The sequence below is a fragment of the Paralichthys olivaceus genome, chromosome 3, assembly GCF_024713975.1.
Source record: "Paralichthys olivaceus isolate ysfri-2021 chromosome 3, ASM2471397v2, whole genome shotgun sequence".
NCBI classification, from domain to species: Eukaryota; Metazoa; Chordata; class Actinopteri; order Pleuronectiformes; family Paralichthyidae; genus Paralichthys; species Paralichthys olivaceus.
The window spans coordinates 4,972,958-5,032,168 of record NC_091095.1 but is presented as its reverse complement, the minus strand read 5'-3'; the positions used below and the strand labels follow the sequence as shown (position 1 = coordinate 5,032,168).

Below are 59,211 nucleotides of genomic sequence, written 5' to 3'. Positions count from 1 at the left end.
AAGTTGGATGTCTTTTTGATTAGTTTCGCCAACAATACTAAACGAAATCAAATGCAGCGAGGGCAGAAAGAGAACCACCTCTGATGGTTTGGTACCACGGAGGTCACGTCTTTTTTAAAACGCTGCAGGCTTTGTAGAAGGAATTTAAAATTTAAAAGGATTCATTGATTCTGCGGCTTCTGTTGACAAAGAAGATCAACAACAAGACAGTGTGAAACAAATCACTCTTCTCTTTACCATTTGCACAAGAAGCAGAGTTCTCCCTGTCAAAACAAGACTATCCTGTCGGCCTTTCTGCTTGACGTGCAGTGACCAGAGCAAAAACTCCACTGGCAATAACTATGGGTTGTAATAACATGAAATACGTCCCACCAGTCACACACGTCCCTGTTTTACACAAACTTATGTCCCCATAATTTATGTCTTTTTAAAAGCAGAAAGGTATAATCAGCCAGTCAGCAATCTTTCAAAACTACAGAGCAACACCAGCTTGTCCTAGTTTACTTGAGGGCCCACTTTTTAAACTATTTTTTAAATTCCTGTTTCTACTATAACTACTGCAGCTGCTGGAGATGATGATTCTGCAATTAGCCTATGATTAATCATGAAGAGGACGAGCTGACGCCAAAGAAGAAGACGCAGAACGACCAGCCTCAACAAAAAGATGTGTCTTCGCCCCACATTTTTTTCACTTGCACATGAACTTTACCTTCGCCCTCAGGATCTGTTCAGACTGGACTTCCAGTAAATCTCTGCACAGATTTGACCTCACGTTCACCACAAAAAATGCAAAAGCACCTTCTTTAGAGCACCTGCATTGCTATTATTGCGCGAGCACAGAGAAATTTTGAGCAGCATATTTGGTAGAGTTATGTTTCGGTGAATTTTAGTAGGTGTTTGACCTGCGTGTGAGAGCGAAGGCTGGTCCTGCTCAGTCTGACTGAGAAAAACTAGAGAGGCTTTTAATTATTGGGAATTCATGATGCGGCAGGAATGAGCAGAGGGTCGCTAAGGTGGTCAGTCTGTTTGCGATATAGAAACAAACTTTGAATCCTATGAATCTATAAGAGAACGACATGTTCTGTTAGAGACTATTTATTTGCTATGAAAAGAAATTAAGTTTATAAATGTGCAGTAAAATTGCCAACCTGTTTGTTTTCACTCAAGCTTTTTTTTTCATATCACTTCCTCTGGGCACCTCTTTATTTTCACTGGTAATACCACATTGCTCTCTAGTGGTCATAGGTTGTACATACATTTGTTTCTTTGGGCGTCTTCCAAAAACTCCAAACATTCCTTTGTGTCCAAATGATCCACAAGCCGATGAACGCACTGGTACACTGAGCCACAGCACAATAAACCATGAACACTACAGAGAATGTGGGGACATCAGGTCCTCATGGCTCAGCAGAGGCATTCATAGATGCACTCACACTGCACTCAACCTCTCTCCTTTTCCACTGAAGACCAATCTGTTATGAGTATCGTAATCTATTCTACATATCATGATTATCTAGATAATTATCTAGAGGGAAGAAGATATATATATATATATATATATATATATATATATATATATATATATATATATATGTATATATATATATATATATGTATATATATATATCTGGTGTGCTCAAGATAAACAAGTTGTGCACACAGAGATAATATCTGCGTAGTATAGACATGGCAGGCTTTGAAAATATCATTAGGTTGCGTCAATAGCTTATAGTTATATAGAAGTAGTGGTATTAGTAGTAGTAGTAGTTGCAGTAGTAGAAGAAGTTGTAGTGGCGGTAGTAGTAGAAGTAGAAGTAATAGTTATAGTAGAAGTAGTAGTAATAGTAAGAGTAATAGTAGAATTAATGGTAGTAGTAGTAGTGGCGGTAGTAGTAGAAGTAGTGGTAGTAGTAGTAGTAGAAGTAGTAGCAATAGTTATAGTAGAAGTAGTGGTATTAGTAGTAGTAGTAGTTGCAGTAGTAGAAGAAGTTGTAGTGGCGGTAGTAGTAGAAGTAGAAGTAATAGTAGAAGTAGTGGTAGTAGTAGTAGTAATAGTGGCGATTGTAGTAGAAGTAGTAGCTATAGTTATGGTAGTGGTAGTGGTATTAGTAGTAGTAGTAAGAGTAATAGTAGTTGTAGTAGTAGTACCTTTGTTGTAGTAGTTGCAGTAGTGTGGTGTTTGAAATGATGGTATTTACTCGGCCTGCTCCTATGATAAAAGTCTTTACGACAGTCGTCGCGACACTCTCCCTGTGCTTTACGACTGTTTGGGAGGCTGATTCAAAATGGAGTAAAATCCTGCGGCACCACCTCCTCAGAATCAGCCTGTTTTCTCCTTCACGTCGTTTTCATCGTGACCCAGCTCGACTCTCCGCGGAACAACCAACCTCGGCGTCATGTCGGAGGAGAAGACCTCCGGCTCTCTGGGCTTCTTTTCCAGCTACGATGACCTGAGCGACAGCAGCGACTCGGACGAGGAGGAGCGGGGCGGGCGGAAGAAGAAGCCGGGGACCGAGGCTCCGGGAGGGGAAGCCGAGTCGTCGCAGCACGGTGGCAGCAGAGGAGCGGCCGGCGGAGCTCCTCTCCCCAAACCCGACGAGCTGTTCCGGTCCGTGTCCAAACCCGCGTTCCTCTACAACCCGCTGAACAAGCAGATCGACTGGGAGAGTCTGAGCGTCAAAGCCCCGGAGGAGGTGAGTCAAAGTCAGCAGACCCGCGAGTCTCCTCACAGCTGCTCACAATAACAATTATAACAATGATCATGAATATATTGAGAACTTCCATCATGATTGATTCTTCTCCACCTGCACAATTACCACCATGGCCGGATAGAGGGGGGCCAGGGGCAAACAGCTGCTGCTGGGCCCCCCTGCCCCCCCCCCCCCCCCCCACTATTTGCTCCTTAATTAAAGATAGTTCACTGAAAAATGAAAATTCACTCATCATCTACTCACCACTATGTGTGTGAGTCCGCAAAACACTTCTGGAGTTTCAGAGGCGAACAGCGTTGCAGCCAAATCCAATAGAAGTGAAGTAATTGGTGACTAACGTAAAAAAGAAAATGTATTTTTAGTAGTTTTAGGCTAAAAACTTGGAGTGAATGACCTCGTTTCAAGTTGAATTTGAATGTCGGGGCATCTGGACACTTTGGTGACATCACAGCAGCCGTATGGAGCCATGTTGTGTTTTTGTTTCAGTAGTTATCCGACGTTTGAAGAAGTACTTTTTGAGTACTTGAGTGTCAGCTATGACCAATGTGTTATTGTCTATATTGTAATGAACAGGTTAGGGTCAATAGGATTTGAAATATACTGTATATGTAAACTCAGCAATGCTGCATGTTTACTTGAGAATGTCCCTCCATTAAAGACTAAGGTGGTTGCAGCTCATTTGTTGGTTTGTAGCTTTCCTGAACCTTTTCTTTCCACATTATTTCTTCTCCTCGGTTACCTGAAGCCTGCCAGACAGTTCAAGCCATGGAAGACAAACGCTGTGCCGCCTCCTGAGAGCTACGCTGCAGAACCAGAGAAGAAGAAGGGACCTCCTCCAGGAATGGACATGGCCATAAAGTGGTCCAACGTGTACGAAGACAACGGGGAAGACGCGCCTCAGCCTTTCACCGGCAACGCCCAGTTCTTACCAACAGAGGAGCAACCATCAGACTCAGGTGAGTCCTGCAGAGCAATGACAGCAGAAAGTTTCACACTCACATGTCAGAATTACATCTGGTGAAATCAACACTTAGTTCTCCCAGATGTTATCACACCAGGTCTTTGATAATATGACACTACACCATCACTCCTTGGTGATTTATATCTTAGAGAGGTCTGTGGTTGTGCCCTTTGCCAACTCAAACCTCGGTATGACTTGAAAGGTACCAAAAACAAAACACAACTTCCACATCACTCCTCCGCCCGTCTTGGTGGAAAATAGATGTTGGGTGCCACAAAATTACCAAACACAAACCAAAAAAATCCCCAAAACAAGACCTGTGCCTTCTCTGTTGCCATTATCCTTTTTTATTTTTAAATAGTGCTCTGTCAAGTTATTAAAAAAAACATTATTTTCTACTCTCCCCTAATGCTTCCACCAAAATCATCCAACCAACTACCACTGACCCCTCTGATTTTAAGACGACGAATCAGACCAAGCAGCCGTCTCTGCCAAGAAGCGGCGAGTGGAGACCTTCCAGCAGAAGGAGAAGAGGAAGAGGGACATGGGTCAGGCCACCTCAGACAAGAACTTCGTAGAGGAAGAGAAACGGATCCTCAGGCAAAATGTAGACTGAGGCCTGAACCCTCCGGCAACAAGGCACCGTATTCTAATTTAAAGATTTTATCTCTGCAGAGAACATTCACCAACATTAGCAAAGTGGTCGAGTAGGAAGCGAACGTTTGGCTATTTTGCAATATGATAGTATTTGTTTTGTTTTCAAATGTGTGCCAGCTCATTTGAAGGAAAAGCTTTATATCAGTGGGATATTAGGATAAACAAGAGTTGAGGAAAGTCTCACTGCAAAAATCTCAACCTAAGATCTTAGATTATGGTAAATCCCTGTAACTGTTTTCCAACATTTTAAGGAAAATTCAGGTGTTTTACTGACGTTTTTTAAATTTTTGACGAGAGTTTACTTCCCGGCTCTCTCCCAGAGACACTGGAGCCGTTTTCAGACGAGAACTCCAGAAACTGTCCGCACAAGTGGGTCCGGACTTTCTTCTGAGTTTACCTTTCAGACACAAACAAAGCAGCAGGAGATTCTGCCGTCAGTCACGTTCACTATAGCAGGAAAATCTCTGGAGGGTTTCGGGGAGGGGTGGCGCAGCAGGAGGCTGGACGTAATGTAAACTTTCCGCAGTAGAGATGGTGTTTTTTTTTGTTTACTTCAGAGTCAGCCCTTATCACCAAAACCTTTTATCCTGGCGTCTTTGCAAGCTGACGTCTCAAGTAGGACCTCTCGTTTTCTTCCTGAGATATTTGTATTCTTTTAGCTTTTGTCAGTTTTGTGTTTTTCCCGCGTTAGAAACACATCGACACGTGCGATTGCTCGAGGTGAATCCTCCAGAGTATCTTTTATCCAGAGGCTTGAACTCGGGGGGGGGGGGGGGGGGGGCTGGCAGGAGAAACTCCAGAAAATTTCCGCAGCTACTGACTCGAACATTCATGTTCTTGCATTCAGCCCCTCCGGAGAATTTTAGAAGATTATGCAGAATTAAGGGAAATCATCACATACATCTTTACGTTTTGCCTCCACCTTCGTTTTACTATAGAATATTTAGTTTACATCACAGGGTGAAATTCGTCTCGTGTAATTTTTTGCTCTTGTCCCAAATGGAAATGCCAGAAGTAAAACACCTCAGTTTTCCTCTAAATGACGGGTGCAGCCTTCCTGCTGCGATCCAATAAACATTCAGTGTGGTCATGTAGACTTTGTGTCTCTGCTATTTAATGACTTAATGACGTTGCTGTGGTGGTTTACTTTGCCTGTGAGTTGTCTTGTATTATATGCAGAGTATCCACCACTGAACTCTGACTGTGCTTGTGTTGTGTTAATGCAGTGACCTTCCTTTAGAAATGTGACTGAAATGACTGTAAATATGTCGATTTAGTCCTTTTTCCGCTGCAGACATGTCGACTTGTCACAGGAGGACGTGCCGAGTTGATATTAACGACATTAATAATGAGTGTTTTGTTTCGACAGTGTGACTGTGAGTCTGTCTTCATAATACCAGGGCATTGAAACCAAAAATTGAAATCATCCACCATTCATTTTATTATTTGTTTGTTTGCCTGCTGTGATGTGTCAAAATGTCATCAATGTAAAAAAAAGACCTTTTGATTTTATATTGTGCTTCCTGCTTATGGGCACAAGGTGGCGTCCTTAAGCTAATTTAGTATCCACTCCCTTCACGGTAAAGATGAATTCTATTGCACTTTGGTTTAAGTGGTTAAATCACAACCAGGGTCTGCGTTAAAAAAAAAAAAAAGTAAAGATTCTGACGAAGGGAGTGAGGATCTTCGATTTGGAAGTTTGTCTCATCTCAGTTCTCTTGAGATACTTGATGCATTCAGACCGTTCAGTCTCGTGTAGCTTGAATTACACTTTACATGTGTTCTGAACAAAACAATGAAAATCAGCTTCATATATATTTGGTATTATTAAAGAGGGTTATTGTAATATTGTACCGTTTTATGTTTCTGCCCACAAGTCGTCATATTTTGTGTAAACTGTTGAATATGGAGAATTTTATAGTTTTGTTTTCAGTGAGATATTGTTCATCAGAAACCACAAAGGCAATAAAAGATATTTTAATGTCTGTTTTTTAAAGTATTTTTAAATCCATTGTCAAGCTCATTCACTGAAAACCAAGTCTTAAAATTAATTTAATTACTTATTATGATCCAGAAAACGAAGCAACTGGAGCAAATATTATTCTTTTCAGAGAATTGGGGGGAAAAAAGAAAAATCCCTTTGCACTTTGTAGGCGTTTAGTGATCAGACGAACTCCCGGCCTGTCTGTCATCATGGTCTGACATGAAATAGTGGTAAATATGCTTCTGATAAAATTCCAGCCTCCAGGTATGTGCCTGGCCTTGTCTGAAGTGCGTACCTGGTCCTGCACAACAGCAGCAGCAGACTGATTTTATCGGCCATATTTACGAACAAATGACTCCCCTCTCTGTGCTGACCAGCTGGGTCACGTCCATCAGAGTTCAAGAAATCTGCCCGTCACTCCTGCAACAGAAAATCTCTTCTTCTTGGAATTGTACGAAAAACTTTTATTGCAGCTTAGTTGTTGTGTTATTGTTTCTGAAGCCTCTCTGTGTTATTGAGATCGTGTTACCAGAGGCAAACACTTCTGTCGTCCCACACGGCTGACCTTATCTTCTTACGAAACAACATCTCAGTCTTGCGTTACCCTTGTCCCTAAAAAAGCTCTGATAGATATCGCTTCATAAAAATTCTCTAAACTAAATTCTAACGTTTAGATTTGACTGGTGCATCAGAACAATTGTGACTTTTTAACCAAACTGAAAGAGTCTTGCCAATAACTCAAGTGTCCGTCACAGCAGCCGTTTATCACCGTGACACATTTACTGGAAGGTCAAGACCTCCTAATGGTCATTGAGTATTCAGGGATTTTTACCGCGCTGGCTGCCTACAGCTGCTGCTTTCTGACTTACGACATTTTCACACAGTCGGGACGAAATGTCGCAGCTTTTATGTAAATGTAGCTCTGGCTGTTTTCTGGCGCCGGCGACACGAGAAGAATACATGTTCTCTCCTGTTTTACAAGAAGACATTCTGCGGCCTGAATCAGCACACTAACATGTTCACAGTGACAATACTACAAGATGGATTATCAGCCTGTGATGTTTACCAGGTTCATCATTTTAAAATTAGGTAACATGCTAATTAACACAAGTTAATTTCAAGCTGTTGAGAATATTGTCTCATAACCTGAAATATTTAACGAGTGGGAATTTGAAGCTGGCGATGGTGCCAGTTTTTTTACACTAAAATATTAAAGCTGAAAATTGGCTGCAATTCAATGTACTGTATATCTGGCTCGATCCGGCTCACTGGTCATGGTGGCTTTAATTAACTATAAAGTTCCATGTTCACACTAAAACAGGCTCCTGTTAAACCAGAATAAGAGGAAAGTAGTTTGTGGCACGTATGATTGAAAAGGCACAAAGCTCATCTAATGGAATTATATCTTTTGTTTCTGCTCCTTGAATCGAACTCATGAAGAAATTGAACCTCATAAACGTTGCAAAAGATTTTCTGCATAAAAGTTCAAATCAATGCATCCAGAGGTTGTTGAGCGGTTGAGTGGATTCATCTCGTTTTCTGCATCAGTTGTCACTCCTGGATGTTGTCTGGAGGCAAACAGTTGCTTTTCACACCAGCGATCTGGCCGATCGTGTGAAACAGATGTTCTGCCGAAAAGAAAAACCTGGAGACAAACAGGCTCCTGCTGTAACCTGACATTTGAGCTTTCACTTCAGGTTGGAGCCATGTTAACAGTATGTTATCATCAGCGTGTGTTCATGTGTTGAAATCACTCCTTTTGGAAGGAAGGGGGGGAAAAAGATCAAAGTTTCCTTGTGGCCTCATGGTCCATAAACCACAGGTTACTCGCTCTCGGTCTCATATTGAGCATTGAGAGGATTTTTTCCAAACGATGGTCGGGCAGTAACGTAATATTGTAATTTACAGCAACATTGTGGTACTGGCCACTGATTGCAGCTGCATACTTCCAAACGTTCCCCCATGTTTGAAGTCGAAATTCCACTTCCATTCGTCTATACCACCCAAGAACATCTGTAGCATTTCATCAGATGTTCAGAAAATAAGTGCATCGGTCAGTATCATGACGAGACATTTATATAGCAGCCAAACATCTTCAATTACAGTTTATTTTTACTTTCCCTCGCCCGTGCGGAATTTTTTATTCAGTATCAACTGTTCATTTCCTAAAAAGTCTCATCTCTGGCAGAACTTGAACACATTTCCTGTGTGAATGTAGATTTTTTTTATTTTGGGGTCTCTTCGTCATAATTGTAGGTCTGCCTGCACCAAACTAGCTTGTATAGGCATGTTACATAAGCTGATTAGTTTTAATGGCTGGAGCCACAAAAATGCCAGATGCAACCATGTCCCCTCATGGGTTAGGAAACTATTTTCCTCCTTAAACTAAGAGCACAAACCATTAAAACGCTCCTAGGCTGAGTTTAAAAGCTGAAAACCCACGAAAAGGTCACGTTGTAGAGATAAATGCTTTTAGCAAGATGGTGACAGTTATTTTTAAAGTAAGAATCTTGAGCATAATGTCAATAAATAATATTTCTTTCAAATAATTCAGATCAATCCAAGTATTTCAAGATATTTTACAAATAATCAGCTTTTCAGATTGGTATTTATTTATTTTGAGGTTATTATTATCAACACAGTGGTTCCGTTTTCATTCACCCGGTATAATCATTTCGATAAACCTGTAGAACAAAACATTTTCATCCTGATCACATGAAGCGCTCGGAGAGGGGGACGTTTAGAAATGATGGAGAACAGCAGCAAGAGACAAGCAGTCTGACGTCCTGTCATGATAAACACATCTGAGGTGGTTGATAAAGATACAGAGGAGACACAACGACTGCTGTGTGTGTGTGTGAGTGTGTGTGTGAGAGTGTGTGAGAGTGTGTGAGTGAGTGAGTGAGTGAGAATTCTGTTATCTTGTCCCTTGTGCTGTGCTTTTTCTGTAATCAGTTGAAATGGGCACAGTGAGTTGTGTCTGCGTACACACACTGGCACTCTCACACACACACTCACACACTCACACACACACACACACACACACACTCACCCAGATCCTGAAGTGAAGATCTGAATTGCTGCAACACAACTGATTGTGTGACAAAACTACAATATCCAAAATTGGGTATTTCATACATAAAAACATAGATAAAACTATTTCACATAAATAGATATACAAAACTAATAAATACAAATGTTATTTAGGACTTGGTCTGTTGGTGTTAACATCAATCCTGAGAGATCCTATCTGAAGTGGACATCTCACATGTGAACACACTCAAGACTCATTGAGGATGTGTCTGAGATCCGACCACCTTCAGAGGGGAAACTATTTTGTTTTGTTTCCCATCTTATAATTTATTTGTAGCCACAATATTAACACTGACTGCCATTTGTTGACTTCCTGTTTTGTTCAAATAGGTAATACCAGCTTAATTCCAGGTCTGAACGGCAGCTTTATTCCTGCTGCTACAGCAAACAAAGGTCATGTTTGGTTTTAATTTTGTTCTGCAGCTTCATACAACAGACACAGATGTTTCAGCCGACATGAGCAAACAGGGTATTTAGGTTAACATCCCACTCTCCTGCTCAGGTTTACATCTCAGGAGATAAGAACGTTTCTGGTTTGATGTTTACTTGCACCAACTCAAACTTTAAATTTAGATATTTTCATCACTTCACTAATATTAAGTATAGTTAGGTTGTTATATTGTGTTTGTATAAAAGAATATAATATAAGTTTAATATAATTGTCTCTAGCACACAGATGAAATACATTTTGTTTGATTTCTAGGTTTGCAGCTCCTTTAAAACTCAAAATTTAAAATGTTATATTTAATCATTTTTTTAATCGGAAAACACAAATTCAGAATCTTTATGTGCTCGACCATTTCTCGGATAGGGTCCCTGAACCTATGCTGTATTTAAAGATGGATGACCTGACAGCTCCCAAAGTGTCTTGATCACTCCTTGTGGCTGGCTGCAGTATAGGTCATAATCCCTGCCTCCTCTATGTTAGTGGATGGGACGTGGACCAAAGTAAGAAATAATCAAATGAAGATGGTTTCTGCCATTTTACAGAGTTTTTATCTCAGTGATATTTGTTTAAGTGTTATTTTTCCGTTTGGATTTTAATACATTTTGAATTTAATAAAACGGAGTGAAACGTCATGATTGACAGGCATGTGTATCAGCACGACCAAGGATCGGCTCCGTCCCCCGGCTCCAAATGACACAATTTTGGCTTCATTTCTCGGCAGTGTGAGGAAGTGGAGACATGTCATCCGTCTTTATAAACAATCTTTGTTCCTGCAGTTTCCAGAAAAATGTTGAATTCTTCCTTTAATTACTCTGTCTCTTGTTAACAGACAGATTAAATTCACTTGAACCGTTTTGCTGAAAGGTTTTAGTGTCTGAATGGTTTTTACACTCTGGTGAGAATTAACTTCTTGGGATAAATCTAATATTAAATGCTTCTGTTAAAGGTACAGTGTGTAGAATTTAGTGATATCTAGTGTTGAAGTGTCATGTCGCAGCTGAACACCCGTCCCCTCACCCTCTCCTTCCAAACACGAAAAAGAAACTGTGGTAGCCTTTAATTGTTGTTTAGTTTGTCCAGTCTGGACTAATGTAAAAAACATGGCGGCCTCCGTAGAGAGGGTCCCCTCGATGTAAATATAAAGTATTTAAATATAAAGGGCCTTTTCTGGGGTAAAGAAAACTACAAGTCATATAATTTAGATGAAACAAACTAGTGAAAACATTATTCTACATTAAGTTTCTGCCAATAGTTCCCTTTCACCTAAATCTTACACACAAACAAGTGAAAAGATATATTGTTTAAATCTAACTCTCCCATCTTGAACATGCGGTGGTGTGGCTATGAATGCAGTGGTGCCCAATGAGAGTTCTTTTTATTTTTTTCCGTCAGTTGTAAAATATGAGTGAATGTCTATGACAATAATGTGACTGGGGAACGTAAAGCAGCAGGCTCTTGGCAACGCTGCGCTGACAGGGATCATCCAGCATAATTTATACCCTGAGAAAGGCTTGTGTCCAAGGACATAAATTTAGTTGCGGTGCGCGCTGAAAAAAAAAAAAAGGGAAGGCCCATAAACCGGCTGTGACCGAGAGTCAGAGACACAGAGAGAGGGAACAATGAGCGGCCATCAGGAGGAGAGCCCCAACAGCTGCAAAGCCCCATATCACAACAAACCCTCACGTGCACACACATATACATTCTCTCTCTCCTGGTCACACACACACACACTCATAATCAGTTCTCTTTCTCATGCACTCTCCGGCCAGGCCCTCTGAATGGGGGCCAGCTAAGCAGATGTTCTGCCCACTGCCTGCACAAAGGGCACAGGGGGCTGGTGGAGGAGAGAAAAGAGGGGACGTCCTCATCTCCCTTGACTCAGCATCACAGCAGCTCCTGACAACTGCTGAGTTTATATTCATTTAAATTATTGGATGTACTTTTAATTTTATGCATATATTTCTATTTCTATCATGTGCCGACACAAGAGACCTGATGAGTGGAGCCATGTGACAGGATCTTGTAAGTTACATTAACTAGTGAAAACAAGTATCTGACTTAGAGTTTATTTTATTTGTAACATAAAATACATTTTACATTTTAACAACATAGGATTTTATTATGTACAATTTTTGTGATAAACCTTTCATTCCATCAGGTTATTTATTTGTCTGGTACGACAACAACACTTAAATACACAAAAGTAAAAATAAAAGTGATTTGATTTGACATCTGATCCAGGATAAAGGATTTCTCTTGTTTTTATAAACTATCATGTAATTTAATCAAGTGATTCCAAACCACAAAGAGGAAAGACTGTGAAGTTAGCAGCTTATTAACTCAGCGCATCAAAAAAAAGGAAATTGAACACCAACAAGATAATTCTGAGATTATCGTTATATTTACTGTCACAATAAACTTTCACTGTACACAGTGTGTACAGTTTCCCTCCTGAGTTAGCTGTAAATCTAAACCAGCAATGGATCTACAGAGTATTAAGAAAAGATTGAATCCATAACCGAAAGTGATGGATGGTTGTCCGCCACAAGGGATCAGGCCTGAACACTGACAAGTCCAGCTGTTGTCCATTTTTGTGCTGACAAATCAAAATTAAAGTAGCCGGCCTCAGACAATAAAATACACAAGCAAAGTATAGTTACCACATTAAATACAGCAAACAACTAAATATACTGAGTTCCATTCCACTGCACTCTTACAGCCCAGTTTTCTATTTCCACACACACAACAATCCATCACGTGCGTAACCTCAGGTACTCTGAGGTATCACAAGACAAGATCTCCTCGTCAGGCATGCGAAACATCTCCAGTATGAAAATTGCACTGATTAATTGTTAGTCCACAGAAAGAGAAATCGCTGCTGCCCTGCGGAGAGTGTGTCGATCGACCCTAGCACTTCTTCTCCAACCTGCAGATTTGTGTCCATCCCGATGTATCATACGTCTTTCCCCTGACACTCACTCCCCCCCTCCTCTCCCTCTCCATTTTTCTTTCTTTCACACACAAACGCTCACTATTCAGCCTGCAGGTTTTGACCTGTAAATAACTGCCCAGACAGGGTCTAGTCAGTCAGTCGCGGAGGCAGGCCGAGGCGTCAGGGCCTACACGGCTCCTGCAGAGCAATAACAGATGCTTATCATGTTTTACTGAGGGGAGAGGAGGTGGAGGTGGGTGGTGCTGCTGCTGGGGGGGGTGGATGTGGCACATTGGGGCCCTGTGGATGAATGGCCCTGACAATAAATGCCCTCAATCATGGGTAGACTTTAGAAAACACAGACACAGTTATGTCAGGAGTGTTATAATGGATTCGGATAAAGTTTGAGAGCGTGTGTGCGTGTGTGCGTGTGTGCGTGTGTGTGTGTGTGTGTGTGTGTGTGTGTGTGTGTGTGTGTGTGTGTGTGGTGCAGTTATTACTCATATTTTAAGGTGAAGACTTGTCCTACGTTAATGTTTGGGTAATGGTTTGGCAAGTGGTAAGTACGATAAAGGTGGGATAAGGTTTTTCTATCCACAATAAATGGAAGTCATTGCAAAGTCCTAATAAGGATAGCTGCACAAACCAGTGTGTGTGTGTGTGTGTGTGTGTGTGTGTGTGTGTGTGTGTGTGTGTGTGTGTGTGTGTGTGTGTGTGTGTGTGGCACACAGAGCGCATGTGCACTCACACACCCACTGCAGCTTTTCAGCAGCTCATCCTCTTGCACATTCCTTGCAGAGGCAACAGCAAACAAATGGCTTAAGGTTCAAGTGAAGCATGTTTCATTCCCTCTCACCACTGCCACGGCCGCTCTGTCAGAGCCGCAGGTTGTGCTGCGAGCGGGGGACAGGGGTTAGACGCCAGGTCAGAGCGGTCAGGATGACTCGAGATACACTTCAGATAAATGTGTCACCCCAATAATTGGCAGCGATCCATCACGACGGCGACTGCGCTGTTGGGTCGGAGCATGAAAAACAGCCTTCGTGTGTGTACTAATGAAGATGAACCTATGGAAAAGACAAATCCCTCCTGACCAACAGGATTCTGCTCGTTTGTTCACGAGGTAACAGATTATTCAGCGTTGAGAGGTTATCGTCGTCCTCATCGTGGTTGTGTCTCGCGGGGACACACATTTCTTCCTTTCTCTCTTTCCTGCAGAGGGTTGAGCACATTTTTCCCCCTGAGAGGAGAGAGCTGTTTTCAGAGCTGTTAAATGGCTTCAGAGTCACCAGTGAAGGTGGTGATTTGAAGTCTGGGCTCGGCGCTCGCCAACTGAATTTAATTCACATTTCAAATATGTGTCGAATTTCAATGGAGGAGCTGGAGCTCTCACATAACATCACCCAGACCGAAACACTCTTATCCTTTCAAATCATAAACACTCGGGTCTTTCTTGATGACATTAACATGTTGCAGAGTTATAGAAGAATAGAATACTCTGGCCACTATATTGAGTACCTTTAGTTTAAACTAGATGTATATTCAGTACTTTTACTATACTGTACTTACTTCTTTGCAGTCAAACCTGTATTGTATTCACTGTATTTCCCTTTGTGTGTTTTTAGAATATATAAAACAGTTATCCTGGTATTCACTGTTGTATTCATAATGACCTTATTGTTTTTTTTTAAACTTATTTTACTTGTTAATTACTGTAGGATGATAAAATTATACCCCATGAAGAAGAGTTATGTAATATAAAGCAATGGCTTCATTAAAATATCCTTTTATTTATTAAGTTATATACATTAGTAAAAAAAAAATCATTTCCATTTCATTATAAACTCAACTTTTGTAACTGCAGAATATCTTAGTGATTTAAACAACAGATACATGAATCTTTAATAATGATGATTATCACAACCTGGTAAGTTCCTGTTACTCATGTCTTATTGAACAAGTGTAAAGTCGAGCTGTAAACATCGGTCGATCAGTTGATTAGATTATCCACAGAAAGTTAATCTGCAATTATTTTAAGTAGTAAAAATATTTCTGGTTCCATATTCTCATTTGATATTTAGGGACTTTCTCATGTGATGGTTGAACTCTCTGGGTTTTGTGACTGTTGCACTAAACAACTTTATGAATATTTGTGATAATGATTCACTATTCTGTACGTGCAAAAGAAAAGAAATACAGAAAACAGACAGAACAAATAAATAATGTGGAGATATTTGTGTTCACCTTCACTGGACAAACACATTTTACAGCTTTAAATCACTTCATGTCAAACTTGTTTCTTCAACACGAACTTGTTTTCATGCAATTTTTTCTGCGAAAAAGAAAAGTTCAGGGTTCCTGAACTTTGATCCAGGAAAATATTCCAAATGTTTTAGCTGCAAACAAGAGGGGAAGGAGAGGTGAGGCGCTAGAGAGAAAGAAGAGAGGGAGGGAGATGTGTGTGGGGGGGGGGGGGGGAGCAGAGAGAGAGAGGGTGAAGCGTGTGTGTGTAGCAGAGAGAACGAAAGAGAGAGAGAGAGAGAGAGAGAGGTGGTGCAGGGGGAGAGAGAACGAGAGAGAGGAGGTGCAGTTGAGCATAGAGAGAGAGAGAGGTGGTGCAGGGAGAGAGAGAGAGCAAGAGAGAGAGAGGGAGAGCAAGAGAGAACCGAGGCGACAGAGCGGAGGTGACAGCGGAGAATGGAGAGGAGCGCGTCCGCCCGGCGAGCTTTGACGGCGGCGAGCGCGCAGATCCCACTCGGTGTTTTCCTTCTGGAGCCCACGAGCTGAAAGAAACCGGGAGGAATCTAACCGGGGGGTCAAAGGAGAGGAATGGCTGATCCTCTGCGGAGGACTTTACTAGCGAAACTCCGGGGGAAGAAATCCAAGAAAGGAGCGACGGTCGGCGGTGGATACGGATCTGCTGCTGCGGCGGCGGCGGACGGGAGCCGAGAAGGTAAAGAAAAAGTTTTGCGGGGAGGCTCCGGTGAGGCTCCGGTCGTGTCGCTCACGGCGGAGAGAATGAGCGCGTACGAGAATTGTGTTGACCTGGCGACGGTGCGCGCAGGGCGGGTTGTGGTGGTCCGGGAGAGTTGCGCAGCGGAGTTGTCCGGCGCGCGTCCCCCGGAGCAGAGCAGCGGGGGCAGGGTTCGGGTTAACGGGGTCTCACTTCAGAGAGATGCGCAGGTTGCGGGTGGTGTGATCGGGGAGGGAGACGAGAGCCACCGGGGGCTGAGAACCGCCGATGAAACCGCGGGCTCGCCGGCGGGGGTCCAGAGAAAACGCTTCGTCTCGGTGCCTCGGCAGCGCAGCGCCGGGGATTCAATCGGGTTTGGGGACAATTCAAACCACGTTAAGCGCCGGGCTGAGCCGCAGACCGCGGGCGGGGAAGCTCCTCCAGAGGACGCGGCGGAGTCCCGGCACATGGCAGCGGCTGCAGCGGCCCTGCACGGACACAACGCCAACCGGAGCTTTGACAACAACCCGAATTCGGAGGCACGTTGCGCAGTCGTGGATCCAAACTGCGTGCCAAGCAACACGGAGGAAAACATTGTAATCAGAAATATTGAGAGCTATGAGCCAGAGTTCGCAGGGGACATTAGAGGGACTGTGGGGGGGCTGCAGAGCCCCACGTTTTTCCCCACAGAGTTAGAGATATGCGACATCAACATGGCATCTCTGTGCGCCACAGAGGCCTCTCTCAGATACCCCTTAGACAGCGAGGACGAGGATTACTATGACAATGAAATTCTGCCTTTTTATGAAACTATCAGAGTGAAAAGCGATCGATCAGAGGTTGCAGACTCGCCTCAGTCGGGTCAGGATAGAGGAAGCAGTGCTCAGGAGACAGACAGGCTTAGGAGCCAGCTGAAGGAAGCTTACTACCTTCTCATCAACGCTATGAACGACATCAACCTGGATGTCCAGCAGGGTGGTGGTGGTGGTCTGGCGGAGCAGCAGGCCACCTCCTCCTGCAGCAGCCACTCCAGAGACAGCCTGTGCTCCAGGCTGTCGGCCAAAAACATGGACAGTGACTCCTGGTCCTCAGGAGGAGACCACAGTCCACAGCAGGTGTCTGACACTGACTCACTCCTGCTCTGCATCAGTGGGAACCCTGAGTCAGGCCTCAGAAGCAGGCTGAACAGTAAGAGCATGGTGAACCTGACTTTGACCAAGACGAGACCAACTCTGTTGCGCTCGGCTAGTGACGCAGCCATCAGGTACTCAGGTGGAGTCTCGGTCTGTTTGAGGGCTCCTGGAACACAGAGTCCTGATAAAGAGGCCACAGAAACTCAAGAGGAAGTCCGAGACGTGGGCGAGCTGTCGGACACCAACGCCATCAGCAGTGATGAGCTGCTGCAAGATGCTGGCGGAGAGGAGGACGGCGGCGGGCGGCTCAACGAGAGCAGCGGCTCGGTCAACAGCCTCACGGGATCCTCGGACAGCAACGCCGAGGCGTCGACACATCAGAGTCACAGCAGCAAGAAGGAGCTGATCGGAGTCTGCTCACAGGGGCCCCACTCTGTCAACAAGGGCCACGGGGTCACTGTCAATAAGATGCAAGAGTGGATGCACAAAGGCCGTTTGCTGTCTTCAGAGATGAAGCAGCGTATAGAGGGCTCGTCTTTGCCTCGTGGTGGAGGCCAGAGCCAGGAGCGCTCCTGTTCCCAAGCTAACCTGGGTGGGTCCAAACCTGGGGTCCAGACATCCAGCCGGGAGGTCAAATCTGGCAAGGCTAAATCCCCTACAGTCAAGTCACCTCGACAGCGGCAGCAGCAGCAGCAGCAGCCAGGTAGGAAGGCTACACGGAGTGGCCTCAGCTCCCGTGGATCCTCTAAGATCAGAGACCTCTCACCCTCCTTCCTCACGTCTGATTATTATCATCCTCCTCCTCCACTCATAGTAAACTCCGTCTGGTGGTGGTCCACACTGCACTCCTCCTCTTCTGGATGCAAAGCAAAGTGACGGGGACACCTCAGATCTCTTTGCTTTCCTTTTACGACTCTAACCGGTGGCGGGTTCTGTCCTTCATACTAATTTAGGTGCATTTTAACACTGAATTAAATCACATCAGGTTGTAGGTCGAGTCACTCACAGAGTAGATCAGTAACAACTAACTCTCCTCTTATAGCTGCGGCAGTGTTTCTCATGGTGGTGGTGGGTTTGTGTGTATATGTATGTAATGTTTGAATATGTTCAAAATGTCAAATGATTTCCTAACCATGCTTTTATATTCTGCTTGTGATGCGGTTTGAGTATATGAAAACATCTGTGTCATGAAACCATGTTACCATGTTTCTTCATTCAGCAAAGGATGGGATGGAAATTAGGCTAAAGTGTCGTCCTCCGCAGATGCAGTTCCCCTGGTTTGGTCTGAAATTGTTGCTGTTAAACTTTCCATTTTTCTCAGCACGTTAGTCCCGGAGACTGTTTGACATTTGAACTCGACACCAAAACAAACAAACCCCTCGCTTCAGCGCTCTTTCAGAAGCTCCACCCCACAAATTCATGCATCGCCAAGGCAATGACACATCTGCAGAATACAGAGCGAGGAAGCGAATATTCAGTTTCTTTCCTCAGTCTTCTCTCCGTCCATCACGCTGTCTCTGATAGATGTAACATCCATGTACCGGCCTTAATGTTGCCTCCATCTCTTGTTCTCCATCTCCATCCCTCTCTCATCTACTACCTGTTGTTCTGTGCAACAGTTTGAACAGCCTCTGTTCTGAGGTCTGAGCCACTTTGTTTACTTCCTATTTGCAGAGCTGAGTAGGAAAAACCAGAGAAAAGACAGAGGAGATATTCACCTGATATAAAGGTGTAGTGGATTAGAATCACTTACTTTACCTATTCATCAATTATTTGGCATCAGAAGTTCAGACCAACACTTCATCCTTGACCTCAGACACTTTAATCGACCCAAAAATCGTGGCACAACGTCTGTTTAGCCACTTTGAAAAGCTTAGATCAATAGATGGACGAGTACCGTATTGATCCCAAGGGAAATTTGGGAAACTTTGCACCAACCTTGCGATGATGCTGAGCTCTATTACACTAGTGTCACTCTGCATATTTATTTAGTGACCTTTTCATTGATTTTACAGAATGATTTACACTCTGAGTCGATGCTGACCTGAGCTGACTGCAAACAAGGCAGTTAGCCAGTTTAATCACAGGATTTGAAAACGGCCTGTGTGGAAAACTGTTGTAGAGAGTGTTGGAAAGTAGAATCTGTTTATTCTGCCATTCATTTTCTCACCCTCTGTAACAGATTTGCATGTGTTTGGATGTTTATGAGTGTGTGTGTGTGTGTGTGTGTGCAGGCCTGTGAGTGTGTCTGTTGTGCTGACAGTGTTTTCCAGAATAGAAGGATGTGCTGCCATGTGCGCAGGCTGCTGTTTGACTGTCAGGTCGCTGTGCTGCTCGAAATAGAGTGAGATCTCCGAGGGCCGCTGAGCGGAACCTTCCATGTTTGGCGTCCAGCCGCCATTGGCTCTGCGGCTTTTACCATTCCAGCTCTTTCCTCTGCTGCCTTTTGGTTAAAATGAAGACAGGACCTTCTTGATATTAGTTTCCGAGGTTTCTTCCCCACACGATTCTCATTTTTTCCCCCATTTTGCTCAGCGTTCCCCTCTCTCTGTCCCCCACTGAACTTTTCCACAGCTGTGGCCAGAGGAATCCGAAGCAGGAGAAAAGCCACTGCAGTTATTCTTTGTGGTAGTCGTGTGTGTGTGTGTGTGTGTGTGTGTGTTGGGGGGGGGGTCGGCTGTCATGTCACCTTCCTCCCCAGTCGTTTGCTCTGGACAGCTCCATGGTAACTTGCATTTTAAAGAGACTTTAGGCTGAATATTTAGGATGCCATTCCTGTTGTTTAACTTGTTTGCGTTGTGTCACTTAATTCTTTGCCATGAATGAACAAAATGAACGGCGATTTAGTATTTATGAAGGTCAGCCCTGGGCTTCCATCTCCACTGTGGGCCTCTCAGCGCCTCACAAAGAGCCATTTAAAAGAAGGTAAAAGAAATGCCAGAAGCTTTCAAAAGCTCCAGTGGATTGCTTGTCTTGGCCTGAAAATCTTCATTGAGTTCCTGGGTCCACTCTCTATTTATGCTAATATTTGCATATTTCAGACTTTCTAAAAATAGCCCTCTTCATCCCCTGGAGTGTTGCTCTGAAATTAAACCTCACTATTAGTTCATAAGACAAGATATAGGCTTAATTAGACAGGAGCTAATTCATTTTTGTTCTGGCTTGTCCTTTAATTACAGTGTAAATTGTGTCAATTATCACCCACAGACGAGCGTGTCACTTCTCATAAATGTGTGGGTGAGAGATACTGTGCACATAAGCATGAACGTGCACGTCTCTGTATCGAGCATGCACGTTTGTAACTGCAGCTGGAGGATTTATAGTGTTGTTGTGGTGTGCTGTGGCAGAGCAGCGGCGTGCCGGCAGGCAGGATCCACGAGTCATGTTTTGGCCAGACCTGAACTGAGGAGCAGTGTGTCAGTCAAACCTAAAGTTGAGACTGAGCCATCGACACCACAAACAGAGCAGATCTCCCACTCACTCACTCCCTGCAGGCAGATATGTCTTCTCGTTTATCTGTTTCTTTCAGTCCTCTGGTTCATACTAAGAGAGATGTGCATCCTGAGTTTGCATGGCTGGAAATATTGAATGCTGCAGAAAAGAGCTGCAGTCAGGGGGAACAAATTTGTTTATGCATCTGTTACGTCCCTCGGAGGTCGAGGATATGAGGGACTAACAATTAGAAATAAACGGGGGGAAAACAAGTGACCAGCAGGAAAATCAAGTATTTTTTCTGCACAAAACTGAAGAGAGAATAAGCGAACAAAGAACAACTAAAATAATCTCCAACAAAATTCAGATTAACCAAAAGAGCCCTAACAGAAATTATTCAAAGAGTTCAAAAATACACAAAAAGCACAAACCAACTCATGCACACCACCACACAGTTCACTCGCAGCTCTGGCAACATCTGAAGCTCTGCTCAGGGTTTTATCAGCCTCTCCCTGATTCCAGAGTGGCTTCAGCTGTGCCAGTGGAGGTGCTGCAAGAGCCCACACCTGGAGGAGATGAGAGGGAGGGAGAGAGAGGGAGGGAGAGGGAGAGAGCATGAGAGAGAGAAACAAAACACTGCACGTAACAGCATCTCTGCAGAAAGAACATGTCAACTTTTTGGGAAGTAGGTTTCTTTGCTTCCTGGCAGGGGAGCGTGATACCACTGGCTGCCTGCAAAACCTACTCTGACAACCAACTGCAGAACTCTGAGCAGCTCTAAGGATTCTGGCAGATGTGTGCGAAATGCAAAGAACATGAGCTAGTCTCGCAAAACGTTCTCAGGATTTTACACACATTTTCTAGAGATTCTTGTAAAAGTTTCTGTCACGGGGCTCCGTAAGATTCAGAGTTGTTGGTAGCCAGATGTTTAGTCAGTCATCTCTACCCCTCTCATGTAATTCTCTGCAGGGAAGTGAAAATGCCTTTTCCATTTCATGTCCGACAATTCCTCGAAAAGCAAAACACACAGGTATGATGGCTATGAGGTAAAGTCAGGATTAAGGTTTCCGGGGCATTGCTCAACATTTTGTTGACATTAATTCCAGCCTCCTCAGTCACAATAGCTCGGAGTTCTGAGAATGCAGGTGTAACACAATCCTCGTCATGTCAGGACGACGTGGTGTTTGTTCTATGAATTTTACCAAACACCTTGTTACCAAGCTGCAGTCCCCCCCCCCCCCCTCACATAAACTCACATGGCTGACGGAGGAAGTACATTCATTTGTCTCGTCGGGTTTGTCTGCACCTGGACAGATTTATGGAGGACGGTAGCTCTAAAGATGGATCGGGTGATGGAGCAGAAACCTGAGGCATCAGGGTTCAGACCAGGAAGGTTTACGAGATGGATGACTCACGTGATGCTGTCTGCTCGGAGTGTGTGGCAAACACTCGCAACATGTTGGGTTGTTAAATTACTGATTAACAGTGAAACAAACTGGATTGTATTTATTAATTTCTGGAACACTTCCAGAACATTGAGGTGAGGCGTCGAGCTGCGACTTTTTTAACTGCGCATCGGCACCAGTGTCGACCCTCGTCGGTCCAAAGGCTCTGGACTCTTGTTCTCTTTCCAAGTTGACATCTTCGTCGTCATTTTGTAAATCTCCGACATCTACGGCAGAAAATGTCCTGAACAACTGACTCGGACATTTGCATTATCTTTATTTTCACAAAGAGCTGTAGGACAGAGGGGCGACTGGAAGAGCTGTAGCATTGACAAGAATTAGTTTGTCAGCTCTAGAAATTGTGATATTAGCACCGTGCTGCCATGACGCCTCAGTGGGATGCAAGTGTTGACATGTGATGCAACCCTGGATGATCTCAGCTCTGTAAAAAGTAGAAAAAGAAAAATCTACACTGAGAATCCCGATTAGCATTTGAATGAGAGGCAACAGGAATGTATGGCACACAGCGAACGATTCCCTGTGAAGAAGAGGGGCGGGGGTTGGGGGGGGGGGGGCAGAAACTCTGTATACACAACAAAGTGTTGTCTGTGTCGAGGAGAAAACGAGCTGGTGTGTGTTTTGCTCTTATTAAGAGAGAGGAGGCTTCAAGAAGGAAAAGGAATCCAGGAAACAAAAGGAAAGCCTATGGGAAAGTGGATTAAGTGTTGTTGTTGTCTTTGAGGAGAAAAAACGATTCAGTCACTCAAGAGATTTAGACACGAGTATAATTGGGTTTTTACTGTCAGGCTCACATGGCACAGGTTCATACCAGCACATTCAGGAAATCAGCGTCTTTCTTTATAAGTGTGCATTCCTCTCTGCACCTCAGACAAACCCACAACGCTCCGCCCCCGTCCACCTCCGCCTCGCTGCCATGATCCCTTCACGTTCTCACACAGACGCGCTCTGACCATCTGTTACCTCCAGGTCAGGGGTGTGAGTCCGCTCCGAGCAAACACGCATGATGACTGTCATGAAATTCTAATAGATGAGGCATCTCTTCTGCTCCGCGTTGTGTTTATAGAAACCTGATGATCTCCAGCCTCTCACGCCTGAAGAGAACTGAGTTGTTTGCTCACTTTAACTTGCCAGAAAACTTTAAGATCTCGTGACAACAACTCATTAGAGGTATAAACGAATATTTAACCTAAAAAGAATCGTCAGGTTCTTTTAAAAATCTCTCCCCTCGCTGCCGTATTGTTTTTTCTTTATTGAGATGCTGCTGTTTTTCACTTTAGAATGTTGCCCTACAGGCTGCAGGTTATTTTCACTTGACCTTTTGAATTTCATTTTTTCTGGATCTTTAAAATGTGAAAATGGCAAAACTCAATATTTCCGGTTTACTTTTAAATCAGATCAATAAATCAGATGATTTAAAAAAATAAAACAGACAGTGAAGAGGTAACGGTTCATTTTCGTTAATGGCATAAAACAAACTTAGTTTCTCCTTTTTTTAAATGTTCCACCTTCACTAAAACATTTTGGAGCATTTATAACACCTTTAGAGATGGCTCATCTTGAATAAAACTCCCTGTGAATTGTTTATAATATTATTTTGTGAGGAAGAACAAACCCAGAGGAACCACAATCTGTTTTTCATCAGCTGAATACTGCACTACGAGGATTCTACAGTCAAAGGTGTTGAAGTGCAGAAATACTGATGTGCTGAGAGCAGGAGGATCTGAAGGTTCGATATGTATCAGCAGTGAATACAGCTGAAGTTTCACTTATTAGGCAGAAGCAGTCACTTGCTGCTGCTGCTGCTGCTGGTGCTCGGGGAAGGTGCTGCTCCTGGAGGAGTGTGACACCGGCGAGGCTGTAAATCTGGAGCTGTGGTCTGGAATGCTGCTCGTGTCAGAACACGCTTCCTCCTCCAGTTATGAAAGACCCCTGGAAGAAGATGGCATGCTGACAACAACTCCACGCACAACCACCTCACCTCTGTTTAGTCTTGCGTTAGCAGAGCGCTGGCAGCAGAGAATCCCAGTTTGTCTTGGTTGTAAAAATCATTCCCCTCTCTCTTAACGAGGTTGTTCCGTAATTGATATCACACTTGTTTACATTTTAATTTAATATTAGCTTATCGTGTTCCTCCTCGTGTGATATTTGTTAATGAAACAAACTTTATAGTCTTTATGTCGTAAAATGTAGCATTTCACTTTTTATAATTTGTACTTTTCACTGAATTTACAATTAATTATATATTAATTACTAAAACAACTTAATGCAACAGTTCTGCCCCATGAAGATTACAATGTTTTAGTCCGCCAAGGTTATATTTATTTATATATGTTTTCATTGCTGATCCAGGAACGTGATCTTCAATCATTTCCTGTACAGTAACAAATCGTTTATCAGAGAATGGATATTTTGCCTTGCAGAAAACTTCTTTAGTTGTTGTCTATGTATCTGATCTCAATACATGGATTTGCAGCGTAGTGATAAAGTGTCCTCAGGTCTCAGAGCGTCCCTCTAGTTGAAACTACTTTAGAGCGATGTTGTTTCAGCTCCTTTAGGAGGGAGATGAGTTCATGTGCAGAGAAAGTTTCCCTTGCTAACTATTAATTAAATGTCGAAGAGCCTGTAGTTTTGAACACATGTTGGTCGTCAGACTCTTTGAGTGAACTTGACGATAAACAAGTTTACAAAACATGTAAAAGCTCCTGTGCATCTCTGTAAGTTTCACGTAAATATACATTTTCTTCTAGTACACAGAGTTCAGAGGGTTATGAGGAGCTGCCAGGTCAGAACAGCTGAAAACAAAACCATGACGGGTTATTACAGCCTGCAAGCTCAGGCCTACACATTAACTCAGTCAGCACGGAGGCAGAAAACATACTTTTCTCCCTCAGTCAGGAGTCGGCACATGCTAAAGCTGCTCAGCTCCGGCTCCTCAAACACAACATCAACTCCTAATCCCGGCTAATGGAAGCACGATGCTGCCTCAGGTCAAACAAACACGTTTCAGGCTGGAAACCGTGTGTAAACTAAACATAAAGAGGAAGGAAGAAATACTTCAAGATGTGTCTTTGCATCGTAGCAGTGTGGTGGTCTGAAAATGAAACGGGGCTGACAGACTGTTTGAGATTAGGGACGCCTTAAAAGTGGCCTCTGTTCGAGCCTCTGGAAGCTGGAGCTGCAGGAACGCGGAGGAACGGCGTCCCAGCAGAATCTGTTTCATTCCACTTCACACTCGTCATATTTCTCCAGCGGAATTAAGTCCAGCACTTGTTATGTTGTCATCAGTGGAACTACAAAGTTGGGTGTTTATGGGATTTTGGAGGCGGTCGATTAGTTGCTTCATGAAGTTGCCTTGTAGATCACAGGAGATCTGAGAGAGCCGCTCGTCTTTCAGGGAAAAGCAAATCCCAGCGGAGCCCTCTGCTCTCTCTGTGCCACTTTCAGGCTTTTGTCAATAAAAGCAGTGAAGCACAAAAGTACATTAGTCTCAATCTATTGAGTCGACGTTATGTAATTTGAAACCACGTGATTTTTTTAAAATGTACCTCAGATTTCTTCCGCAGCACTGCTCTGAATTAATAACACACGGGGAAAAAACCCTGTCGAGGCTCTTTCTGACTTATTCGTTCTGACAATCACACATGCTCACACTGGATGCCCCCGAGTTATATTTTTAATCCGTAAAGTGAAAATACTCCCTCATCTGTAATTTGGTGGACGCAGCCCGACGTGCATGAGGTGCATTTCCTTCAGGAAAAAGGAGAAGTTGTCATTAGAGCATGTGGAGGGGCTCGTCTGGGAGCTGCCGCCGATCAAAACAGTCTTTAACGCGAGTCTGCTGTACATGTTTGAGCAGGACCCTGCACACACACACACACACACACACACACACACACACACACACACACACACACACACACACACACACACACACACACACACACACACACACACACACACACACACAGAGGTTGTTTTTCTTTGAGCACGTTTTTCTAAAAGCAGGTCAGATGATTTCCAGAGCAGCTTTTTGATTTCTACTTTGAAAACAAAATTCTTAACACTTGAAGCTATGCAGGCGCTTTTTTTTTGTTGCCTGTGTTTGGCACATTAAGGAACAATGTCACCATCCACATTATTTGCACATGTCACCACCGGCTCTACACATTGTAAACCCCCTCTTTACACACACACACACACACACACACACACACACACACACACACACACACACACACAAACACACACACACACACACACCTCCCCCTCTCCGGTTTATTTTCACAGCTGTAACTCCAGTGGTTTCTTGCTCTTCCTTTTTTGTTTTTGCTGTGATGGAAGATATGCATCCTCTAATCTCTGGGAACATGCGGTGGATTGAAACTTCGACATTGGCCATTAAAAACTATTGGACAATGTCACGTCCAACAACACGTCCCGGTCCGATGAGATGGAGCAGAGACGTGGCAAAGGCAGAGGCGAGAATGAGAGGAGAACTCTTTAGAGCATAAAAGCATAATTTAGTGTTTCAGCACCTCTGGTTTCTTGATACAGATGTTTTCTTCAACTGGAAAAGATTCAAATTGTCTGAAACTGAGTAAAAGATTCTGTAACTGAATGCAGTTCAATACTTTTTGGGTGATGAATGATGATTGGTTGCTTTTTAGTATCATGAAGTTGTTCCGCTCACATTCTTTCTCTCTCCATCGTCCCCCCCCTCCCCCCTCCCCCCCAGCGTTCATTGAAAATGTCCAAACCCCCTTCGCAAACGGGCGCGAGGTGGCCAGAGCGGCCGATCCTTCGTCACGGAGGCAGCCGCTCACCACCATCACCGTGTCCAAGAAGCGCAACTGGCTGCAGCAGAGCTCCCTCGGGAAGAATCACTGCGCCAAGGACGAGCTGCAGGGAATGCTGGGAGCTGAGGAGGAGGGCTCCCATCAGCCTCCGCCTCCTCCCAGTCCCTCCCCAGACCACCTGAGACCCTCAGGGGGAGCCCCGCCACGGCCAGTCCGCCTACAGCTGCCTCAGGTTAGCGTCTTCGTCTTTCTGTTCACAGGGATGAGATTTATGGAGGGTAGGGTTACACAACATCCAGCATGAGGCTGTTGTTCCCCCTTTATCTCATGTTTTCCTCAAACTTCAAATTTGGCTTTATCGTTATTTAGGTCATTGTCGGTCAGGCCAAGGTGTCTCCTTACCCTCGGAGCGTGGACCCCGCCGAGGAGAACGACGCAGACGACGAGGGGGAGATCTGGTACAACCCGATCCCCGAGGACGACGAAGGGGACGCGTCTCACCGACCTTCGGTGCGGCTGCTGGTGCCCCCTCGAACGGAGCCCGAGCGGAGGCCCAGCAGGGGAGGGGAAGTGGGCCACGGAGGAAGCGGCATGCCGGAAGTTCTCGGTGAAGGCGTCGGTGGCAGCTCGGGAGATGGGAGTCAGGGGAATGCTGTACATTCCACAGAGGCTCTACATCTGCACAGACAGATGCTCGCGTGCAAACCTCAGGAGGAGGGGGGGCCTTCCAGCAGCAGAGTCACAGGTGAAGTAAAAAAAAGAAAGCCACCCACACCTTCTCTCATTCTTACTTTCCATCTTCCTTTTTTCAGGCAGTTGCTCGAGGACCAATTTGTTGTTCATTTAGTTTCCCAGCCTGTGTCTCAGGGCAGAGTTCGGCGGCTGTGCGCACCTTAATTTCAGCTAATGTTGAAACGTTCCCAATTAAAAGATAAACAGACGTATTCAGCTGTAACTCTTCCCTGGTTCACTATCGCTCTAATCACATAAACGTTATATAAAGTACTCGGGACCGAAAATAGAGTTTTACTGGGATTCCTCCACAATCTCAGAGAAATGAACTGTAGCTGAGTTCTTTCTTGTGCTGTTGTGTTTGATCAGTGTAGACAGGAGCTGTAGCGCTCTAATCATATCACTCCATATCAGTGTCCCTCATTAGTTAAACTCAGACAGACATTAGCCAGGAGGAATTCAGCGTTGGCATTCCTGAGAGGAAAGAATATCCATTTACGTGTGAGTGCAGGTCACACAGAGGGCTGCAAACCTCGTCAACTGGTGGTTGTTAGAGATTTTCACTTCACAGTTGAATACGTGTCTCTGCAGTTTGTACAGACGCACACACAAGAAACAGATTTAAACATGTGAATGGATTTAGATGCTCTCTGCACTTTTATGCATGTGTGTGTGTGTGTGTGTGTGTGTGTGTGTGTGTTGCCAACTCTGTTCTACAGCGGCAGCGTAATGATGACAGCCAGCGCGCGGCTCCCTGTCTCTTAATAAGCTCGCTCTGTCTTTCCTAACTTCCGACTTTTTGTTCTCTCTGATGTGGCAACATGGTAGTTTGAATCAAGTGGCACATCTTGAGCTGAGCCTATAATTACAACTGTTGACAACACTTCTGTGGCACGCAACAGCCATTTCTTGTCGTTTGAGCACAAAGCAGAATAGTGAATAGTCGGGGGTGCGCTCGGTGTAATCTAATACCTGAGCTTTAGTGTTCGCTGCTGCGGATTTACTGCAGGGATGAAGCCTGGAGATGAGCTCGGGAATACGTTTTTTCGGGGGGTTTGAAAAATTGAAGGGATTGAGATGTGGTGTTGGAAATGAAGGAAAATGCTTGTGGCTGCAGTTTGTCCTGTTTTGAATCAGCAACCTCTTTGTTTATCTTGGGTGGAAAGTCTTAACTCCTCGAGGTGTTGCATAATCTCACAAAAACTAATCTGCCCTTGACAAGGACGCAGGGTTTAATTGGCGGCCCGATAAACTCCCTGATCCTCATTGACTGGCTTCGAACCGCTCGCTGACATGACGTGTGACTCAGCGAATCTCTCCGTCATGAGAAACTTTCCTTGTGGGATTAGGATTAAACCGGTCCTGAATGAGTCTCAGTGTACCGGCCCAGGAAGAGCGCCGATCACGGCACAGAGAGCTAATTGAATTCAGGCTATTTCTGCCTGCCGATGAAATGTGTCGTCGGGTGTCTCTTGGTGCTGGGTGAGCAGATGAGTGGACACATTTGAAGACTGGAGCTCTCAGAAGTTTTAACGGAGAAGAAAACTTGTTCTCAGCTTGTTTAGAGGAGACACACGATGGTTTTTCAGTTTTCTTCCTCTGGTGTGTTCCACAGGTTATTCTGTAAATGTAAAACACTGAGACTCCTTAAACATCAGGAGTAAAACCAAGTGTTTCAGACAGAGGCTGAATAGAGGAGCTGCAGCTCCTGTAAACAGTTGGCATGTAAACCTTTTCAAATTAAGATGATGAAGCTAAATAAGAGCGTAATTTATCTCCTTTAATGTTCAGTTGGCAGTTTCCCTTTGTTTTCCGTTAACTTCCGTTCAATCACTTGTGTTTCGTTTACATCCTGAGATTAGACTCAGTAGCAGGTCTGTGATAGTGTGAGTTCACTGGTGCTCGGACTGAAGCTGTGAAAGTGGAAGTCACGGTCGTTTTCCCTCCCGCTCCGGAACTGCCTCCCTCTCTGCTGCCTGTTGACTTTGTGACTGATTCCTGTGGGTTTGGCAACGACATCGTCCCACACTTCACTTCAACAAAAAAAAACATCAAGGCCGGCTGCGTGTCATCAAAGAGGAAACATTATTGTGTGTGTGTGTGTGTGTGTGTGTGTGTGTGTTGTGGGTTTCAGTGGGCTCTTTGTGTTTAAATCAAAAGGAATGGCAGACAGGTTTACCATCGCCTCAGCGTTTTCCTCTATCTTTAGCCTCCTCTAGCTACTAGTGTGTGTGTGTGTGTGTGTTTGTGTGTGTGTGTTTGTGTGTGTGTGTGTTTGTGTGTGTGTGTGTGTGTGTGTGTGTGTGTGTGTGTGTGTGTGTGTGTGTGTGTGTGTGTGTGTGTGTGTGTGTGTGTGTTGTGGCTGCTGCAAACACAGTTTGTGTTAGCTGCAGAATGACACTGCACTCCTCCTCCTCCTCCTCCTCCTCCTCTCTGAGCTGGTTGCAGTGTTGGGGGATGGTGGGCAGGAGTGATAAGGACAACAGCTCTCTGTGGGCAGCTCTGCTCTGCCGTCAGTGTCAAACTGGGGCTGTTCAGGGGACATTTAATGAGTTAAACAAACTTCCTTTCACTCATTCTGTTTGTTTTCATTGTATTTATCAGATACATTGAACTATGGTGTCATATACTCTGAACACCAGCTGAAATATGAGCTGTTCACTCAGCCCACTGTCGAATCAGTTCCTCTGAGTTTTAACAAGTGGAAGGAAAATCAGTGAAATAGCTCATTGTTGTAAATGCATCTTATTTGGTTGAAGAATACTTAAAACAAAGTCGGGTGCTGTTGAATGTAAATGTGAAGATTGAATATTAAAGTACAGTTGATATGTTGTAAATATCACATAATGAGGAACCTCACCACTTTTTTCTGGGGAAAGCACCAACGCCTCTGAGTGAATAACGAACTTTGAGAAAGTCTTCAATGTGCAGCGACACATTTCTGTGTCTGCTGCCTCACGATTCCCATCTGCACACAGACTCCACTTTATCTGCGAGGCCAGAAATTCGACAGGCCTCTCGTTGATTGAGCTCGAGTGAATTAATGAAGCGGTGCAGATGTAGATGACTCTCTGTGGCCATAGTTTCCCTCTTACGACTGGCTGCTTCTTTTTCCCTCACCGGATGCACTCCAGACTCCTCATGCGCTGCCTATTGACTCGACTTATTGTCCATCTGAATGCTCTATTTGTATGGAGAATAATGATTGATGGACTTTGGGGGTGGTGAGCAGCGGTGCGCTCCCGATCTCTTGTTCCCTTCAGCGTCTGTTCGGGGAATCTTGAGTTGGCCGGCGCTCAGAACAGGATCCGAGCTATTTCTGGGGGTTGTTTTGGTCGGGCTGGCTGCCGCGTTTAAGAGCTGGCCCCCGGCTGCTAAAGTTACTTGAGAGTTCAAGCCTCCGAGTTCAAACCTGGAATCTAATCTAGGCTGACGATTGCACGGTTAGGTCCGGAGGAAGTCAACAGCTCGGAGGAGGAACATTGTGAGAAGAGCTCTTCAGGCCTCGTAGCACTCTCTCTCTCTCTCCGGTCTGTTCTTCGCTTCATCACCAGAGCAGCTGGAGGAACTGTAATTCTATCTGGTTTAACACTTTAACAGATTCTACAGGAAGAGAAGGTCATGACTCTCGTTGTGTAGTTCAGTTGGTGGAGCGTTCTGCTGACCAAGTGTTTGATGAGAAGTGTTTAGGCCTGCAGGTGGAAATCGAACACGGTGAATGATGAAACGTGTCCAGCTGTTCAATACGACCTCCAGCTTCATCCAGACTCTGTGTGTTTCAGTCTCGCTGGTGATTATTAAAAACAACCCACTTTTCCCAACTTGTAAAACCTTTGATTTTTTTTTCTTCCACAAATTTCCAATGAACAATGTTAACGACCAGTTGATCAATCAACAGATCCAGATGTATTTATATATCCTAATAGTAACTATGCCTAATGTCGTCTAATTTTTCAATTCATTCACTCATTTGCAATAAGGAAGCAATTTAACTTGGCAGAGCTGCTGTGTGAAATCACATCATCAAATTAGGATCAAATTTCCAGTAGTCGTTTAGTGCCGAACAGTTTTTTTTTAGATAAAAATAAGTTATTTGTCAACACATCATTAATTTCCCATCAGTGCCTTCATGTTGTTTGGACGGCGGTGGCTCGAGGAGGCCGGGGGGGTAACTGTCCAGAATTAGCAGCCGCTCTTGTCGGTTGAGTTGCAGCAGAGCAGGAATGCCTCCAGCAGTAGGCGAGTTAAGACTACATGAGGGCAGCGTTGGCAGGGGGCCATGTTGTGCTAGTGAGAGGGCCTGCATGCTTGGATATATTAGCAGGGGTTTTGTAACCATTGTAATGAAACGGCCCCTGAAAGGCCTTCCACTGTGGACTGATTTAGAGCCGACAGCAGAGGAAGCAGCGCAGAGCCGGGGCCTCGGTCACCGAGCGAAGAAACCACGGCACAAGTATGCCATTCACACGTTTATTTACCCTCCCCTTGTTTGTCAGCACACTCTGGACCTTTCTGTTTTTACACTGGGAGCACGTGGAAGCACGTCTGGCCGACATGCTTCCACGGACACACCCACACACTCGAGTGAGCGGTGGTTTGACACCGGGAATCAGCAGATTATTGACAGTGTCTATCAACGACTTTCTCACAAACAAACACACAAATACACATCGTCACATATTTGTCGGCCAAGCACCAACTTTTTTTTGTATAATTATATTATCCAAAATATATATATGTATAATAAGTCGACCACCACCATTATTATTTATTTCATTTATTTGTTGTAAAAATCAGCCAAATTAAATAGTGAGTCCGTAACAATGACAAACACACACATACACACACACTCTCACACACTCACACACACACTCTCTCTCGTCCTGCACCTGTCTGGTGCCAGCATTGTGATAAACCCTCCTCATAAATTCCTGACCTTTGTTAAGAGGTGTCAGTGGCCGGATGCCTGAGGAGGGCCACAGGGTCAGAGAGGGCATGTGTGTGTGTGTTTGTCTTTATGTTTGCATATTTACATGCACTCTCTCTTTGCGCTACAGTAATATGCCGAGTGCATGTGCATGTTAAAGTGTTTGGGGGTTGGACACAGTCGCTCAGCTCAGGTGTCACCCAGAGGAATGTGGACCTTTTGCCCTTTGACCCTGGAACATGGCCCTGGAGGGTTGGGTGTCAAACCATCGCCCCTGAACCTCAGCTAGTGAGGTGTCACGTTACTCTCATGGCTGCTGCCACAAGGCCAAAGGCTGTAGAAGACACTGCTGCGTGTGTGTGTGTGTTTGAAGCCACAGTCATTAACAATGCAACAGTCATTAACTTTGTCAGAAGCTGGTGGACGTTGCCCCAGTTCATGTGGATTTTCAAAGAAATGAAACTCTGGTGGAAGTTGTTTGGATTCTCACAGTTGAAGGATTTTACAGTTTGTGTTTGAGGGTAAGAGAAGTAAACAGGCATCAATATGGGTTGTTCTTATTTATTCATATTGATAAAAAGGAGACTGTATTTGTATTATTGTGATTTTTCATGTTGTCAGATTTTGCATTTTGGTTAAAATTAAAAATGTTCCTATTATATAAACATGTTAGAGTTAGAACTGACTGTTGAACCTTTGTGAAGTAACATCAAGTATTAAGAAGTGTGAAGAACCAAAATTTGGTATCCAATTATCGGTCATACACTTATCATATTTACTTGCTGAGATGTTCCCTCATCAGGAGTCTAATTACTGTAAATAAACACAACAGCTCATACCACCACCAAGTCCGAACAATCCTACACATGATTGTCTTGAAGAAATGATCTGATTGATGATCTATTTGTCATCAAACAAAATCCGAGGCAGTGGAAAATCTTTTGCAGAGGTAGAAAAAACATTGGTGGCAACAACGGCATCTTCTATCCGACCACATCCAGACTCACTTAATGTGACGCATTTTACAGCATGTGCACCAAAGACTGTTCAGTAGATGTCTATCAAATATTCAACACATTCCAGAGCAGTTTGTTTTGTAGATACTCTTCAGAGAGCTTCAGGTTATATAAGAATAAAGAGTTGAACTGTGTTTCCTCTACAAGTGATTTCTCTGTTTTCAGACCCGAGCAGCACCTCCCTGTTTACCCGACCCCTCCCCAGATGTTGTTCGGTTGAATTTGCACCTCCAGTGCACCTCCGCCCCTCTTCTCAGAGCGCCTCTGTGTCTATTATTGGCAGGAAGCTGTGACAGGGAAAGTTATTCAGCTACGAGGGGAAAAAAAGGAGGCTAAACATGGTTTTGGTTTGGAATGTGAGAGAACAGCCGTGTTCATTTGTACATTCAGCAGCCGGCTTGCCAGCCTTCCAGTCGCCCATCCAGACCTCTGAGAGCCTGGACAAGGGGTGCCTTTGTCCCCCATCTGCAGGCTACACCCTGCCCTGCTCCTGCCCCCCATCTTTCCCTTCTCTCCATCCTCGGCCTCCCTCCCTTTTCACTCGCAGACCCTCGTCCCAGAATAGCACAGCAGGTCCCTTCTGAAAATAGAGCTGGTGATGTTGGCAGGGTCGTGCTCTCCCTCGCTCTTCTCTCTATCTCTCTGTCATAATCTTTTCTGAGATTTATTCAGAGAAAGTAATTAGCCAGTTAAAACAATAAGTGCATTTTCATTTGAAGTGCGGATCCAAGTAAAAATTTACATCACAATAAAATTATTGAGTGTCTTAATATCGCTTCAGCCCCTCGACTCTGTGTCTTGTGTAATATCTAGGCCAGGTCTGGAAGCACTCACGCAACAGATCTTCAGAAGTTAAATTCTTGCCACTAAGTCATGTGGTCGAGCCTTAATCTCCCATTAACTCACGCAGTGAAGTATTACCAATAAAGATTATAAAGCACAGGTTAGCCACAGAGGAAATCTTATTAAAAGAGCCCTGAATGTTTTTCTGTTTGAGAGAGGCCCACGCCTCCTGTTGGGAGAATAGCAGGATGCCCAGAATTTGACAAATTCCATGTACATCACTCAAATCGAGGCTGGCAGATTTTTTTCAACCTAGAAAATGACTGAAAGGATTTCGTCTAGTCGAGTGATGGGGCTCTTTAACAGTGTAGTAGATGTGATTCTGTGAAGTGCATGTTTGTGCTGCTGCAGGGACTGGACAGTAACAATGTGCAAGGTGCATTGTTATCTGTTGTTATTGTCAGTGATATGACTGTGGACATACAGGCTGCACAGATAAGAAACAGTTCAGACAATAATTCACTGGCTCTAATTTGTATTTTTATACGAACAATGGATCAGTTTGCCTCTGAAAACAGTTTTGAGAACCATTATTCAATGCAACGGTTGTTTTGGTGTCTTTCAGCTCATTGTTTTGGTTTTGTTGCCCTCAGCTTTACTCTTTGGATTCACTCACTGTTCTCATCAGAGTCATTTCCAGTTGTTTTAACTCACAGACTACGCGTCTCCACTTCCTCCCACTATCCACAAAGAAGGACAAAATGTCCTGGATTCAAACGCTGCCTGAGAGTCGTGTGCCGACGGTTTCTTTAACCGGGTTCATGCACTCCCGGTCCTAAAGAAGTAAAGCTAATGCACCCACAACAAAGAGCGGGACAACTTTATCTGTCAACAATACACCTGGTGTTCTATTGGTGGATGAACTTTGTCCGAGCAGCTAAACATCTGAGTGCAAGCGCGCAGCCTGAGCGCAAGCAGAGCAAATCTAAGCACAAGCAGGGGATATTTGAGAGCAGGGTTTTGAGTTTGGCAAAAATCTGGACATAAAATCAATAAGAGCCACCAGGGGGTGATAGAGATGGTTTGGCATCATTGTTGGGGAACTGTCATATCATCCATCTTCATATAAAGTCTATGCTCAACAAACTCTGTATGCTACCTGTCCATTGCTAACTGCAGATCATAGTGGAGCTCAAGCAGCTAAAAACCAAACATTTACCTCAGTAGAAGACGGAGACCAAAACTCAGCTAACTAAACGTTGGACTTAATGTTTTCCTGCTTTCCATCAACACCGCTCTAAACAAATGTCAGCGTTGCTCCGTGGCGAACAGATTGGCCTAAACCACTTCATGAAGTGATAATATGTCATGTCAGTGTGGCTGCCACTTCACTACAGTAGACTAAACATGTTCTAGACCCTGAAATTTCACGGTGTAGACGTCTAGTTGGGCGAGAGCTGCCTTCAAGGTCCAGCCCATCCTGAATAATCACTGAGTTAAGTTTAATGTCTCCACCCACACGTTTCCCATCGTCTTTACTGAAGCTGCAGCTAATGACGTTCCTCTAAAATCTGAATAAAGTTCATTCAAGGCCTCGTAGAAACTTCTTGGTGATTGAATATTTTGTTTCTGTTTCTTAAAACCATCAATTAGACAAATGACTGTCTAGGCTTACATCTATAGACTGTAACTTTATTATATAGTGCTGAAATGTTTATGTGAAGCTCAGTGTTAAATCTGTCAGAGGATTTCTGGGTTGCATTTAAATCTAATCGCTTGATGTGCTGCGGAGGTGTAGTGCTTTTCTAAGAGACTGTTAGTTATGGCTTTTTGGTTTTTCAGTCTTTTTTCTCCTTTGTATCTTCTGAACAGTTGCTGAAACCAAGTGTCGGAGAAAATTCAAAACACGTCGGCCTCCCCTTTTAACCAAGCTTTCTCTCGCTTTGTTATTTCCTCTGCAGATGGAGCCGAGCTGCCCAACGCCGTCGGCTTCTCGCCTCCCTCCAGCCCAAACCCGACCAAGAAGAGCAGCTCCATCAACTGGTCCTTCCCAGACAAGATCAAGTCCCCGCGCACCGTCAGGAAGATCTCCATGAGGATGAAGAAGCTCCCGGAGCTGAGCCGCAAACTCAGCGTCAAGGGGACACCGAGCAGCAGCAACAACGGCAGCAGTCAGCTGGAGCCTCGAGCCCATTCCCCCAGAAACAACTCAGAGGCTGTCTCCCAAACTTCAGGCCCTCCGCGGTTGGCGGCGTCTGGCGGTGGGCAGGCTAGCCGTAACGTGATTTCGCGCTACCACCTGGACAGCAGTGTGTCCATGCAGCACAGCTTCAGCAAGAAGAAAAGCAACGGCAGCTCGAAGTCCGCCAGTAAAGGTGGTTACCTCAGTGATGGTGACTCACCGGAGCTGGTGGCCAAATCTGGGAAGCACAGCACCTCGGAGGGGAAGGGAGGGAAAGGCAAGGAGGTGGAAGGAGGCGGAAGCTCGAAACTCAACGGCACCGAGCTGGACATCGATGCTTTCAGACATTACAGCTTCACAGAGCAGCCCAAGTGCAGCCAATACATCTCTGGACTCATGAGTCTGCACTTTTACGGTGCCGAGGACCTCAAACCTCCACGCATCGACTCTCGAGACGTCTACTGCGCCATCCAAGTGGACTCGGTCAACAAAGCCCGAACCGCTCTCCTCACGTGTCGCACTTCCTTCCTGGATATGGACCACACGTTCAACATTGAGCTGGAGAACGCCCAGCACCTGAAGCTGGTGGTTTTCAGCTGGGAGCCCACGCCGAGACGAAACCGCGTCTGCTGCCACGGCACGGTGGTGCTGCCCGCGCTCTTCCGGGTGACGCGGTCCCACCAGCTGGCGGTGAAGCTGGAGCCGCGGGGGCTGATCTACGTCAAGCTGAGCCTGATGGAGCAGTGGCAGAACTCTCTGGACGGACGGCTGGGTGGAGACAGGGAGCCCCAGGTGTTTGGAGTGGAGGTGTGGCGGGTGGTGGAGAGGGAGAACACGGGACTGATGGTACCGCTGCTGATAAACAAGTGCATCAACGAGATAGAGAAGAGAGGCTGCCAGGTGAGTTCAATGTGTTTCAACTCTCCTGCAACTAACAAGTCAACCAAGTGAATCTGATTAACGCTGCAGCTTTTATCACCTCCACCAAGGAGGTTATGTTTTCATTGTTTGTTTGTTGTGAGCAGGATTACGCAAAATCCACTGAACCAATTTTATTTTATGGAAAGTATGGATGAAAACCACTCTAATCCTGTTGTGTAAATAAAAAATAGAAGTGGGTTCATTTGAAGAAAAGGCTGCGGGACATTTTCTATAATGCATTTTTGCATGAGAGTGAAAGAAAAGCAGAGAGAAGTAATCCTACATCCAGAGCATCCTTTCAGCTTTGTGTTGTGTGTGTTCACCCTGCAGCCAGTAACGACGCCGGGCGACCGGCATGAGCAGAAAAGATACAGGAGACGTTAGGTACGAGCTCCGCTGCATGGTGATGTCACTGAGCTCTCCTGAGGGCAACTCGCTCTTTTATCCAAAGAGGAGAAAGACTCCGGATTGACAGACTGTTATTGTGGCGATGTGGGAGTAAATCATGTGATCGTCCACTCCCCCGCCCCCCCTTCTGTGTTTTATGTCCTCTTTGAAGAACATAAGAAAAAGAGGCAGTGGCGTTCCGTCCTAATTAGATCTGAGACAGCGGCAGTAAAAGTGTCTGGACACTGCTCCTGACTGATGGGGGGGGGTACATGCCAGGGGCAGTGGGGGCCTGGGGCAAAACATTAGACCTCTCCAAAGCAGCCTGTCTGTCAAATTAGACCCCGCCCTCACTTCAAGAACCAAAAGTTAATGATTAAAAAGTAGATTTTCTGTTCAGCAGCAATTTGATAAATCAACCAAACATGTCAACACCACATTTAGTTTTCATTCTTCAATGTGAGAACCAAACTGAGAAAAGGGATCTTTAAGGTTTATGTATATTCAATTTTCGCTTTTAGGGTTTTTCAAAAAGTTGACCCTCTGTTGTGAAACCGCTTCACGTTGTGTTGTGTCATATTTGTGCTCCAGTGCATCGTGTGCATACACGTGCTGGATCTTCCCAGAAGTCCTGTTGTCGGTACTGTCGCTCTGAGGGGAATCTGTATGAGATGTATTGCGGTCAAGTTCACCTCTGTGACCTCCTCATGCTGGAGCTGAAGCCTTCACTGAAACTCCATCACTCTCACTCGCTTCTCTCAGGTTTCCTCTGTTTCTAACTCGCTCCGCTCTGTGCTGCTCATATTATGACTCCCGTCTGTTTCTGTCTCTCCTCATCTGCCTCTTTTGTCTCTGTCTCCGTTTTTTTCTCTCCATTCAGTCTGACACTTTTGTCTCGTGTCCCTCGCAGTGTTTTTCGTCTAATCACCCCCGCCCCTTCTTTAATTACACAGAGGGTATCAGGGTATCAGTCAGAGATCAAGTGTAAGTGCTCCCCCCAGGTTTCTGGCAGGCAGGGGTTAGGACGGGGTTTGACACCAGATCTCAGAGGAATGCTCGGGTCGTGTCACCGAAGCACGAACAGCCAGACGTGTAGCCGTGCGCTTCACAAATGATTATGTGGATCTTTAATGGAGTCTCCCTTTCAGAGTCTCGGAGAATTACGTGTCCTCGGGGCTTCCTCTGGCTTTTATGACGCAGGAGGATTGTGGGTGTTTTGAAAGGACTGCAGAGACGGGAGTTTTGTTGGGGAGCCCATTAAAGGAGAAGTAACCTACATGCACGACAGGGAAAGAGGAACACGGTTATGAACAGATAAACAGCAGCATCATTTTAGACAGAACCAAAATCCTGACAGAAGATATATATTTTGTTTATGCAAATATGTATAAACGTAGTTATTATTTTCTACTCTCGGGGGTTTACATAACGTAAATGTTCAATAAGGGCTTTCTTCAAACATGTCGACAGCGATATTAAACATCTGTGTTTTATCTCTCAACATCTGTAAATATAAAGAGAAACAAATGCTGTTTTTATTAATTTTGTGTTTGAACTTGGAAAAAAATGGATGTTTGAAGATGACATCTGCATTTAATTCTCATATTCTGATAATTTATAGACAACATAAGAAAAGATTCATTGAAAAAATAATAAGCTGATCAGATGATGGTAATAACGATCAGGTGTAGCCCAGCTTTGGCTCTGCACACGTCTCCTCTCCTGTTACTCTGTATGTGTGTACAGATGTGAGAAATCCTTGCACCGGGAGACGAGAAATGTCTGCACGCCATTTCTTGTCTTCTGGTTTTCGTCGCCTCTTCCCAGAAGCTTGTGTTTGGACGTACGTGCGTTTGTATTCCTTTCGTTGCGTCGTGCCAGAAAAGGTGTTTTGTTATTGTTTTCAAGGTGAGAACAGATAATGATTTTACTGCCGGTGCCTGATAGAAATGTGACTCATGTTTATGGAGAGTAAATGACTTTGTTGACGGGGATTAAAGCAGCAAAATGCACTTTTGTTTCCTTCCTTTATTCTCATTTAGTTTTAATAAAGTTAAAAAGCCGATTTGATCACGGGCTCGGTTGAATGAGCCTCCTGCACTTCGAGGGGCCTGGTTTTGTGGTCATTGTGTCAGCCTCACTCCACATGCAGGTCTCTGCCGGTGCTGCTTGTTGTGTTGCCCGGCAGCCGAGGTGCACGAGTGCGAGCCCTCTTTTTGCTAACAGCTGTTCCTCGCCTGCACTCGGGCTCTCCCCCCATAGGGACTCTCTCTTTTTTTTCTGAATGGACTTGTTGTTCATTGTGCCCAGTGACTTGTGTTTACTCTCACACAAAGCCAAATCCCGGCCTAATCTGTCCTCCGCTCTGCCTCTCGTGTGAGGCTCAGAAAACGCTGCTCGACTGGACGAGCAGAGCTCACAAATAGTTGCTCCGGTGGGACGGGGAGACGTTAGCCGTGCTCCTACGCTGGAGCCCGGAAAGGCCAGCAGGGCGTGTGTGCGTGTGTGAGTGTATGTTTGTGTGGATTCTGGACTCAACCCGCTATTCACAGCCCACTGACTTAACACGTTACCGGGGCAACCACACCAGTTGGTCTGCTATGCCACATACCAGACAGACACATGTAGGAGAAATTATGGTATGTCTGTAGCCAGGCCTAATCCCAACATAACAAAGAGACCACTGGTGCCGAGTTTCAACTATCAAATGTCAACGTCTTGAGGAAATTGCTTCAGAGTTCCTTCAGGTCACACTCCGGAGTTCCTGCGCGAAGAAACATAAATGTTTTATAGCCGAGTGTTTTCATTTTTAATGCGGAGCTGTCTGCCCGGCTTTTAGAGCAGCGCACTGTTTATCTTTTCAGTCATAAGGACGTGACACTTTTATTACACCTCAGAGCGAAAGCCTGGTGTGACCCAGAGCACGTTTTCATTTTCAAACGAGCCAAGTGATGAAACCGTGTCCTCAGAAGTGTTGAGTATTACGCCACTGGCGGCTTTTTCTGGAACAAAGTTTAAAGTTTTGAACGTGAGACGATAACTCTTGATAGATGAAATGAGAAAATTGTTGTTTTTTCCATTTAAAGGTTGAATTCATAAGCAGTAAAACACATTCACCACCTCAGTGAGAAACAGGGTTTCAGCTCTCACTGCGTTAAAGAAAATTGAACTGCTCCAAAATTGTTAGAATTTCATGGCGATTGCTTCAGTGGGTTTTTAGTAATCCTGCAGACAGACAGACAGATGGTGCTGATATTATAACCTCCTTGGTGGAGGTAAATATCTGACGGTGTCACTTCACTGATCCGGGGTCTTTTTTTAACCAGTGCTGCTTTTATCATCATCTCGTAACGGTCAGATGTATAGATTTCATTTTTGCAGGTTTTATGTTCAGGAAGAGTTTTATTCAAATGAACATGTTGAAACTTCTGTCTGTCTCTGCTGAGAGGAGGCAGCTGGTGGTCAGTCAATTCAAGACAATTTTGACTTTATCCAGTTTGTTTCAGTGGTTTGCAATAAAAGATACCGGACAGGGAGCTGCTGCTGCTCGCCAATGATGCCGGCTTCTTTTATTTGTGACTTTTGAGTCATGAGTCAGTCTCCACAGGGATTTCGAGGCTTGTGTTAGCCAGGATCTGTGTCACACTGGGTGTCCTGTGAAGGAGTGAGGCCTGATGGTTATATTTTAAAAAAATGTCATTAATCCAAATAAGGTGTCATTCTGTGGAGAGACAGCCGACTGGAGTTTTTTGTTTTTCTGTGCAAGTGGTTTTGGCTCCTGTCCAGCACGTTGTTTGAGCTCTGACGCAGATCGTGATCGATGAGGCTGTAAAGATGTCTGCCCCTCCGTCAACTGTTTGACTCGAGAGCCATCCGTGTTTATTTGACCTACTTGTGTGTGTGTGTGTCCAGGTGGTTGGTCTCTACCGCCTGTGTGGATCTGCGGCGGTGAAGAAGGAGCTTCGTGAGGCGTTCGAGAGGGACAGCTACGCCATGGAGCTGTGTGAAAACACGTATCCTGACATCAACGTCATCACAGGTAAACTGAGCTGCTGCAACAGAGAAACATGACACGATTAAAAAAAGGCATGTGATCGTCATGCTCCGGTGTCTTTCTGGTCTCAGTTTGCAATATATCATCTTTCCCATTGGGATTTTACATAATACAACAAACTCAGCTTTCCCATGAAACTGACTCTGACAGAGCTGCGGCCAATGATTTCTCCATGATCGATTATTTTCTAGATGAATAATTTGATCTTCTGGAACAAAACCCATCGAAGTCTCTCAGGGACCAAGTTGGCGTCTCCAGATAATTTTCTTTGTGTCCTGAAAAATAAAAAAATATGAACTTTCCCACCAAAGACCAAAGAAAAGCAACAAAAGCTGAAACCAGGGAAACTTAAAAATGACCTAAATGATTGTTAAAGATTCTAATCAATCAAAATATTTAAAAAAATTAACAAAAACATAAAGAGAAAAAGAGAATATAAATAAGGAGGATTTCAAAACACAATTAGTGGGTGAAACTTACACAAGAAGCTCACGTACATTAATGCAGAGTCTGGATTTAGTATTGATCCTGTCTTTGCTCCAGTGAACGTGTCTGAACCAGTGAGTCGGCTGCTGATAGGTCAGCACATGCGCACGTCTGAGAGTGTGTGTGACTCTGCCGTCTGTAGTAAAAGCATTCCAGTCGTCAATATAGACTGATGCCCGAGGGAAGGGCCCACACAAACACACACACACACACACACACACACACACGCTGCGCTGTACATTCAGGTCATTCTTGATGGTGGTTGAGACATGCTTCGCTCTGTCCTTTCTGTGTTTTAGGCCTCGTTCATACCTGGTATTGACACATTTCTTGGGTGATCGAGTTGTAAGTGGACAGGTCTGAGCACTTGACGCGCTGAGATCTGGCCTGGGTGGTCTGGGCCCTTTAGAGCCACATGCCTCTAACTCAACTGAAAACTAGTTCTAGTTGGACAGATCAGGAGAGGTGGCTCAGTCCGCTAAGTCTGAACAGTTCAAAAAAGTGAGTGCGTCAAACATCTGGAACACGCGGTGGAATAAACCCAGTCTGTATGGATTTCTTCGTCTTCATTGATTTCATGTCAGAATGGCCACAGGAAGCTCAGCAGCCCAATCAAACCGAATCAAACCAAACTGAGCCAAACCAAGCGTGCCCCGCCATCTCCTCCGGTTCTCCATACAGAGACTGGGTAAAAACTGAATTTGTAAACTAAGACAGAGTTTCCACTAGAGTACGATGACACTGTTTGTGTTTCTGGGACCATCATACAGAAGCCTTGAATACAGTTTTGGTAATCAACCGCCTGCAGTGATGGATTTGACCTGGACCAACGTGATCACTGTGGTATGGATGCAGCCTTTTGTCAGTCTCGATTCGACTAAAACAGCCGTGTCACTGGGTTGAGTAATGACTTCAACAGATTTCCAGGGTGGGGGGGGCAAAGTTGTAGAAAACGACATAGTCATGATTTTTTTTTTCTCTCCCACAAAAAGAGGAAGACCATGGAAACCCCTTCGCATTGTAGGAGCTGCTGTTGGTTTTGGGAAGAGGCCCCGTATAGGCGTCGTCCTATCATGCCTGCTTTGATCCACTTGCATTTGCATGGCAGGGCAAAGAACACAGTTAACAGTTGAGCGGGCTGGAAAAAAAGGGCCAGCACCAGCGTGGATTGTTGGTTTTCGCTCGTTGCCTAAATTTGCTCTGCCAAGCAAAGTTGCTGTTGCAGATGGGCCTGAGTGAGAGGAAGAGGAGGGGGAGGGGAGGGAGGCAGATATAATCATGGGATTGGTCTTAAAACATAATTGCTTCAAACATTCAGTAAAAACCGGTTCATTGACCTAATTTCATTTTTTTTTTCTCGCCAGTATTTTGAAACATAATCTCCTTACGGTTTAAGAAATTCCTTCCAAGTTGAATGTGTAATTGATGTGTAAAAACACGGCTGGATATTGGATTGTAAAGGAATCTCTGGAGTGGAGTCAGGCTAAGGGCTAACAAGCGAACAGCGAGCGGATGAGCTATGAGGGCTGGCGTGTCACACGGCTAATTTAAAAGCGGAGGTAGTGAAAGGGATTATCCCGGGGGTCAGAGTTCAATCCAAAGCTTGCAAAACATGCTCAGTGTGCAGCCCTGCATTGTTTCAAATCACAATTCACTCAAAAGAAGCAGAAATGTGTCGTCGGCGTGAGCAGCGTGCGGCGCGAAATCAAGGCAAACAACATTATCTGCAGCGGTTTGTGTTCCTCCTCCTCTTTCTGTGAACCTGTTACAGTGTCTCCTTGTTTTGCGGCTTCACATCAACAGCCGCGTCATTATCAGACCTCCGGATGTTTGAAACACTAACTGGAGTAAATCACGGTTTGTTGTAGAATTCACAAACACTTCCTGGTTGGATGAAACAATGACACACTGATGGACAGTTTGAATAATGATTAATCTCTCAGCTCGAACCTGTTTGTGTGGAAACAAAGCGTCTAAAGAGACTCGCTGATGGGAAACTGGTTCAGTGATTTGTCCCCTGTCCTCGCTGTGTGTCCCAGGTCGAGAGCTCAGGACAGTTATTGATCCTATTTTGTGGTTTTTAATTTGCCTGACTCGCCTTTTCCACTGCCTACTTCCCTGTTTCGCCCCCCCCCCCCCACCCTCGGCAGTACTCCAGTGAAGACAAGGAAAGTCATTAACAAGTGCCCCCTTTGTTGCCGAACAAACACAGATGGTATTTGCCTCACGCATGGGGGATTAGCTGAACCCTGGGCCGGCCGGGGAAGCAGGCGACCGCTTCACAAAGAGCTCCGGGCTGCGTGGGCTGTCTGAAAATGTCTTAAACTGCAGGTCGAGGATCAAAACCCAGAGACAAACGTGTTTCTGGTGAATCCTTGCGGTGTCAGAGCTCCACTGTTAGAACTGAGGTTTGCTGGAGGCAGAGAGGGAGGAGGGCTACGCAAGGTTTTTACAGTGCCACCGGAGACAAGGCAGCGCCACACACATCTCCTCTGGCCCCCCCTAGTGCTGTGGGGGCGTGCGAGACAGCAGGGAGGGGGACGGATGGAGAACAAACCCCTGTTTGTTCTCCAGGCGAGGCGTTGACTGCAGCACTGACAGGAGGAGTGACCTTCTGCTTTGTTTGAATAAGAGGTCAAAGGTAGAGCCGTGCCCCGGTGCATTGTGTGGCTTGTAGTCTTTGGTGGCACATTTGAAACATTGAAATTGTCTGAATTGATTTAAAAAAAAAAAAAAAGACTATTTCACATCAAAAATACTTCAAGCTGCTGTCGTCTGACTGAACCTAGTGGAGCCGTGTCTCAGGGGTTTGCTCTGGTATCACTTCTATATTGTTCAGTTTACAAGTCTGTCATCAGTGGAGGGTTTTCATCTCATTTATTTATTTAAGGATAAAACACGACACAAACGAGTCATATGGAAGATGAACTCCTTAGTTTTGGTTTCACATTGTAGTTCAGGTAGCGCACTAAAGACTGTTGTATGACACATGTACTTCCTGTCGTCGTGGGCTGTGTCTACCTGTACTTGACATTGATTGGTTTGTAGGCGTCATTTGTTAATTCGTCCTCATCGTCAGGCTGCAAACAATCCTCCTCTTCCTCCTCTTTTATCTTCTTCTATCGAGTTGAAAGTCTGAATTATCCCAAAAATTTATCGAACTATGCTCCCAGACCGAGATCACCGCTTTTGGTCGGACTACATTTTGGTCTGTTGATCCACTTCACACAAGTCCAGAGGTTTGGACTAAACAAGAAAGACAAAGCAGTAACGATCCACCTGACATTGATTCTGTGATACAACCACAACCCGGTGATGGGCAGAAGACAAAGAGAAGTTAGAAACAGGTGGAGTTGAAACTCTGCTTGAATCATGCATCGTGTTTGTGTGACACAGTTTACATGTGAGAGGACAAACACTCAGCGTGCTCTTGTTGTCAACTCGGCTGTGAAAGAGAGTGAAGCACCTGCAGGAGAATCACACCTGCTCACCCCTGAGCCAGCGACCTTGAGAGTGTGAGAGTGTGTGTTCATGTTTCACTGTGTGTGTGTGTGTGTGTGAGTGTGTGTGGGGCCAAGACACTAAGGTAAACACTGACTCATAGCAGGCTAATGATTTACCTGAATGGCTGCATTATCCACACTTCAGACCAACACGAGCACATGTGCACATGCACGTACACAGAGTTGCTCTCACTTGTGTATTTTTTTTTAAACGTATTGAAAGAGAAAGATGAAAATTAGCGTCACGTTTTCAAGAATTGCGTGTGAGAGGAAAACACTTGTGGGGTTCGTTTAATGAGGCGACGCTAACGTGAAACAGTCGATCTGTTGTTGTGTCTAGACGACGGCGCAGGGGAAGGTCAGAGGGTCCGCCACGCACAAGCTTCCTGTTTTCACACAAAGTCGTGTGGTATCTCTCTGCGTTCTATTTACACACTCGCTTAACAAAAAAAACACAACTTGGCGGAGATAAGGATGAAAACACTGTTTTTCCCGCGATGTAACAAGCAGATTATTATTATTATCTGAGTAAAGATTGACAACGGGAAGCAGGAGGAAGTTCACAAAGCATTCCTGTCTTATCTGTTTTGGAAATCAGCTCGTCCACGAAAGCTTTAAGGAGACTGAATGAATCTTTATCATATTTGGCTCGTACCAGATTTCAAACCTGATGGAGATAAGAGATAAAGGAAACATTCGGCGACTATGAGCAGAAAGAATGGAAACATGCTGCCACGGAGGCTCAGGGGACATGTGTAGTCTCAGGGGACATGTGCAGTCTCAGGGGACATTTTATCAGGTTTTAAGAGCTTGTTTGTCTGAAACTGTGTTAGAGTTGGACTCCGCTGACACAGAGCTGTCATTATGTCGCTCTGCCTGAGCTGAGAGGGCAGAGCTGACATAACACAGCCGTGTCAGTGTTGTTGTTTTTCTCCAGAGCTACACTCAGGAATGTGTTTTGTGTGTGTGTTGGCAGACGGTAGCTGTACATTAGGTTTTGAATATATTTATTATTCTTATAGACACAGATTCACAGGATTGAATTATCACTAAAGGGTGAAATTATTTTTATTTACAGTTATTTGTAATAGATTTTAAGTCTCAATTACATTTCTTCATTCTTCAGTATCTGCCTCCGTGGTTGGCAGGCTCTGGAAAATACTGTGAAAGTATTGAGAAAACTTCGGTGCAGCCTTGTTAACAAATGAAATATAGAAGGTTGTGAAAATCTGCACCTCATTTCATAGAGAATCAGCTGAGTGCATGAGCGATCGCTCCTCAAACAGTTCCTTGTTAAATAAACCCAGTCACACAAGTTGGCCCCTGAGAGGAAGAAGTGATTATTTATTCTACCTGCTACTTTAATGTTTGTGGTTTTTGTGATTGTTGGAGGGTTTGATGTGTAAGTGTAAGACTTTGTGTTTCTGTGCTGAGTCTGCGTAGATAGTGAACCTCATGCTATTCTGAGACTCTGTGCTGTAACACTGAACCGAATTTAGATCCTCCTCCCTCTCTGCTAATCCCACATTCGAAGACTCTTACGCTCGTGTAGCTGCTGGAAAAGAAGACGAGAGATTTAATTGTGTCGTTGCCTGAATTCACTGAAATATCAGGTTCATTTTCAACCTTTTGTCATTTTATTCTCCAGAGATTGATGTTGAATGGATTTGTGTTTTAGTTTCATTCAGCCTGAGTCTCAGCAGAGTGAGGATTTACTGGGATTAGTAAATTAGTTAAACTGTGCCTTCTCTACTCCTCACCGGGCCTAAGGGGATATCAGCGGATTTACAGTGAATCTCATTGTAGTTTTCTGTAAATAGACGCCACTGAAGAAAAACACCTCAGGTTGCCAGTGACGTAGAGGTGACGAGGTCCGAGTCTCGGTTTATTCGCAGCACCCTAATCAGAACCTGTGACACAGGGATTTTGTCACCACTTTGGGAATTTCAAGGAACAGGACAACGTCTGTTATAAATGTCCTTTAATCGATGGACGCCGTGAGGAGTGTCGTCCACAAGCAGGCCTGTGGGATGTGGATAAAAACAGCCATCAGCAGCATTACACATCTTATGATAAGCATGTTAACACAAGCTACTGATGTAGAAGAGCTGTGATCGAATCTGCGTCGTCACGGTGCAAAGCTGCCAACGTCAATGACAGGAAATCTTCAGGTGCATGTTTGAACCCAGAAGAGCAGATGAGATAACACCAGCTGCCATAACAGAGTGATCATCCCTCAGTCATCCTTTGGTATCTGATCTGACGGCTGCCTGGTCAGCCGGCTTTTAAAATGCTGCTTAAGAAAATTATTTATATATAGTTTTAAAAAGAATATCTGCCAATATGTAGAAATTGTATTTTTAAACTTCACTTGCCTGTTGTCGAACCTCTTTGTGATAAACATTGGTTTTTTTTTAAATGTAGTTCCTAAATGGTTTGACCACCAACCTGCTTCATATGAGGATGATCGTAATTCTTCGTACATATAAAATCTTTATTTTTGTGGCTCATTTTAAAAGCAGTGTGCATTAGTGTCTGGAGCAAATTCAATATTGCTGATTACACAGCCCCCAGCCCTGTCTGAAAACTGATCTATCTTCAGTCACAGGGAAAAGAGAGCAGACACTCAACCACAAAGAGCTGTCACTCTGCCAACAGCCTTTTTTATTCCCGTATTTATTCTCTTTTTTTCTCCTCTTTGCCTTTGATGAAAAGACATGCCAGCGATATTTGAGGGGCTTAGTGGAGACAGACAGCGTGGGTTTCATGTTTTCCCCGTAGCTTTTGTCTGAACCGTGGGCGTGACAGGTCACAGGTGTGAATGCACCGTCACAGACACCCGAACACCTCTGGCTGCGGAATCACGCCTGACACCAATCAGGCATCACAGCCGACGCCACAGGACCGACCACGGAAATAATGGCGCCTCAATCTGCGGCCAGGAGAGTTCACAAGGTTCATTTGTTCAAAAAAAATAAGTTTCCATTCTGCAGTGACTTAATAATAAAGATAGATTGTTGGTGATTTGTCAGGATTTAAAGCTGTTGGCACATTTTCGGTTAAATATATAAAAGAAAATGTCGACTTGAACTATGTTATATATGTTATATATCTCGGACGATGAAGGACAAATCACTGCCAGCCACAGTTTTTGGGTTGTTCACTCGAACTTGATCAGGATTTTTAATTTGCTGCATTCAACCATTGCTCCAGAGTCTCATCAGGTAGTTTTTCATCGGCAGTGGTGGTGAGGAGAACAACAACTCCCATGATCCTCTGCTGCTTCATCAAACTAGGTCTTTTGTTATTGTTTTGATCGAGAGACTCTAGTGGCTGAAGTTACACATTGATGGTTTAAGTATTTAAAAAGTATTGATATTCTTTGATAATGAATATTGATAAATTCTGTGTTGTCTCCTCAGGAGTACTGAAGGACTACCTGCGAGAGCTTCCCTACCCTCTGATCACCAAGCAGCTGTACGAAGCCGTGTTAGAGTCCATGGCCACGAGGCCGCTGCGTATCGGGCCAGGGGGCTGCGAGAACGACCAGGCCGACTCGGAGCACACCGTCAGCCTGCTGGAGAACCTGCCGGAGGTGGAGAGGGTGAGGGAGATAAACTGTGTAGTGAATCGTGTCACATAAGTGGTGGTGAAAGGGATAATTGTGGCATCGATAATGATGGTTATGATGTTAAGATTACTGCTGTTAAATCTCTGTTGCGTAGGCGTTTACACTGGGTGATATTAGTGGCGGCTCAGTGAATGTATGACTGTACCGATGACGCGTTCTCATCTTTTCACCTTCAAATAAGTATCGTCAGATTAATGATAGATGGCGCAAAGGTCACGTGGAGGTCGCCAGGATGTCCAAAATATATTTATTTTCCACAAACACATTTTAATGGAGAAATATTCTGCTCATATTCAGATTCATGATTTTAATTTGTGTTATTACTCACTCTGAGACACTTGGCTGCCGTCTCTTTAAGCCCCTCCTCCTGATAAAGCCCAGTCTGCTCTGATTGGTCAGCTGACTTTGTTTGGGGTCAGCGTTGCGAGATATCACATTAACTAAAAACCTTGTTTGCAAAAATGGTAATTTTTTCGCAATCAAAATAAAGTGTGAAATTAATGTTCCGTGTCTTGTTTGTCTGCGTGCCTTTAAATCAGGTGACGCTGCGGAAGCTTCTCAACCACCTGAAGCTGGTGGCGTCGCACCAGGACGTGAACAAGATGACGTGTCAGAACCTGGCGGTGTGTTTCGGCCCAGTGCTGCTCAGCCAGCGTCAGGAGGCGTCGTGCCACACCAACCGAGTCTTCATCGACTCCGAGGAGCTGGCGAGCGCGCTGCACTTCAAGAAGCACATCGAGGTCCTGCACTACCTGCTGCAGCTGTGGCCAGGTGATTCCATTTTCAAGTTCTACCCACAGACTGTGTAAAGCTGGACGACATGAGTGCTCCCTGAAAGTGAAGCCCTGGTGGTTGGCTGCAGTATAGGTCGTAAATCCTGCCTCCTCCATGTTAGTGGATAGGACATGGACACAAAAAGTTGTTGCCCAAACTCTTTCTCCAAATGATGTTGAAAGATGGCTTCCAGGATGTTTTAGGAACTGGACATGCGTTGTCCATCTTTATTGGTATCACGGCTGTAGTTTACAGTCAGATTATGTATCTGCACCTTCAATGAAAGCCGGCGGTTCTCAGATCAGCACCAGCTCTGTGGTTCAGCTCCACACAGCTCGGTTAAAGGGCCGGGCTGCTTTGATCGCTGAGGTTATCCGCCCTCTGGCACGAGTGCAGCTGATAGCCATTCACCACCATCTGTCTGTTCCCCGGAGATGAAACTCTCCACAGAGCGCTTCATCATCCCAGACCGAGCCAATCACAGCCGGGCCAGTGAGCCCTAACGTAAACCAAAACTTTTGAGGCGTGGCCCCGCCCTCTCCCTCCAGTCTGAAGATGAATCACCAGCCGAGGACGGTTACCCACACAGGTCATCTGTCTGCCTGCACAGCCGCTCAGCTCCAGCTGCAGCTGTCTGCTCAGCGAGAGATATGAAGGAATCTGAAGATTATTCACGAGGGAGCTGAGAGTCACGGCAGAGCTGCAGGCGTACGTGTAGAAATTTTAACTGGTCACAGCGACTGGTTTCAAACGTTCTTAACTTACAGGTTCCATTTTATGAATTTGTCCTCACGCTGTCTCTGATCAGTGTGATCGGCTGCTTTAGTCTCAGCTGCTGCAGAATATAAATCAAAATACGATAAGATGACCTATGTGCTCTGCTCACAATGTGATCAAACATTTAATAAGAACCAAACAAACTCTTCAACATGGAATTGAACTAACCTCATTTAAAATAAAATAATTAATAATTGTCCTCCCTGTTTTATTAACATTCAGGTTCTGAGAGTTTAAAACTCTTAATATAACTTCAAACACAGGTGTTTTTCAGAGTGCACTGACATCCTTAATCCTACGTTTGTCTCGTTTGTCTTCAGTTCGTCTCGAGACGTTTTTCAAAATGCACATGCATGCTGTATTTTCCGAGTCGTCCTTGGATCACATGGACTTTATCCTTGAAAGGTTTAAATCCACAGAGCTCTTCACTGTAACCTGCAGCTTTCACCAGATCTGCTGACTGATGTCTGGAGACGAACTGACTGTGTCTGGTCTCGTCTCTGAGTTAAACTGCATCCTGAACCAAATCTTTCAGTTTCACTGCCGAGGTCGAGCACCGTCCGTCCTCCTGTACGTGAAGACGGGAGAAAGTTGTGGCGTGGAGCAAAGTTTTTTGTAGTATTTTATTTTTAATCTATTTACTCTATGCTCCTGTCTGCTGATGTCACGCTGCTATCCAGCCTCTAACGACCTGTAATAACCTTGACAAAGCCTCCAGCCCAGGTTCAGGCCTCTGTCTCACCGTCAGTGATGTCTCCAGTCTGTCCGCTTCCCCGACTCAGAGCGTAGGACGCCCGGACTATAATTAAAGACATTCCAGGCTTAACCTTAGCCCTCAGCCCCTGAAGCTTCACCCTAACATTTCACAACCATAATGGGATATTTTCAGCCGCCTCTTCACGCCTCACACACGCACAGGCTCACACACATGTTTGTGCATCTATCGCAGGGAGGACACTCATTAGCATATTGCATTCCGTAGCACCTTACCCTTAACATCAAAACTAAATGCCTAACGTGAAAACAAAGTCCTAACCCTCAAACTGCCCGTTTAACAGTGGGTCAGAAAGTGAGGACCGGCAAAAAAATCACTTTCCCAAAATGTCCTCACGGTCCTCACAAAGACACAAGTACAAGGCTTAGAGACATCCTTCCACCAGGTTTTGTGGAAAACCATTCAAACACAGATGAAAACAAAACGTACCTAGAAGACTTTTCATTGAGTCGACACATGTAATTATTCATCAGCTCGAAGTTTTAAAAGCTGCTGATGAACAGACTGAGGCGAGGAGCAGCACAGAATGTACATTTCTAACGTGCATTATTTCTAACTGCTTCCCGTCTTCTGTCTTCTCTGCTGACAGCTGATAATTTAATCGTATCATCAGTGAATCACGTCTGAAGTGAAATAACACGCTGTCTCTTAAAGGAGGATAATTCCTGTTTGTTTTAGGTGATAATTGCCCGAGTCTTTAGCCTCGGGATTTGCAGAGCATGCAACCGTCGCTCATAAACACGCTCCTGATGAATGAACCGGAGTCGGCACGGATCATAATTCATCATTATATATTTTTGTAAAGCACGTGATGCTGGAAAAGCTGTTAGTCAAAAATGCGTCTGGGAAATAATCGTCAAGTTCCTCCGCTGTAATTTACAGAGACAAAATAAAATTCTGCTTTGTTTGATGTTGTAACGCTGACGAAGACATTTAACGATTATTTTTATTTTGTTTTTTTTGTTCCTTTCTAATCCAGTAAGCGAGCGCTAGCGGTGTCAACCAGTGTAGGTTCACAGAGATAAAGAGAGACAGGTAACCGGACTGTGCTGGTTGTGTTGGAGTGTTCAGTGTTTTTGGCACGGTCACATCATTCTTTCATGATCTGTCAACGCGGTTCAGTTCGTTTTTTAAGCTTTGGTTGAGTCAAACAGTTGATAACAAAGAGTAGGAGGCTGGCACCGGTGTGTTGGAGTGACTTCAGCATGTGTTTGACTTTGAGCACGGCATGTTCACATCTGGATTATATATCAGAACAGGTGTCATATAATGAGGGTTCCCAGAACTTCCTGAGTTTACTGCAGCGAGAGAGAAAAGTTCATATTATTATTATATTTAAAATTTTTATGGTTGATTCTTTTTTTTAGGCCACACTGAAGAAAAAAATCAAGAGAATAAAGTTTAATTTATTTAGAAAATAGTCTAATATTTTCGTATTATTTTAGGAAATAACCAGCAACCAAATCAAAGGAAGTCAAGAGGTCCCTGTGATTCTTCTCTTGATCACAATCTTTTCAGATACTTAATATTCTGTGGAGCTGAAGTATTTACTTCAGATAAAATAACTAACGCTGACAGGCTGATCCTCTACGAGATCAGTTACAGAACTTCTTACTGTGGAAACTGTGGTGGTAGAAATATCAGAGACAAACATCGGCAAATAAAAACATCTGCATGGCCAGAAACTACTTTGTTATGGAGGTGTTGGTTTTTTCTCTTTTGTAATATTGAATCATTTTGGGGAACGTTCTTTTCAAACGATAACTCCTGTATATAATTATAGATATACATAGATAACTCCTCGTGCAAAGCCAAACAAATTGGCTCCATATTTACCACAGAAGTTAAAATGGTTCAGTGTTTGAATCTTTCCCAAAATGTTCCTTTGAGGATTTTTTTTACTGTACATCTGATTAACTCTGTCTGTCTTTTGTCTCTGTTCCTCTCTGCTCCTCCAGTTGTTGACCCACATGGACAGTCCTCCTTTCAGCCCCTGGCGTCATCAGACCACCTCTCGGCTCCTCCTCTGCGGCGGAGGAAAGAGCGCCCCCAAGTCCTGAACCTCTCTGAGGCGGAGATGGCGGGTGTTCTGCGGCCCAAACCGGGGCGTCTGGACAGCCCGAGCAACCGCTACGCCGGGGACTGGAGCCGCTGCGGCGAGAGCTACTTCCCCTCTGAAATGCTGCTCCCTCCCAGCAAAGAGGAGGCGGACTATGATGATGTTCCCTCTGAGGATACGGAGGCAGCTGCGGAGGAGCAGGAGAAGCCTGAGGATGCAGAGGAAGATAAAGAACAGAAGGTGGAACGCCCTGCATGCGATCCGGCTAAGCAGGAGCCACCTCCTTTAGAGGATGCGGCAAAGGAGGTTGAAGAGGATGACGAGGAGGAGGAAGAGGAGAGGCACGTCGAGAGCGATAGTTCAGGCAACGGGCAGCCGTTAGAGGACGAGGAGGAAGAGGAGAGGGTGTGCGACCACATCCTGCCACCCCGGCTGCCCAGAGAGCACACGTACCAGGCCTACATGAAGATCCAGGACATCAGCCCGGTGCTGAGCAACAGAGTGAACCTGAGAGACCTGCAGGAGAGCATCGACACGCTGATAGGAAACCTGGAGAGAGAGCTCAACAAGAACAAGCTCAACGTCGGATACTGACACACACACACACACACACACACACAAAGCCCGACGAGGTTCGAGGAAGACCTTCTTTACAAATCAAGGTGCTTCAGGATAACGCCACACTGTTTCCATGGAGACCCTGTGAGGTCCCCATGGCAACGTGTCGTGCAGTGCTGCTGTAAAACCCTAAAGGATGAGATGAGAGGAAACGTAACAGGGCACTTCTGGCATTTGTACCCATAGACATTCCTAATGTGTTTGTTCTCCTTTTATTTTGTCGACTGTCTTACTTTGTGTTGTTGTCGGTTTGTTTCAGTCCAGTTCTGTGTTCCATGTTGTTATTGTTGCTTCTCTTCTTATTAGAAGAACCCATTGACCCCTCAGGGGTTTAAAAGGTGCCTTAATTGTGCGAAGGTGGTACGTTGAGATCAGAATCCAGCCTGGAATAAAACGCAACCCCTCCTCTGATACAGGACAGCGTCTGTGATACGTGTGAAGAGTTTTTACTTTGAAAATGCAGGTACAAATCCACCCTAGGTAATATGGGGCAAAGTTTTTATCAGTGATGAACACTTACTCCAAACTTTTTGAAATTGGCTAAATCTGAAGCAGCATTTGGACGTTGGAGACTTTAATATGAATTCACTGGCAGGACAACCCTCGGAGACATTTGGCCTTTCGATTATAAATATTCAAGGAAGTAATTGAATCAATTCAGAACATGTGCAAGGCCCCATGTTGTTTTTGGAATCAGAGAGAAGGAATACGTTCTCATATTGTTATTGAACCTCACTGTTATTGACCCGAGCGTTCGTCTCTCTGCTGGAAGGAAAAACTGGATTCCTGGAAGTTCCAAGCTTTCATCCAGTTTAAATCTTCTAATACTCCAGGAGCTAAAATGTGTTTTTCAAAAACATTCGTTAATGCAAGGAAATCCGTCTGATGAGTAAACTTGACTTCATGTGAAATCAGTGTATCGCAGGAGGAACTTGTTGTTCGTTCTATTTCAGGGTGGATTTCTTATTTTTTGAGGCAGCAGAGAGCTTTTCTATTGAGGTATGAAACACTAAATGTTGTACAACAATAATGCACTTATGAGTTAGGCAGTAACTGTCATTATAGATCATGCAGTAAAATATATATCTTCTGGCTGTGGACCGAGAGAAACAGCTGCAACTGAAACCTCTTAAAGATGAATATGAAAGAAAAAACGAGTTGAAATGTATTTTCTTTCGTTTTCAATGTTTCGACAAACTTCTCAGAGTTGGTACGAGATGATCTACGTTCCACGATCAGGCAACGAAACAAGAGAGAGTGGGTTTCATGTGGCTCCAAACTATCGTCCAACATTCTGGGAATTTTGTTCATGAACTTTCTTGCAGATCAATATCACTGTCGAGTCTGTACGCTCAATGCTAAGCAAATCAAAAGGCTGTTAGCTTAGCATAAACACTGCGAGCAGGGGTAACACCTAGCCTGCAGCTAACACGGTTCAGTCTATAAGAAAACGTTCAAACTGATTAAATACAACTAGAATTTCTTTATTTGAAATTAGCCCAGAATACGTCGCGACATGCTAGCTTACCAGCTCCAGACACGAGAGTTGTATTGATGTTCTGGCAAAAAATTCAATAAACCTCTCGAAGAAGAAAACTACTCCTTGAAAAACCCTTTTGCTTCTTCCAGCTTTTAGCGAAACCGTGAAATAGAAACAGCTCAAATGTGAAGCACAATTTCCCGAGCGGCGGTGGAAGCTGTTAGCGGCGGGGTTCAGTTAGTACAATCTTAGCTAGCTGCCTAAATCGACAAAGGTTTTGTTCTCAGCAATCCAGGGATTCAGAATGATCAGTATTTAACCTATATGTATATGTATATAATTATATAAATGTATTCGGAGTATATTATTTTTACAGCTTCTGTTTCGATGGCATATTTAAATACTTCCGACGACCTCGTAGTGTTGTAGTAGTAGTCGCTTTTCCTCCCCTCGAGCTACCTGTACACATCTCAATGTGCTGGACTAATGGTACAACTTTAGCTGTAAAATATATGATAAAATCGTGCCCTTGCAGAAAAAGTGATATTGTTATTTTTGTTATATTGTGTATACATGTATATTTGACATTGTGTCTCTGGTGGACTAAGCTGTGTTCATGTTGTTGTGTTTTTTTAAGGTACTGAACGTTGCATGGTCAAAAGCTTTACTGACATAAACAAGGCTCCCTCTCATCTGCCTTTCTATTTGATATTTATGTGTAAAAAGACTATTTTGTAATGTATGCTCGTTTGTTCGTCACCCTGTTTCTCAGATAGATCATCGTCGTTCCTGTTTCTCTCCAGAGGACTTGAAGACAGACAGAAACGTTCCAGTTCTTGATTAATTTAGTCTATGAAATGTTGAAAAATTGGGAAAACGCACAACTTTTCTGTCTTCAGCTTGTGTGTTTGTCAAAGTATTCTAAAGATAAAGAAACAGGAAATCCTCAAAATGTACAAGCTTTCACTTTAACTAAAGGAAAACATTCCTTTTCAGTCCCAACTCATCGCTACACAAAACATATTCATGTTTCAACAAATGTGACGGTGCAGATGAAATTAACTTCTTTTATTTGAATCATGTCAGAATAACAAAATTAAACATTAAACAAGAGGAACCAATGATAGCGAGTGAATTTGTTGAGCAGGTGGATATTTGGTTTGGAGTTTGGTTCTTTTTCTGTTGGTATATTTTTCCACCCTCCTACACGGTGTCTTGTTTCCGATCCCGCTGCCGTGTGGTGAAGATGTGGCTGCTGTGTAGTGAAAGTCAGTTTCAGCAGGGATCCCTTCAAACCATCTGTCCACTCATCACAACAACAACCAGGGCCTCACTCACTGAGATAATTCGATTTCCAGATCTAGAAGCTGCTTACGTTCAAAGATCGAAAGACGTTTTTGAATTATTAATTCTTACTGATATTTTAAACAAATTTTAAAAACACTTAGAAAAGAGGTCTAAAGTCAGCATGAAGCCTGTTTTAGGCAGCACGGTCCTTTCTACTGCTCCATCCTGCAGGGAGCCGCAATCCGCCACATGTAAGAGCAACATGCAGTTTCATTATAAATGCATTAATCTCCGTCTCCACATAAATCAACATCAAACACCTGCTTTACTTTTCATGTTACATCGATCGGTCTTGTCCTCTTTGTCCTCTGGAGATAAAATACCAAGTGGAAAGATTCGCTTAACAAAACAGAAACATTGCTTTGTACTGATCCTGAGAAATGTATGGTCATAATAAAGTATATTATTTTACATTTGCCTTCGGTGTCTGTCTTTTAAAACACTTTCTCTAACTTTTTTTAAAGGAGCAAATTGAAACTTTTTGTTTTCACAAACATTTTCCTTGATTATAATTGTTTCCTGGAAGTTAAAGTTAAAGGAGATTGCATTATATTTCATTGCATTATCTCGTCATCTGCACGTGGCTCAGCGGTCACATCACTGCTGTTGAAATGACTCAACACTTTTGTCGCAGTTTCCTAAACAATCCTGAAGACCGTTTGTTTTATCGGGGACCAGTGGGAACAGATTACCTCAACTCCAGGAGAGCGGAGTGGAGTAATTCTTGTTTTTTGCTGTGGGAGCATTAAAACTCAACCTCCGCAGCACAGAGATAAATAAGTCGGGGAATTGCCCTTGCCGACTTGTGGGAATCTCCCAGAACGACTTTCAGCTTCAGGGACATTCCCAGGATGCAGCTGCATTTAGCCGTCTTGTAAAACCCATTGCTGGAAGGCTGCATTTTTACTGCGGCTCCAAAAGCCAACATTACCAACAACACTCGCGAGATATCTGAGCCATTAACCTAAACTTAGAGCAGCGTGTGCCACAGGTAGAATCCAAAACAATTAGCTGAGCTGTTAAATGTCACTGAGGCATTTAAACATAATTCAGACCGGACAGTGGACACTGTGGCTCCAGCTGAGGTCATACACATTTCTGGCAGTTAGCACGAGAAGTCAGAGCAGCCGCCGGCCTTTCAACACGAAATGGTTTTCTGCCTTGTTTGATGTCACCACTGTTGATTCATATCATGTATTTATGGCTGTTTTAACAGGTATGAGGAAGTTTGAGGGAACAGAATGTACCTGAACGCACCCCTGTTAAACACCCCCTCAAATAACATCTACCTGCACAAAACCTCCATAAACGTTCAGATGGAATGTACGTGCACAGAGCCACATATTTCATCTGACGGGTTGAAAATGTATATGATTTTAACCACGGAGATAAACATTCCTGTCGGTCCATCACAAAGTCTAAATAGAAAATGATCCACTCACTCAACCTGGTGTTTTATTTCTGACTGAACTCGTCTGTAAACGTCTGAAATAAGGTTTTATTTTTAGACTCATAGGTTCTGACTCTAAACATCCGTTTGACTTGCAAAGCTGCTCTCTCGCTCCCAACGAAAGCAAACGTGAAATCCCACATGAAGACCGAGGTAGACATAGTAACGTCGGAGCCTGTTTGGACAGTCAGGGTCGCCACTTGATATCAGGCCGTCTGGCTGAGTGAACTGAGCTGAACTTCTGTTCATTTCTAATTTGGGAGAGAGAAGAGATATGGGCCTCTTTAGGTAAACATCCTTGACAGCCACCTGCATGTGAAACCAGACCTTTTCTCCCCTTCTCCTCTTAATCTCCTCTGGCCTTTCAGTCAGTATCACTGCCGACCACACAAACACAAACACGCAGCCTTTGTTTCGGACTCTGTGTTTTCTTGGTATAGTTCTAATCATTTAATTAAAACTGCCGGTTGTTGATATCACACTGAGAATAACTGATAGACTGTTTGGTTCACATCCTCACCGAGCACTCACTCTGTCACATTACTTAAAGGTGAGAAGGATCTATGTGCAGAAGTTTAATATAAAATAATCTGAGTGATGTTCTCACTTGTGTGTTTCACCTAAATTGAACAAGTGGTTGTTTTCTTTACATTTGATTGATGATATTAGAACATTGTTTTCTTGGTGAGCCACTGTCGAACAAATCAACATCCACACAGCAGATATATATAAATATATATAAA

The 59,211-nt window shown here is 44.3% G+C and overlaps 2 protein-coding genes across 3 annotated transcripts; both read left to right on the top strand.

Annotated features, from left to right (window-relative positions):
* The first annotated feature begins 2,248 nt into the window (after window positions 1–2,248).
* Window positions 2,249–6,314, top strand: c3h1orf52 (chromosome 3 C1orf52 homolog). Its single transcript, XM_020098559.2, has 3 exons — window positions 2,249–2,693; window positions 3,457–3,667; window positions 4,134–6,314. Exons 1-3 carry the CDS (start codon window positions 2,397–2,399, stop codon window positions 4,286–4,288), a joined length of 663 nt encoding a protein of 220 aa, XP_019954118.1. The 5' UTR covers window positions 2,249–2,396; the 3' UTR covers window positions 4,289–6,314.
* A 9,019-nt stretch (window positions 6,315–15,333) lies between these two features.
* syde2 (synapse defective 1, Rho GTPase, homolog 2 (C. elegans)) lies at window positions 15,334–57,429 on the top strand. 2 transcript variants are annotated; one of them, XM_069521593.1, is made up of 9 exons: window positions 15,334–17,575; window positions 26,506–26,798; window positions 26,936–27,311; window positions 35,986–37,106; window positions 41,427–41,553; window positions 48,980–49,161; window positions 49,728–49,959; window positions 52,494–52,549; window positions 53,473–53,608. In XM_069521593.1, exons 1-8 carry the CDS (start codon window positions 15,616–15,618, stop codon window positions 52,505–52,507), a joined length of 4,305 nt encoding a protein of 1,434 aa, XP_069377694.1. In that variant the 5' UTR covers window positions 15,334–15,615; the 3' UTR covers window positions 52,508–52,549; window positions 53,473–53,608. The 2 variants fall into 2 exon arrangements, with proteins under 2 accessions (XP_069377694.1, XP_069377693.1); XM_069521592.1 differs by lacking the exon at window positions 52,494–52,549 and having other exon boundaries at window positions 15,336–17,575; window positions 53,473–57,429.
* The last annotated feature ends 1,782 nt before the right edge of the window (window positions 57,430–59,211 follow it).

Coding starts and splice junctions, on each gene's coding strand:
- c3h1orf52 (XM_020098559.2), top strand. CDS start 2,397: ATGTCGGAGGAGAAGACCTCCGGCTCTCTGGGCTTCTTTTCCAGCTAC. Junction 2,694..3,456: donor GCGTCAAAGCCCCGGAGGAG/GTGAGTCAAAGT, acceptor GGTTACCTGAAG/CCTGCCAGACAGTTCAAGCC. Junction 3,668..4,133: donor GGAGCAACCATCAGACTCAG/GTGAGTCCTGCA, acceptor TCTGATTTTAAG/ACGACGAATCAGACCAAGCA.
- syde2 (XM_069521592.1), top strand. CDS start 15,616: ATGGCTGATCCTCTGCGGAGGACTTTACTAGCGAAACTCCGGGGGAAG. Junction 26,799..26,935: donor TCCGCCTACAGCTGCCTCAG/GTTAGCGTCTTC, acceptor ATCGTTATTTAG/GTCATTGTCGGTCAGGCCAA. Junction 37,107..41,426: donor TAGAGAAGAGAGGCTGCCAG/GTGAGTTCAATG, acceptor GTGTGTGTCCAG/GTGGTTGGTCTCTACCGCCT.